The sequence below is a fragment of the Toxotes jaculatrix genome, chromosome 1 (genome assembly GCF_017976425.1).
Source record: "Toxotes jaculatrix isolate fToxJac2 chromosome 1, fToxJac2.pri, whole genome shotgun sequence".
Taxonomy (NCBI): domain Eukaryota; kingdom Metazoa; phylum Chordata; class Actinopteri; family Toxotidae; genus Toxotes; species Toxotes jaculatrix.
The window spans coordinates 9,919,903-9,991,991 of record NC_054394.1 but is presented as its reverse complement, the minus strand read 5'-3'; the positions used below and the strand labels follow the sequence as shown (position 1 = coordinate 9,991,991).

General features: G+C 40.5%; 3 protein-coding genes across 4 annotated transcripts; 2 read left to right on the top strand and 1 right to left on the bottom strand.

The window, feature by feature from the left end:
- Positions 1 to 31,030: 31,030 nt before the first annotated feature.
- Positions 31,031 to 34,836, top strand: LOC121182152. Its single transcript, XM_041038513.1, has 2 exons — positions 31,031 to 31,757; positions 34,703 to 34,836. The coding sequence occupies exons 1-2, from the start codon at positions 31,031 to 31,033 to the stop codon at positions 34,834 to 34,836; spliced, it is 861 nt and encodes a 286-aa protein (XP_040894447.1).
- A 5,812-nt stretch (positions 34,837 to 40,648) lies between these two features.
- On the top strand, positions 40,649 to 47,425 carry dpep2 (dipeptidase 2). The gene is made up of 11 exons (XM_041050865.1): positions 40,649 to 40,732; positions 41,091 to 41,251; positions 41,379 to 41,505; positions 41,701 to 41,830; positions 42,311 to 42,461; positions 43,032 to 43,101; positions 43,715 to 43,891; positions 45,643 to 45,727; positions 45,811 to 45,886; positions 46,514 to 46,649; positions 47,007 to 47,425. Exons 2-11 carry the CDS (start codon positions 41,094 to 41,096, stop codon positions 47,214 to 47,216), a joined length of 1,320 nt encoding a protein of 439 aa, XP_040906799.1. The 5' UTR covers positions 40,649 to 40,732; positions 41,091 to 41,093; the 3' UTR covers positions 47,217 to 47,425.
- A 679-nt stretch (positions 47,426 to 48,104) lies between these two features.
- On the bottom strand, positions 48,105 to 71,796 carry slc12a4 (solute carrier family 12 member 4). 2 transcript variants are annotated; one of them, XM_041050738.1, is made up of 24 exons: positions 71,643 to 71,796; positions 59,160 to 59,257; positions 58,936 to 59,067; positions 58,441 to 58,587; positions 57,924 to 57,978; positions 57,433 to 57,563; positions 57,049 to 57,290; positions 56,540 to 56,754; positions 56,068 to 56,232; positions 55,530 to 55,628; positions 55,359 to 55,416; positions 55,090 to 55,264; positions 54,673 to 54,791; positions 54,413 to 54,511; positions 54,056 to 54,175; positions 53,817 to 53,921; positions 52,875 to 53,043; positions 52,165 to 52,360; positions 51,611 to 51,780; positions 51,106 to 51,237; positions 50,657 to 50,764; positions 50,311 to 50,498; positions 50,026 to 50,159; positions 48,105 to 49,900 (listed from the first exon to the last, which is right to left on the bottom strand). In XM_041050738.1, the coding sequence occupies exons 1-24, from the start codon at positions 71,656 to 71,658 to the stop codon at positions 49,809 to 49,811; spliced, it is 3,165 nt and encodes a 1,054-aa protein (XP_040906672.1). In that variant the 5' UTR covers positions 71,659 to 71,796; the 3' UTR covers positions 48,105 to 49,808. The 2 variants fall into 2 exon arrangements, with proteins under 2 accessions (XP_040906672.1, XP_040906635.1); XM_041050701.1 differs by lacking the exon at positions 71,643 to 71,796 and adding an exon at positions 68,714 to 68,925.
- Positions 71,797 to 72,089: the final 293 nt, after the last annotated feature.

Below are 72,089 nucleotides of genomic sequence, written 5' to 3'. Positions count from 1 at the left end.
ACACACACACTCAAAAACACACTGACAAAGTCCCTTCTCTCTCTTCGTTTTGGTGCTTCTCAGCCATTCTCTCTATCGCCCACTCTCTGATGAGTGCTTTTACATGGCCACACAAACTTGTCATTAAACTAACCTACTATTTTCCATCACCTCTGAGCTAAATTACCACACTCTGCCTGGCATCCTGTGGACCAGCTTGTGGATATGAAAGCCCACAATTCCCCTGCTATCACCTCTCTGGGCTCTCGCAAGCGCACTAATGATAGCCTGCCACCGGAGAGCTGGTGGAATGGAGCCGTAATGTCCTTGGAAAGTGCAGGCTGGTGAGCGTGCTGTGGGAGAGGGACCTGCTCTGTGTCAGGCTCGCTCTCTCTCTCCTGGTGTGGATAGCCTGCATCCTCCGGCCTCTGTGTTAATGGGCAGATCCTAGCTTGAACCCTGATGGCTGGATGCTTGTGATGGGGGCCTGAATCTGACAGAGGTCCATGTCATTAGCTTTCCAGTGTTCAACCGAGGGTACTAATGCCCAAATGTATTTCAACACACACACACACACACACACACACACAGAGACATCCTATAGCACTGTCTAAACTCTAAACTGAAGTTCTATGGTCTTGTGTTAGCTGCAATCATTACAGAACATCCTCAGCTACTTATAAGAGGAAATACAGTGCGCATGCAAGTGTAAACACTACACTATTTCATAATATACTGTTTTTTGACAATACTGTGCTGTACTGTATCACATATTATTATACTATACTGTAATATAATATAATACATTGATCATAATAAATAGTACAGATAATCTTTCCAACACGTGATCCCAAATCCATGTTGTCACATTACTTCTAAAGTATTAGCAATACAAATTAATTATAATTATCATTTATTATTTTTTTAGTTTAGTTTGTTTTTAATTCCTTTAAATCTATAAAATTGTTTTGCTGATTGCTTTTTACAGTAACACTACTACCATCTAAACGTACTATTTATACGATGTGTGTATACATTATATATGATGCTACATGCTATGTTATTCAACAGTACATGATTTCATATGTTGTGATTTATCACCCTCCCCCTAACATTACAATCTACACTAAGATCACAACTGACTTGCATCTCTATCCTGGGAACCGATGGGGAGGTTTAGTCAGAGGAGCCCTGAGCAGGTTTGGGCCTTGTGTCTTGCTCAAGGACACTTGGACAGAAGTGGAAATGTGCCCACACAAAGAACACTGACTCCATCTCTGCTGCTTTGCCTGGACAACCAGTGAGTTACAGTCTGTGATTTACGAGGAACAAACTGGTTTTACTGTTTCATATTCTGGATGAAGAGATTTTTCCTTTAAACTGTTCCTGGCCACTTTAAATGCATAATGATTTGTCATTTGTTCATGTTCATATCATACAAAAGCAAAATTGTTTTGTAAGGGCTGGGAGTTGCTCTGTATTTCTTGGAGAGAAGATAACCAAACAAAGCCATTTTGCTTTTTTGAAATTAAAATGATTCCATGTCTAGTTAGTAGGAGGCTTTGTAAAGAGCCTGTCCAGAAACAAACATTATTTAATGTGTTTATTTTTCATTTCTGAAGCAAAGAGAACTACTAAAGTTTTACTCTCCAGTCTATTGACCTAGTTGACTGTAACAACATTCGAATACAACACTGCCAGAAAATATTTCATGTTGATGAAAAAATTAAAAACAGTATTCTCTGTTGTTTTCCATGAAAAAAGAAAAGACACATATTTTCCCTATGTATTAGAAGCCACAGGTCTCACTTGTAAAGAACACAATCCATCAGTCTCAGTAATTTACCACCACCTTGTGGTTGCTGGAGGGTACGAGCCGAAATTACATTTACTATTATTAAAAGAAAAAAAATGAAAGGAAAGAAAACATCTGCAGCACTTGTTGTATACATATGAAAGAAACAAATATCTGGTGAGTTTAATGATCTATCCAGCAAGCATATCCATGCCTTTCGTATAAAAGTGAGAAGGCAGATGCAGGGCAAGTTTAAATAATATTTAAACTTCATTTTTAGCATTATACTGAATTTATTGACTTTACATTACAAACTAGGATACACTATTTGTATTTTGTCAGTTTACTAATTTAGGGTGCAATAAATGTGGATTCCTGAACACAGTTTAATTAATTTATATTTTTATACTAATTCATGAATCATGATTTTTTTTTTTTTTTTTTTTTAAATCATGAAATCTTTCAAAAACAATCTGGATGCTTTAACATCCTTTTCATTAATGGGTGCATTCACAGTCAGTAGAGAAATATCTTCTAACACATCAACAAATACAGATGTAATATTCCCTTACACCACATGAGGGCAGTAAGAGTCTATGACAGACAAAGTGGACAAAGGGCGCAAAAGGCCTCATGGGAACAAAGGATTAGTTGGTGGTCCAGCACAATCAAAAGACTGTTGTATGTAAATCGTGTAAATCCACTATGGCAAAGGAGGGTTATGCCAGTCTGATTTCATGCCCAGTCAACCCACTCAAAACGGACCTTGGGCCAGGAGAACCCATGGCTGAACAGTTCTGAGGGGAAAAAAAGGGCATTGTAAAAAGTCAGCCACTGACACAAAATCACTTTTCTCTGCAAATGTTTTGTTTCCGCAGTTTTCATCTGGGGATATGTTTTGGCTTTTGTTCCGTGTCTGTCCACATTGAGGATTTGCTTCTAATTCGACTGCAGCACTGTGCTGAATCATGGACACACTGACTGTTGCTCAAATATTGTACAACAAACAGCAGGTGACAGGTAAAACTTGTCAGCTGTATAGTTAGCAAACAGAACCTGGGAGGCCATGTAGGTTAGTGCTGTAGTGATCACTGGTTAGATGCTGGTCTTGCCTTGAACATCATTTTTCAAAAAAAAAAAAAAAAAAAAGTCAAATTATGATCCAGACAAACACATTTCCATTCCAGTCAGACTATCAGTCACAGGGGGACAATGGGAGCTTTTCAGTGTGGGTGAGTGAGTAGGTAAATAATTTGGGAGAGGAGATAGGGACACAATTAGACTGACACATGTAAATGTTGGCAAAATGGGACACATGGAGGAGAGGGAGCCTTCACAAGCAGTTAATTGATCAATTATGTAAACAGAGGCCACTCCTGGAGAGGTGTCGTGGTGGGGCTGGAGAATGGGTGGGAGATAAGGAAAGGTGCTAATGACTCATCTGTGGCTAAAATGAGTCTGGAGATGATAATCCAGCAGAAATGGCTGTAGTGTGATAGTGCAGGAACACCTGGTGGTCAGTGTAATATACTGGAAACCATGCCAAAAGTCAGCATGATGGGATAGTGTGTGTGTATGTGTGTGTGTAGGTGTGCATGTCTCAGAATGCTGTGTGTGCACTCAGGTTCACACTTAAAAAACAAATGTTTTAGTAGTGTGCAGATGCGAGATGCTGTAAACCTGTTATTTCATCCTCCTGTATTCAGGGCGTTCTACATTTAAATTTTTGATTTCAAAGGCATAATATAGTGTTTCGGCTTCTTTTGGCTGCCAGTGCACTTGCAGCAGAAACGTAATTCAGTTCATTCATGTGCACAAAGGGACATGTTTGTGGAGATACGAATGCTTCAGCCTTTGCAGAGGCTTGCTGGCTGAATGAGGGGAGTTGTTCACACACACCAGATCCCAGAGCATGAAAGTCTGTAATTGGTCTAAAATATCACAATTTGTTTTTGCTGCCTTGTGGAAAAGCGTTTCCAGTTCTGCTTCCTGCATCTCTGCTACCGTGGAGTTTTAAGTAAACCAACAATACAAAGACTCAGTGAGTCAGGAGGCACAATAACAAGGGCACCTTACAAATTACAGCAACACCACAAGCTACAGCCTCATACTGTATATTACCAAGGTGTTGAATCAACACCTCTCTGATACAGCTATAGAAAAAAATATATTATTAGATTTTCAAACCTAGGATTTATTGCGGGGCTATTACATTGCATTGGAAAAGATGATACAAGGTCCTTCTGCATCGTGTGTTCTTATTTGTATGCAGTTCAGCTGCAGTTTGATTTCAGGCAAACATATGCTGCCACCTTTAAAATGGGTCCTCAATGTCATACTCTTAAGTTCAGCTCCAAGTTATATCAGGATGCATGGAGTCTTTTATGTTTTAATGTGAAGGCCTGTCTACTTGTGCCCTTTGTTGCTATGTGAAGTACTTTGTCAGACTTTCTTGGCTGAAAGTGCTGTACAAATAAAAGTGACTTGATCTGACTTAAATATAAACGTGGAACACAGGCACTTCTGTTCCAGTTTGAAGATTAGATGTCTTTGACTTTGGCTTACTTCGATCATATCTTTCCTCATAATGGAGCCCTGTAAAAGTGCATTATCCCCACGCTTAGGAAGAGGGTAATACACTGACAAGAGACACGCTCTGATGTTCTAAATGTGTAGAGTAAGTGGCGCTGAACGAGACGGGCTCCAGTGCTGACAACCAGGTGGACAGGTCCCCACCCTCATTCCCTCCATCTTTCATTTGAATAATGCATGCTAATTACCTACTTGCCGAGAGCAGAACTGTCACCCCACAGGCCCCAACAGACATTTCCGTGCGCATGCAAGCGCACACACAGACACACACCAGCATGCACACTCGCTGGCATACGTACACATACAGTGGCTGTCACTGCAGCAGTTCTGCTCACCTCCTAAACACTGGCACATTTACAATAGAAACTTCAGAGAACCTAGTTGATAAACTTGAGGGAATTCCTTTAACAAAAGCACCTGTCAAGGCAGTATGTAGGCTAATGATAGACTACATCCACCACTCTGCTGGAAGAGCTGAGCATGGCAGTTCTTATGCTACACTACTGGGCAGCCGTTTTTCGTCAGAGAGATTGACAAAGGGTGATACTTCACTCAGCTAAAAGCGTTACTTTGATTAAATCTCAATTAGGTTATCAGTATTTTTATAAATGGACTGAAATATAAAAAGTAATTCATTTCCAAGTTCTGTGGTTATAATTTCAAAAATTTTGTCTTTTGCGAGTCCCAGTGGAAGCATCAAAAAAAAAATGTACTTCTACGAGGAACGGCAAACTTCCTGTACCAGCATCAGCATCCATTTCCTCATTCAGTTAAGGGTTAAAGGAAGAGTGAGTGATTCTGGACAAAGTGATACATACAGCAATGTTGTTTACTGCCAATTCTATAAGAACAAGGAGAAAATAACATGACAGGGTTATACCTCCGACGTTATTTAGATATTCTTCTTACTGTGGTATTTTTCAATAGAGGAGCACGTAGGTGGGACGAGTAACATTACACAGGTGAAGCTGTGTAATTCCAAGGGAAATAATGTAAAATCTGCAACAGTAAACAAAATGGCAAGGTAATATCTCTGATGTTATATTACTATTACGGTGTAGTTCTGTTTCTCAGGGGTGAAGACGTGGAAGAGGGAGAGTAGCCGGCAGAAGCAGAGGAAGAGGCGGAGGTCGGAGTGCAACTGGTTCCAGCAGCTTGTACTGTGCACAAACAAAAACACCCCCTGTTGCTGATTGCCTGTTTTGTGTCGGTCTGAGCCACTTTTTATTTTTGTTTCCCATTTACAGAGCCAGGGCTGTGAACAAACATCTTTTTTGAGCACACAGACAAAACAGACAGCTAGAGGACCATAAGGAGATATTCGCAGAATCTGACAAGAAATGTATTGGATTAGAATCACTGACTACACATTTAATTCACAATATACCCTAAAAAAGAAAAGACAACCCACTGTAAAAGGACAGGAAAAAAAATACTTTCGGTAACATGTACATGCACACATTGCACACCTACAAACCAGAATGTAGTTACACACATCCAGAATCCCATGAATCCCATTCACACATGTATAAACACACCCACAAATGGATATCTATGCATACGCTGGCTCTCTCCCACACATACACAATACACACACCTCTGTGTAATACAGCCCTAGCATGGGACTAATGCTTGTACCTTTGTTGAGTCCCCCACCACTTACAGTATACCGTGGGAGCTCAGAGGTTTTTCATCCCATTCATTTGAGGCTTGGTTACACAGGAAAATCCTCAGTTGGCTAAACCTGCAATTCCACTGATGAGCTTCCTGGATGCATATCTAATACGGAGGTAAATCTGGCAATCTGTGCGTGGGTGTGTTTTTATGAGTTTGTGTGTATACATGTGCCTGTGTGCACGTGTGTGCGTGCTCGCAGACGGATCGCCAAACAAAGTTGCCAGCGCATGCTTCTCCAACTTCCATTCCCACAACAAAAACTGCGGCAATCTGGGGACTAATTTGACCCTCCTGCCTGTGCGCTTGTGAAAGACCCACCATTAGTATGCAAGGCATGGTCCGTCCTCAACAATAATTCGGGGATAAAATCAATGATGCTGCCAGTGAACGGCCCATGGTTTTTACTGGCTCCATCAGTGACTTTGGGAGGGTGTGTGTGGCTCTCTGACGCGGAGGTTTGACAGATCTTCAACAGATGTGTTGGTGGAGGGCCATGTGCGGGTGGGGATGGGGATGTTGACAAGGCCGTCCATTAAAGCTGTGAGTGACACATGAGCAGCAGTAACGCTGGTCTGTCCCATGCCCGTCATCCCTTTCACCAGTTCGCCGCCGCGGAGGGGTTCAGCCCCGCATTAATGGATTCCTACTTGACGGATTCCACTTGATCACATCTCAGTTGAATCTCCATTAAGATGTCAGCGCAGTGGTTAATGTATCTGAGATTTCTCCCTTCGTTCTGCTAAACCGTTATTTATGACACTTATTAGGAAGCGTAACCCGGCCATCAATTAATGTCCTGCAGGCATGCTAAGCAATTGGGCCCATTGGCGTCAGACCAAATGTACTGGAACGTCCATTAATACTGCAATCCACACACAAGTGCTCACATTCAAATGAGCACATTCAGAGGCACACAAATGCTTCTTAGGGCAAAGCTCTGCACACATGCATATTTGCAATTTTCTCAAGGTGCACTTTGAGAAAAGGTCTAATGTGTCTTGAAAAGCCGACAATTTTTCCTTTTGCTTATACTGTCACATGAAGGCGAGACAATTTTAATACGTTTTCTGTACATAGGTTAGTTTTTTTTAGTCGTTTTTTTTTTCCCCAGGACTGAAAAATGTTGACAGATTATTTTATTTAATCTAATGCTAATCTAATGCTAATGCTCGTGCTAATTAGCATGCAGTTTAAAATGTTGCTTTGCACTGCAACAGTTAAAAAATGTAAAATAGCTGTTTATATAACTAATATTATTTTACATCATGATCTGGCTAGCTGTAAAGGAAAATATATCTGCACCCCTGACTGGATTCACACACTATGAGAAGACTAAAAGGTCTCTAGTTTAAAGGTCAGCTGATGAGATGACATGCAGTGAAATGTCAAAAATCAGTGAATTTTACCAGAGCATGGTGTGTGATGCCACTTTGACACTTACTGCAAGAGAGGTTAATACACTGACAATGAAATGCCTGCCAGCACCAGAGTGATATGACATTTTAAGAGCATTTAACACTGTATACCTTCTGACTATACCATTTAATCTTTCTTTCCAGGATCTGAGGTGTTAAATTAAAATGGGAATTTCTACTATGTTAAAAAAATGTATTACTGTAGGCCTCTGGAAGTGTCCTTATCACCTCATTTACTTTTCAAAGCAGAGCTAATGTTAATTGTCTTCATCACGCCAGCAGTTACAGCAGTTTTCGCATCTAGAGAATTTCAGGAGCACTGTGGCATCTTACAGACAAACCACAAGCTGTAAAACCACATGGACTGACGTACAAATACAATGAAAGGATTTTGTTGGGTTACATGGACCCATCGGGGCCAATGAAAACACAATTAATTTTAGTGATTGGAATTACCATATCGTTGCTGCACTCATGGGCTTCATTATTTTTGTTTGTTTTTATCTCTGGTGGTCTAAGTAGCAAAGAGCGCATGGAAAAAAGGAAAAAAAGATAAGCTTGATTAGTTGAGATGGCAACTGTAGCTCGTCCACTATGGTTGCTATGATCAAATGATGAATGTGCCAAAGACTCTAGACAAACTGAGGTTTGGCTTTGCAACACATGAATCAGAGAGGTGGTTTGCAAATATATCAGTTTCCATTTGCAAAAGAACAGCAGTAACTCTTTCCCAACCTTGTAATCCAGTGGTTTTGGCTTGCAAACAAAACAAAAAAAAACCCAACCACAACAACCTGGTTATGAAGGGATGTGGGAGGTTTTGAGAAATTATTCCTCTAAATCCACTTTCTTTCTGTAAATGGAGTTCCTTACCAGAGTGTGTTCTCCAGACCCAATACCTGTTGTTGTTTGCCATTTTGTCTAATGCAGACAGCGGCAAGGAATAAGTAATAAAGGTAACACTGCCATAGCTCATGTAAGATGCCACATTATTCATCTGATGTGGACTTGTGTTATTAGCAAAATTTGGCTGCCTGGAAGATGAAGGACAGGAGTAAACACAAGCTGTGTGTTGAGCAAATTGTATTTGGTCCTTGTGTGTGTGTGTGTTTGTGAGAGTGTGTGGGAGAGAGGGAGAGAGGCTCAATCCATGTCCCTCTTTACTACCAAAGGGTTTTAACATCAAATATTTTTTGGTTAAATCTTAACTAACATTTAAATCTCAATCTTGAGCAATGCATTAACAGTAAAATCTCTAAATATCACAAAGGATTGAGGAGCTGATCTAAATCTAATGATAAAAGAATTAGCTACCAGACAACAGTATATTCATTGATGCTGGAACTGTCTATGTTTAAGATTTAGCTGTACCAGATTTTCTTCAAGTATAGTTCTTGCCATTTTGTGGATGCCTTTTGATGGTGTAAGCCACAGAGCTCATAGGCACTGGAGTTTTTTTGACAGTTTTTCTCGGTAAGACAATTCTTCATTCCTCAGAGTAATAACAGCTTGTCTTTTCTCTGCTGTGAGATGACATTTGCTTCCCATGATGACTGCTAATGTCTGCCACCACGTTCATGCACAAGCTCTGTGTCTGGTGCAGAAAAGTACTCATATTCTACCTGCAGTCATTGCTTAAACCCTGGTCGCTGTGGTTCACACATAACCTTGGGCCTGCCGCACATTTCTGTCAATTTGCTGTATTATACATACATATAAAGAACCCATCCACTACAATAATTATACTAGATTAAAAAACTATAATATATGGTTGAGAATTGGGATGTTGCGATGTGCTGTTGAATGATACTTTGTGACACACATCAAAATGCATCTGGAACTGAGTAATGGACAGAAAACTCAAGTAAATCTTATCAGCTGAACAACAAACAGGGTATGTGACTCCAAGCTGTATACATTAAACTGGCAACCCCATGCTTTTAGCACTCTAGGCTAAGATTATCATCACATTCACTGAGGGAACTATGAGGCAGCATTGGCATCAATATTTACTACAAGGTTATATCTTTTAATGATTCTGCAGTAATCTGTATTGTAATCATGTAGTTTAGATTTGATTATATTTTATATTAGACAATGGTTTGATGCTAACCCATTCAGATGTAACATGAGCTGATTCGAGGTTAACTGTGATGGTCTAAAAGGGGCATTTGAGTGTTCAACTATTACAAACTATTAATTACCAAGTTCTTAGCCTCCTACAGTTTTTAATGCATCATTGGAGACTCGGTGTGCTTACTAGTCAAGTAGTTAAAAGTACAGGGTGCATTTCAAAAACACAGGCAGTGGTGACACTAATTGTAGGACAAATACACAACACATAGATTTTTGTCAGCTACGAGAGTGTACCTGCTTTCTGCTATCACATCTGCAGATTTTCATTCAAATTAAAGGAATAGCAGACAACTGAATGTGATTAGAGTAATGAAATGAACTTGCAACTGACTGACCAGCATCTCTAGTTAGTTCAACAACAATGCCATTCTCATCTCTGTACGCTAAATGTGAGGCTAAGCCAGGCCAGGAGGCATTTAAACAAACGAGATATAATGTTTTAATTAGTGAGTTTTAGAGGTGCTGGTAGGTGGATTTAGTTTCCCTTGGACAGAGCCACGTTAGCTGTTTCCCCCAGTCTTTGTTAAGTCTTTGTTAAGTGCCAAGTTAAGCTAATCAGCTGCTGGCAGCGGGTTCTTCTTCAACGAACAGAAACCGGAATGGTATCAATCTTCTTTGGCAAAAAGTGAATAAGCGAATTTCCCAAAATGCTGAACTATTTCGTTGAGTCACAAACCTCTCTGTATACCTATGTGATAGTTACATTAGTTAGTCATACTTACAATGAGGTAATGAATCCACACCTTGAAAAATGTTTTATTGACAGTGTGCAACAGCACAAGTGTGTCTATGTGCAGGTCGCTGACCTGTGGGCAGTTCTGCTGCTCGATGGTACCACCGCTCTACTTCTCTTGTCTGTGCATGTGTGTTAAAGTATGAATGCGTGTGTATGTTCGTGTTTATGTGTGGACCCACGGCCTGTGGGGCAGAGGGTTCTGTCAGGCCCACGACTGAGTGATGAATGTGTGTGCAGCGAGGGGAACCAGGTGCCAACTGCATTGACTCCACTTCTCAACTGACTGTGTGCACGTCTGTGCGTGTATGTGTGTGTGTGTGTTTGAAAGTGAGAGAGGAAGAAAAAGAGAGTGTGAACATGATGTGGATTTGTGTACATTTTAAGTGCATGCATGTGGTTGGTGTGAGTGCACGTGTACGTCTCTACATGTATAAATGAGCGTTTGTGCACGTGCGTGTGTGGGATTCTGAAAGCATGGCGAGATAATACTTCTCTCTTTCTCATCTCCCTCATCCTCGCTCATCCTGACACCCCCCATGCCCTCTCCGTCACACTGCTGCCTCTCATCACAAACCTAATCGTCTCACCCCCTCGGAAAGTACGTGCTGTGCGAATTAAAGTGCCCTTGCCCTCTTTTTCTCTTTCTTATTCCTCTTTGTCTTCTTCCTCCTCCTCCTCTTACCTCCTCCTCATCCTTCTCCTAATAATTTTCAGCTTCTGTATGGAATAGGCGTCCGACTTTAAGTGGCCAAAGCATTTCAATAATGTGTTTACTTATCTCCATTTAGCTATTGAGCTTCTGACATTTTCAATTTATGTTTACAAATTGCAAACATTAACATATAAATGTGGAGGATGCCTCACAGGGCTTCCGTATTCATTGAAAAGGGGTCATGAAACAGGACAACAAACCAGTAATGGCACAGCTTGTTCTGAAGCATTTGTGTGCATCAGCAGTTGTTGTGTGGCTAATGGGTCTAGATATGCATGAGGAAAATTGCACACACACTGGGTACAAAGGTCTTAGGTTCTAACTCGCTGATTTGGAATGTATTTATATCTGTGTGTGTGTGTGTGAGTGTGTATGTGTGTGTAAATGTACATAATAGGAAAAAGTCATCATCAGCAGAACCATTGGCAGCAACTATCTTAGAACATTGGGGGGTCACTTTTTTGTGGCAACCAATTTTTCTTTTCTTGGAACACAATCCTTCAAGAGTGCAAAGTGAGGAAGACTTTTCATGCTTGTGTTCAATCACATTTACCAAGTTCTTGGAATCTCAGCTGGTGTAACAGACAAATTGCTGCAACAGTGAGAGCTTTCTTGTCTTTTTTTTCCTGCATATATTGATACAAAAAAATCTAACACACAAGTGCTAATGCATTTGGGTTGACTCTAAACAAGCGCTGCTCCATCCAGCTGAGAAGGAAAACAAAACATACTGCAAAGAGAAAGAGTGTATCATGAACCAGCTACCAGCACCTCTCAGAAGGCTTTTCAATCAGGCAAGAAGACCTAATTCATTTTCTCCTCCAAGCTGCAGTTGGTTGCAGTTGAAACCACAATTACATGGACAGACAGAGTGACTTAATGCTCATGAAAGGGAAAGAAAAAGGCAAAGTCTATATTCAGGAGTTCAAACTGCGTTTGGTGCGAGTGTGGCTCTGTAGACTGTAACAGAGACTGCCTGTGGCTGGGGAGAGGAGTAAGGCAGGAGTAATCTATAACTGAGAGGCTAGTAATGAGAAAGATGTGCCAGCCGTCTGCTTGCTGTGATAAGATGAGGAAGTTCCCTTAGGGCCTAAAGCATCTCTGACCCAAACAACAACAAAGACAACAAACGGGTTACTGCCCAAACCATTCCTACCCCCCCCCCCCCCCATTTCCATCCATCGTTTCCATTCCTTTCCGCCTGTCTCTCTTTCTGTCTCCTCCCTTCCTCTCCTCCTTCTCTTCCCATCTCCCTCATCCCCTTTGTCTCCAGCTTTCTCTCTCCTACTGTCTCTCTCTCTCTCCTTTTTCTCTCACTATCCATTCGTGCTTAATCCAGCTCCATACAAAGCCCCGCTGCCATGTAATCGGTTTCATCAGCGTTTTTTATTAGCTAAAGAAGAATACATGGTAATTAAGGGGAGTGCGGCCAAGCGTGACGGGGAGAGGCTTCACCCAGCTGCTGATGTGGAACAAGAAGGAAAGAAAGAAATAAAAGAGACAGAGGGGAGAGAATGGGGTGTGCGGGGGCAAGGACGGGAAAAAAAAAAAGAAAGGCAGCGGAGAAAGGGCAAGAAAGAAAACGGGAGAACAGAGAAAGAGAGAGATAAGGAAGGTTTGAATGGCGACAGGAAATGAAAGGCTGGAGCGTGAGGGTCACAATGATTTTGGTCGGTCTCTCCAGTGTTGTGTGGAGGCGCACGCCGTCGGAATGGGAATGAGACTAATGTCCTGTTAATGTGGTCCGAGTCACACTGAACCAATATGAGGACCTCGACTGCCATCATCTGCCTAATCCCCTGTGTCCACTTAAATGGCCCATTCAGGACAAGTGCACCATGAGGGTGCTATCGGAACGAGGACCCCGTCGTCGTTTCATGCTAGGTTGAGTTTTATGTTCTTCAGACTGGCTGAATGATACATGTGTTAATGAAGTAGACAAGAGATGCTTCTCATTGTTGAGCAACTTGATATTACTGAGGAGCACTGGTCCTGATCAAATACTACTCAGACTCTCATTGTATTCCTTTTTGAAGTGCCCTTGAATTCTTAAAATGCGTCACATTTCGGCATCATAAGATCAGGGGGCGAGAAAACGTGATAAAAGGAGCGTTTCTACTGTTTTAATTGCCATTCTGAAAAATCATTTGAACATTAAAACCTATGTATCACCCATCCTCCTTAAGCTTTGTCTCCATTAGCACAGATCTACAAATTTGTGGTAAACTACTTGTGTGTGTGTGCATGTGCGTGCACACAAAGGCAAAGTACATGCATTTTCTCGACACAGGATGTTCATTTCACACACAGAGAGTTGCAGCAGAAGCCAGTGGACCAGAGAGACCCAACTCAGAGTATATTTCCTGAAACACGCCGACCGTTCTGCCGCCAAGCTGTGCTAACATTAATTTTCTGCTGAAACAGCCACTGGCCTGCGAGAGCAAGTTTGCCCAGAGCTGAAATATCAATTATACTGTTCTCCCTGGCAGAGAGTGCGAAGCTTTAATCTTCACACAACCAATCAAAATGTCGTCTGGACTGGACTGAAAGAGGGAATTGTTGGCCACGCTTAAAAAGGGCAGCAGTTTCAACCCGTCTAGTTAATGTTGACACAAAAGCAGGTTGGTTGGTGGACCGCTTTGTTGCCATATTCTGCTTTCCCGTGTTTCTTTCCCTCTCTCTCTCTCTGTCCCTTTCACATGCCACACACATACACACTCGCCCGCTCACCAACATACAGAATCATCCACCTATCCATTTGCTACACTGGCTTATCCTGAGTAGGGTCACAGGGGCTGGAGTCTATCTCTGTATGCACTGGGCGAAAGGCACGGTACACCCCGGACAGACCGGCAGTCTGACACAGGTATAACACACAGACTGACAAGCACATCCAAGCTCACATTCACATCAAGAGTTTCTAGTTCAACTACAGTAACCTACAGGCCTGTGGACTATTGAAGGAAACCTGAACATACAAAATCTTTTTCAGTATGACAATGCTTGCTCACACAGACACTGGCTAAACTCAGTGCTGCTGATGCTGCATTCCCTGACTGTACTGGTGTTCTAAACCTAAGCCTGACTCGAAACTAAGTTAAATCGCAGTCTAACCTGGATTCAAATCTAAACCCAAAGACTTCATCCTAAGCTAGCCCATTCAGCAAGACAGGCCAAAAGTGTAAGATCTTCAGCTCAAACTGGTTCAAACATAGATACAAGTAGAATAATGCACACACAGACGCACATACACACACAGACACACACAACCCCTCTGCCTCCACACAGGCATTATACACTAAAACGTCCTCCCAATTCCTCTGTCTTCTTCACACAGCACTGGCCCCCACTGAGCAGCAGCAGCAGCCTTCCTGGCTGGCATGTGAAGACTGTAATTTTCCGCCACACTTCCCCTGCTGTTTGCTGGCTCTTTCCTTGGTGCCGTGGAGATAGCAAGTGAGCGAGCGGTGAACAAGGTGCGGGCCTCGCCAGCTCTCCTGCCTCTGTGCGATTATTAATGCAGCAGCAGCCAGCGTGGCCGCCAGGTTAAAGCAGCAATCAGCGCGCACTAAATAAGATCATTCACAGCCTCTTTAAAGGCAGACAGACAGAGCTGCAGTGAGACACACACACTCACACTCACACACAAATACACACGCTACTATGCACATGGATAAAATAGGGTGCAGGTGAATGGAAGAAGGTGTAGTGCGCACAAACACACACTCATGCATGCTTGCTCAACACTACATAAACCACAAATACAGGCCAATGGTTTAATTAGAAGATAATAATCAAAATTTTAATCGCAATCACAATGTTAATCAGAAAAATTAGATATTTTCCTCACATCATTCAGCCCTGAGATAAAATAAATTATTAATTTATATAACACAATTGCACACTGTACATTAGAGACTGCTGCCTAATCTGACTCAATCTGCTGAAACCTGTAACCACAGCCGTCTGAATTTTGACCTTTCTTTACAGACGCTATAAATTAGAACACATTCAAGAAACATACAGTCACATGCTGCACACAGAAGCATGGTATGTATATGAGCATACAAAATTAAATTCCTCCAAATACAGTAATAAAAAGCATTTTACTTAATACTAATAATGACTCACAACCAACAAATGCACAAATATAAATACAGTACGTAACTGGTGACACAGCATGCAAAAAGTTTTGTTTCACAATTTCATTTTAAATGTCTGTGCTCCTTTTAAAACTAACTGATGTCCTTCGGGTGGTGCATGCTGAGAATGGAAATCAATGGAAAGGGGGTTGAAGTGTAAACAGATTATTAACACTGTGTTCTGTGCCCATTTCACTGTATTACATACCTCTATGATTCCCAATAGATGACCTGAAGCACAATAGATTTTCAGGTGTAAGCTCTGCAGAAATCCATTGGTAATTTCAGCCTGATCAATTATCCACTCAAGCTCGCCGCATTCTCAGTTTAGCTTGTTTTGATGTGCTGCCGTGTGCAACAATGACAAACTACTTACTGTAGTTGAGTAGATTTTGAGAGAAACTGCACTTTCATTGTTAAAAGTCTGTGCTATTTAGTTGTTTAAAACTGCTGTTTACGCATGATTCGGTTTCATTTTCAGAAGCAAAACTTGTTTTTAGTCACTTCTGATGTACTTTATCTGGCATAACTGTTGTTCAAATCGTGTGGGCGCAGACTTCTAAGAGATTGCTCAATAGATTTTTCTGGTTGATAATGATCCATTAGGCCATTTCACCCACACCCTCATTCTGAAAAGTAATGATTAGCAAAAGGGAAAATAGGCAGCACCTCAGAATACGCCTATAACATTATATCATTAGAGACACTGTTAGATGAGAGTTCCATTTTAGAGTTGGATGTATGAAGCTGTGCTTTTGAATAGATGATTCTTTTGAGATAATATACTGCATAATATTGAAAACCCGATTTTTACCCGTATAGTGGATGATATACTTCTGTGGCTATATGCTATCTGCTGATCGTTTTCTGTGGTTGCAAAGCTGCCATGCTAACCACAGAGACCCTTTAAAATTGTTCTGCCTAGCTACCTCTTTGGCCTTCCTTTCCATACAGAGCGAGAACACCTGCCTGTTCAGTATGCTAACCTGTGTTTTACTGGAGTTTTGACCTCTTCGCTCTTATGATGACAGCCACAAAGTCATTCGTCAGACTCTGAACTTTCTTGGAGCTCAGCTATTTCAGTCTTCAGCAGACACAAAGAGAGAAAGAGAGACACATCTCCTCGTCTGTCACGGATTACTGGTTTATCTCATCTCTAACGTCTGACCAAGCATCTATGGCTTGTCTGTGCAGCCTGTCGGTATAAATGTACAGATAACGCTGCTGCTGCGTCCACTGGGAGGTGTGTTTCTCATCTTGCTGAAGTAGCTCTCTGACTAAGCAAGGGAGACTTCTATACATCGTCATCACACAAACTGTAATGACGGTCAACTGGGCTCATGTTTTTTAACTCTAATCCCTTCATGGTTATGCTTGATCCACTAATGATTAATCAATTAGTAGATCAACTGAAAAGTTCATGATGATTAAATAATCATTGAAATTATTTTTCATGCAAAAATAAAAATACTGACCAGTCACCATGACTATTATAACAGTTACATGTCCAGATGATCCCAGTACTCCATGGGAGACCTGATGTAATTAGTGCCGCTATGTTAATAGTGTTTGATGTTTGCCAGACTGCAGTAGAAGTAAGCCCCTCACACCATAGGTTATACAATAAAAACTGGTCAAATATTTGCTAAAATGAAGGTGCAAGTTGATCGCAAGCAGCAGCATTCCCACTTCCTGTGCAGACTTGGAAGCTGAAGGGCAAAATAACAGAGTCAGAGCCCCTTCTTTGTTGCTAGAAAGCATAAGGACAACAGAATGTGAAGTTAAATACACATCAAATAGACTCAAATGAATGTTCATTAACAACAAACACGGCTGTTAATTCAACCTTCTCTTACTGACTGCTGGACCTCTGAGGGGGCTGACAGAGTGTGCTGAATGCTTCCTACTGACCTACTGAGTCCATGTTGGAGAGACAGGTGAATGTTATAGTGCTTTCCTCTGCATGTATGTATATGCTGCATTGTATTTATTTGTTAGTGACATTTTTAGCTTCCAAATAAGGCAAGTTGTTTTCTGAAATGGTTTCTGCTGAGAGAAAAATTATAATTTCCATACAGTGTTTTCTATTATTCTCCCCAATTCCACTGAGAAATAAGCAATAGTCAGGCACTGCAATGGCACAGAAGTTTCAAGTGACAGTGAGCTGTATGGCTGAGGTCAACAAAGACCGCAGACACCCATTGTTGACATGGTTTCACTTTTTCTAATAGCGAAGTATTAAGATGGCTGATAAAGAGGAGGAACAGAAATGGGAGACAGGGGAATAACAGAGACGAAAAGTGAACTTCTGTTTCTTTCCACTAATCTGACGTGATGTTCTCAAACATTAAGCTTCTGTCCGATTTGTGGAGAGGCTAAATATTTTTGACACACTGCAGCAATTTGCACTTAATTCTTAACTGATTTAACTGTCTCACTCCACAAAGTTTACGTTGCTGAGAGGCTTCCTGTATTAATCACAGACATCGTAGGTTGTTAATACTGACTTCAGTGCTCATTAATCAGTAAGAGTACGATGCAGCATGCAGTAAACAGATGGTTGGCAATATTACTTTGTTTGTTTCCAAATACGAGCAGGTAGAAAAAGACTGCATCATATGAAATCTCCATATTTCCAGGTCCAGAGAATAGTCAGACGCTCTGGAAATCTCATTGTGTGTTTCACTAAAGCTCAGCAAAGAAGGTGTAATATCATTTATAGAAAGAAAGTCTGAGGTTAAAGGTTTCACTTTCAAACAAATGCTGTTCCCTACAAGCTGGATCTGCTTTCCAGATAAACCTTCAAATTCTTATTGTGTGTGTACAAAGTCAGAAACGTTCCTGAGAAGTCCAGTCAGTAACTAGATATTGTGTGGTATTTACACCCTACCCTGATGTTAAGTGAACACACAGAAATAGCATGTACAGCGGAGGTGAAGCGTGGTAATTTTTCCGTACTCTCCACTTCTACAAATATGATGGAATTGAGAAATGGAAAGGAAAAAAAAAAAAGAACGGCATTTAGACAAAGAGCGATGTTGAGTGAAGAGATCGTGTGAGCAGGATAGGTGGGGATAAAAAAAGGTTGGTGATTGTGTTGAGCCATCCATGGTGAAAGCGCGAGTGTTTTTCTTGCTCTGAGAGGGGGGAAGAATAGTCGCTGTGCAGATAGATGGGAGGAAAAAACGCTGCTGTGGCACTGATAAAGTGACTTAGGACCACTACTGCCACACTTGGACAATTCCAGACACAATCTTCTCCCCTCTTTTCTTTTCCTCTGCTGCCAAGCCCTGTTCTTGCAGGCATAATAATGGCTGTTTCTGTACCTTCCTTTTCTCCTTGTCTCTCTTTCTCTCTTTCTCTCTCTCTCTCTCTCTCTCTCTCTCTCTCTCTCTCTCACACACACACACACACACACACACACACACACACACACACACACACACACACACACACACAAACACACACAGGTCCACCATACAGAGTCTGTCAAAGATGTGGGAAAAAGTAGGAGGGAAGCCACTTTGGGATATAGAGGAGACCTGACAACCTTCCATTAAACAGGCCAAATTAGAGGTTTGTAAACCCCTTCCCACCCGAGCTCATCCACCTCCACTTTATCCTTTGTGACCCCCAGCCTGCAGATTCTGTATCTCAGGTCTGTCAGAAGAGGGTATCTCTTGAGGCTTTTGAGCAAGAAATAGTTTCTGATCTGCACTTGCACATTATCACTGGGATGTAAAAATGCCTTCAGTCTGTACACCACAAGCTCAGCTAAAGCGGGGAGGGGGGGGAAAGACATTAGCACAAAGGTTCACAGTTGACGGCATGCAGATTTGCTGACGCCTGTAATAAAATAAGGCCAACCGGGTGTGCAAGAGTTGACATTGCATATAGGTGTACAGCCGGGCATCTGCATAAAGAGCCTCTGCTTCTGCCAGCAGCCATCATGGCCTCGACAGATTAGAAATTGTGTGTGTAAGGATTCACCGCAAATAATGAGAAATGAGTTTTAAATTGTAGCTCAGGCACTGTGAAAAAAATGGGCCCTGTCAATATGTGGTGTGTGTGATGCAGCGAGAAGGGGGTAGGAATGAGAGAGTGTACGAAAGGATTTAGGGGTGAGAGAGATAGGGAGAGACAGAGACAGAGGGAGAGAGAGAATGAGGGATCAGGGGATGACTTTGTTTTGGTTTACTGCTTATTACCATCATAATCCTTTGTCCTGTTTTCCACTCTGCAGTCCGGGCACACCTCTCGCCTCGTCTCTGCGTTAGACACTGTGATTGCCTTGTATTTAAGAAGCCTTCTGTGAGCCTCTGTTCCGACAAATGCTTTTCCAATACCAATCACAGCTGAGTGCACCTCATTTGAATCTGTGAAAGGGGTTTTGATTCCATCAGCAGAATGCTCCTCCAAGCGCGGCACAGACCATTCAATACTGTGGCAACGTGTGAAAGCCTCAGAATATTCTCACCTAGTATATGCATACACTGTAAAGGGTTTGGGAGAGGGCTGCCTAGCCTCTTCAAACTGTGTTGTTCATTAATCCCCCTTTTATTCTCTATATAGGGCCTCATTAGCTGTTCTCCTTTATGGCATTTGGAAACTGTAAGCCGTGCTCCATGTGACTTTCAAATGTGTGATGAAACAGAGGCGTTTAACTGATCATAAACTTTGATGAGGAGTGAAAAAGGCTAATTGTACACTCAGTTTTAGTGCTTGATAGTGTTTATGCCACCTGGTCACCCTCTAATGTGTATGTATACATTAAGTGCGTCTGTATTTTACTGCAGCTGAGTACGTGTGGTACAGACCAGCTGCTGATATCTCCACTGCAGCAGCTTGTTGACCTTCAAACTTATCAGTGCATATCTTTTGTCGGAGCAATTGCCTGCCTTTTGGTCTGTGAGGAGTTTGGATAATGCATCCAAATTAAAAATCTTTTGTAAATCCCATTGCTTGATTGCTTGAGTGCCACTGAGAGTTGTTCAACATTAATGGTGAAGGACTTCCTGATTCCCAAAGTCATTTTCTCTTCATTATTCAGGCATGTATTAGTACCTCTTGTTTTTCTCCACAGTGATAACACCCTGCTACTAAACACCCTCATACAACACAGTCAGCTCAGGAGACAAACAGGTCATACACATCCTCTTATTAGTGCCACTGTGTCCCCAGTTACGAGTTCAAATCTAGGTTGGGCCCCTCATACATGTGAATCAAGTTTAATGCAACTTCCAAGATGTTATCACATATTTTTAACATCCAAACCAAAAAAGTTGTTTATTTATAAATTCCTCTGTGAGTTTTATGTATCAGTCTTCAAACAGTCTAGTAAAGTATATCACACCCATTCATTAATGAAATGGATCACCTAATGAACTTTGTATGTTTTAATGCTTTTTAGGAAGACAGCAGGATATGGCAGCACCAATAGACAGTGCTAGTGATAAGATCCTGGCCGGGATATCAAACAAAATAAAAGTTACAATCCAACACAAACAGTCATTGAGATGCCATTTACATAGCACACTTTTAGTCACCTGTCATGCAGAGAAGTACAGACAAGTCACCTGATATCAACAACAGCCACAGAAGCGGCCTGCCATCATAAAGTCAGCTGTGTGAAGATATTATACGCTGAAATAAGAAAAAGGGATACAGAATGCAAAGTGTGCAATAGATGGTATGCACTTGATGTCACTCTATGCATAGCTACCAGGGTTACTTCCCCCTGTGGGTGGCAAACACAACAGTCAGCATCTGCTATTGTGCATTCTCATGAAGAAAGTTGCTAAAATGGTAAAAAGGCTGTTTTGCAATGGACTGCACTTAAGAGATTCTGAAAGAATTCAGGTTGAAGTTTTTCCAAAACTGCTGAAGGCTAAAGAGAAGAGAAGCAGTGGGACGGGCTGTGTAACGTGAACTAACCAAGCATAGTTGTATGAGTGAAACAAATAATAAAGCAAAAAAAATTTTCTCCAAAATTGTCCACAGACAACCAGAGTACTATCCTTTGAAGTTCTTGTGATTTTGATTAGGCTGACAAATCCTGTGTTAGAAATGTATAAGCTTATGTATAGCTTCAGGCTGGTGTTCAGCAACAAGACTTCTGGCCAGAATCCTTGAGAATTAAAGCATCATAAACTTAGTTTCCCAGTTCGTGTGTCAAAATATTCATGCTGGGTTGGATTTTGTCTTATACTAATGAATAAACTTGAACTGATTTCAGACAACAGAAGTGCACCGTGGACACTTATGTTTCAAAATGTTACCACTATACACAGGATGGATCAGGGCTTACATAAAAAAAATATATATATATATATATATGCAAGATTTAGATTCTCAGCTTGTGGCTACATTTCATTCCCCACAGATCACGGTACAGTATGTTATTCTTTCAAGACATTTGTTGGTTTTCTTCCTTGTATTGCAATTGCACTTATAACCATACAAGCTGTAGCGAGTCTGCTGTGCCCTATCAATACTCTCTATATCAGGGTATTGATAAATATGACAAAGTTGTACAAAACAAGCACAAAAAGAAAAAATATCCCAGAGCAAAAAACAATGTACAAAGTAATGAAGAAATGTGAGAAACTCTCTTCAGACAGTAAAGTTAATGATATTACTTGCTGATAACAGAGAAAATTGTGGACGTTGTTATGCTGAATGACCCTTTTCCCCACCTCTTTTTAATTCTGGGCAAATCTGCTTAACTGAATATCAGTTAAGTGTCAACTGCAGAGGGTTGTAGCCCCTCTACACAACCAAATTGGTGAATCATCAAAACACCTGAGAAATGTGGCAGGGGTCGCTTCTACTGCACTCAAGCATGTGCTCCATGTCCTTTCCTTTCCTCGTCATTGCCCATATGCTAAAACTACAAGTTGTACTTTCAAAAACAGGAACATTTCAACTTGGGAGTCAAAACAATGAAAATCCAGTGAAACAAAATGAAATGCCAGCATGGTACAAATACAATATCTGTCGACTGCATTAATTTTTCTGTTATATCAAACACAATTTCATGGTTGACATGGTGGAAGAGGATTAACACCCAATTTATATACCTTTAAAGGAAACACAGACTGCTAATGCTGTAGCTCCTAATCCTCCCAGCACTCCGGGCATGGATGTGTTCAGTCTGCTAGTTTGACTCTGAGTGTGGTGGCTGGCCTGGATAGCTGATGACTAAAGTAGTGACTGAGGGAGTGCAAAGGCTACAGGGAAATCAAGAGTTGTTGTACCCAGCAGCTAAGAGAGGGACTTGACAGTGTCAAAGGATTATGTACTGTGGGGCTAACAATACTAATGGCACTTCTTTTGCATTATGATAATTGCCAAGGCAAAATTGCCACCTAATTTCTCCCTGTTTCTAATTATTGGGCTCTTCAATGCAAGCAGGCAGTGGGAGCAGAGCATTGGCAGGCAATTAAACTCCTGCAATTATGGCTCTATTGTAAAGCACAGCTTTACTAAGGATTTGTAGGGCACAGAGTGATTGCTCTCCGATGCAATTAAATACAGGATAAATCTGGTGTGGACCTGTGAACGGATCTTTTAAAGTTCACTGCTGTGTTTCCTAACAGCCAGTCACCAGCCAGGAAACCTGAACCAAATGTATGAAGGAGGTCATCTGCCAAAACAGCCACACCTACTGAGCTATAGGCACACGTCTGTTACAGCAGCCCCACTGCATGCACATGCTTGCAAAACACTCTCAGTGTGGACCCCCCCCTACCCAACCAACCAAAAAAAAACAACAACCATTTGCATAGAGAGCATTTCCAGGGAGGCATGCTGGGTAGGATTAGTGCTCCTCTTCCTCTAGCGTGTCGGAGTGAGCAGTGACCCGATGCAAATGTGTGCGCTAGGAAGTTTAGAGCTATGAACTGTGGGATACAGAGGAGCGTGGCCATCTGGAAATTCAGTGACAGGAAGGTGTTTATGAGAGACTGGGGGGAACAAAGAGCCACAGCCTACATTGTCTTGTTTTGTTGTACAGAAGCCACTGATCCAATGCAGCGTTGTTGAAAGGCTGGTTTGGGATACAAAGGAGGAAGATATAAATTGGTCAATAAATTGGTTTGAGAAAAAGCAATATCCAAAGGTGCAAATAGTATGATGTCAATGCTGAAATGGAAGATGAGAAAGTGGGTATACATGAATAGATGAATAGTCAAAAATGTGATGGGTTTTACCAAATTAGGCTACAGAAAATATTTTTTGTGATACAGTTAAATATGCTGGAGTAGAATGGATATGTTCAAAACCTATTATGGAACAGCAATATAAACAGAAAACTACCTGATGTTAGTTTTTATCCCCCATAATCTTTTGATGAAGGTTGCTGTATTTTTTACTGTAAAAATCTATCTGTCTTCTATCTACATCACATTATCTGCATCACAATTGATGGAGGGCTGAGGGCAGGTGCACTTGTTTATAGACTTCCAGTTGGTCAATGATGTACTGGCTGGGCAGTGTTTACACTTGGCTTAAACTGGACCCTCCTGTGTGCAAGCTCTTCATTTGCCCAATTTGAAACCTGGACAACAAGCAGCCACACGTGTGGAGGAGCAGGCACTGTATCAGGAGCACGTCTATTATACAGCGATGGTCCACTTTTGCTAACCATGTAACATAAAACCCATGCCTTTTAATTCTGTTCTGCTTTTCAGTTATCGTATTAACATCTTTTCCTTTCTGCTAATAAAGCTGTAGGGTTCCCAGTGCAAGATCTGCAGTAAGTTTAGCTGGTTACAGATGGTTCTTCAGCTTTGCTTGTCTACCCTAACCCTTAATGTAATTCAAGCAGCTACTGCACTTCCTACAGAATGCAGTTGACATTGCTGTTTAGTTGTATATCATTTCTAAGATAAAGTGGTGGCACATTGGGAATGGTTTTCCATGAGCAGGACAGAGTGGTAAAAGGCAGTGTTTAACTTGATGACATGTTGGATCTGTACTGGTTCGCACAAATTGCACTAAAAGCCTGTCACCTGCAGTTTTCTGGGCTGACAGTATTTCCTCTTGTGCCATTCCTACTTTTTCATTTAAAACTCCCCTGTTGACAAAAAGCCCCAAAAACGTCCATGTATTGTTGTGTAAAACCACTTGAATGCTAGTGCCAATAACACCTTTTGAATACTTTATAGTGTTAATTTTAACTGGATAAAATTGCTGTTTTGCCCATCACTTAATAATCCATAATGACAAAGTGAAAACACATTTTTAGAAATTTGGGGATTTTTTTTTCTAATCCCAAAAAAATTTACAAAAATATTCAGACTCTTTATTGCGACTCTGTATTTTGTGGTCAGGCGTATCCAGTTTGCATTAACCATCCTTGAAATATGTTTAGAACTTGAGTCCGCCAGTGGCAAACTTGACTGGGCATAGTTTATAAAAGGTGAACACCTGTTTCTATAAGGTCCCACAATGCACACTGAATGACAGGACAAGAACCAAACCATATGTCCAAGAAACTGTAGCCCTCTGGCATAAAATTTCACAGTGAGGCATAGATCAGGGCAAGGGTATAAAGCCATTTCTAAAGCTTGGAGTGTTCCCAGGAGCACAGTGACCTAGGAAATTGGGAAAGAGGATAATTTTGGAATCATCATGGAGTTGGCCTTCTGGTCAAACTAAATAACAGGTCAAGAAGGGCCTTGGTTATGGGAGTGACCAAGAGCCCAACAGTCACTCTAACAGAGCTTAAGAAGTCCTCTGCACAGATGGAAGGACCTGCAGGAAGGACGGACATCAGCAGCACTTCATCCATCGGGCCTTCATGGTGGAGCAGCTTTACGGAAGCCACACTAAGTAAAAGGCATATGACTTTTACTGACCTGCTTGGAGTTTGCCAAGTGGCATTTAAAGGACACTGAGGGCATGAAGAAAAAGATTCTCTAGTGTGATGAGACAAAAATTGAACCTTTTGGGCAGAAATCAAAACTCTATGTCTGGTCTACATACATAGTTTGTTCCAGTCATGGTGCTGGCCACACTGTGGAGGCAGCATCACACCACATGGGGGTAGGGGGGGGGGGGGGTCCTCAGACAGACTGAGGGACGGATGACTGCCAAATACAGAGAGGTTCTTGAAGAGGTGCACAGAACCTGAGCCTGGAGCGACAGTTCACCTTTCAACATGACAGTGACCTGAGGCATTCAGCCAACACAAACATTGTAGTGGTCTCTCACTGTCTTTGCGTGGCCCAGCAAAAGTCCATAAAACAAGAGAGAGGAGACCTGAAGATGGTAGTGCAAAGCTTGTACAGATTTAAACAAGATGACTGGAAGCTGTAATTGATGTCAAAGGGGCTTCTACAAAGTACTGAATTAAGAGTCCGAATATTTTTGTAAATGAGGGATTTCGGTTTTTGATTTTTAACACATATGCTAAAATTTCTAATAACATGTTTTCGCATTGTCATTATTGGTTACTGAGTGTAGATGGAGAATTTTATCCATTTCGAATTAAATCTACAGATAATAAAATGTGCAAAAAGCAAACCCACTGTACATTGTGTTTCCTGCAGCTGATTCATAAGTTCACCAGCTGAACATGTTTAATGCGGCACCATTAAAAAAAATGTTCACTTTGTGGTAGAAAAACAAATCAACTCTCACACAGCTGTAGGAGAGTGATCAGTAAACAGGGAGGCTTCTATCTATGAGATAAAATTATGAACAGTAACACTGGATGCATGCATCGTTTACTTTGACTCCCTTGAGCAATGTGTTGGCAATTTGAATACCACACAGGAAAAGCTGACTCTTACAGAAAAAATGAAAACTACACTATAAAAGGATAATAACTAAATGATGGCTATTGGTAGAAAAAAGCCCTGTGTGAATAGTATCAAAATGGGGTTTGATATAATGAAAATCTTCAGGATTGAAACATTCTAATAATGAATAATAATAAGTTTGCACACTAATGTTTACAATGATTCAAAACCTAAGATTACTGACAAAAATAAACACAGACCAGATGCGAAGGACTACACATATCAGGCAAGTTCAGAGAAGACGGACAAAGATGGTAGCCAATAGCTGCCTGGAATACCAGACCAATATATTCCAAAATCTAAACAAAGAAGTAAAAGTGATGTGTATTAAATGGGTGGGTACATGCAAATCACTATTGTGGTACTTTATATCTACCTGATTTAATAAAATAAATAAAAATCATTTATTGGTTTGACTACGAGTATACATTCAATAGCATTAGAAGTTGAAATCTACAGAATTAGTGCATAGTTTCTCTGAGGCATTAATTTACTTTTTGCATTTGTTTCAATATGGCCAATTAATTCTTGATATAATTGATAAAAAAAAAATCTAGAAAGTCCATTAACTTTTAGCCTGAGGCCAGACAAAACAGAAGCACCAAATGCAAATGCTATTATCAACTGCTGTTGTCAGTTTAAATTAGAGACAGCGCTGTTAATCAAACTGTGTGCAATAATACACCTAAAAACAGAGATCAACAGGGTCCAGCTCTGCCCAATTCAAATTAATGATGAACCAAAAAATGCCACCCTTTGACATCATGGTGCTACTTCAAAAACATCAAAACATTTGTTAGGTGGTGTGGTAGCTTTGTAAAGCAGTTTAGTTGATGAAGCTAAAGACATCACTTCCGCTGATAGGTCTCATAAATCAAGAGTTTCCATGTCTGTCTTTTTTTTTTTGTCTACCATATGCTTCAGCTTTTTCACATTCTAATTCTTGGGATGTCCAAGTGCAGAAACTTTTTTTTTTTTTAAATAACTTCTGGTAGTATTGCATATATTCTCACTAGTCCTGTCCTCTTCTACCTTTGGTTCCATCTCTTTCATGCCCTTCCCTCTTTTCTCTCATGTTCTACTTTCACAAGCGTCTTCAAAGTTTCCTGCCAGTGTGCGAGACATATCTGCATTGCAGTGCCGAGGGGAAAGCAGCAGCTGGGGGAGAGGAGATGTGTATGAATAGCTTGAGAAAGAGACGCAAAAAGAGAGAACGAGAATAAGGACATCTGACCTGTCATTTACCAAAATAATGGAAGCATGAGTGACAGGAAAACATCACTTCACACATCATTTGGCATATTTCAGCATCGTGGTTTTTATATATATATATATATATATATATATATATTTTTTTTTTTTTTTTTTTTTGCCTTTGAAGCAAAAACATGCCCATTTAAACGTCCAAAAATCTAATACAAACACAACCATTTGCACCTCAAAGTGCTGTCACAGGGAAATCACAGAGAGGGTCATCCACCCCCACCTCCCCACGAGCCTCTGAGCCTCCCTGTTATTAATGGCGTCATCATTTTTCCTCTGCTCACTCTATTTCCCTTCTGATAGTAGGGCCTGCTTCATCGTGTTCTGCCATGTTTCTGTAATTGCTCCAACAGCCTGCCTTATGCTGAGCATATAGTTTTTTGTGTGCATGTGTGCCTATCCAGTGGGTGTGTGTGTGTCTCAGTAAGTGTGTTCATATGCATGTGTGTGTTGCTCTGTCCCCCCACCAGGGCCGGCTGTGAGTTTGTGGGGCAGAACCAAGCCGCGGGCGAGCTCCACACGGAGCGAAATGACAGCCTCCAGGCCACCATTGGTTGATGACCGTGAAAACACTTGCGGTTAACGTAAAGTGAGCGACCGGCTGTCACAGCGAGGCACCGTGCTTATGTGCAGCCCTGACAACAGCACAACAAGCCCCTCTACAACCAGACTCTGCAGTGCTGCAACAAACAAAGGGACAGCCCTACAATTCATAACAGCAACCACTTCAGATATCTGAAGTACATAGCAAAAAGGGAGAAGAGCAAGATATAACCACTGCTATTTGTCACAGTCTTAGAGAATAAATGGTTTTTCTTTACTTAAATTATGGTGGGCAGGAGAGAAAGCCGAGGGTGGTTGTTGAACGAAGAATGAGAAGTAAGCGTGCAGGAGAGAAAGCCTAGACTGTCACAGATGCCAGCCAAGGTCAGATAAAGTGAGGAGTAAGTGCTTAGAGAGCTACGGGAGCAGAGGCCAACTCTGTGGAGGAGGTGTGAAGGAGTGAGTGGCCAAGCGTGAGCCTCTACCCATCATTAAATGAAGCCACTTAAAGGAAAAAAGCGCCGCTCAAAAAAGTCAATACACGGCACTTCTGCAAAGCCCTGATGGTTTTATTTAGCCATCTGGAGTATAGTTTTGTCTTTGATGGAGACACAAAATGTTGTGAATATGTGTCTGAAGACACTTTTCTCAGAACCTTGCATTTTTGCTCAGAAGCCGAATTGCTTAATCTATCACATTCCCACCAGCAAAACAGGTTCCTTAAGTTAAACTGAGAAGCAATAAATGATGTGCCAACATCATGTAGTAAGGAGGGATGATTACAGAGCTGCTTTTATCATCAATTTTAACCTCTCTGTGGTTAAATCAGACTTCTTTTACCCCCTGCCCTCTCGCATTTCTTTCTTGCCTCCTCTTGCTCTCACTGTGAACACACAAACGTGTGCGCACACACAAACACAGTTTATTATGCAGTAACATTACCAGATCCCCTTAGGCAGCTGTGCATCTCTGTATGACTGATGAGGGTAATTTCTCCCAAACAACAGAATGATCACTTTGGTGTTGAGCGCTACAGACCCTCCCTCCTCCCTGTCTTCCCTCTCTCCTGTCTTCTTCTTAGCTTACAAAAAAAAAGGCAAGAAGAAGAAAGAAAAGAGAAAAAGAAAAGATATTTGCTACTACGTCTCCTGCAGTGTCTGGAATAGTTCCAGAGACAAACAGCTCTCCCACCTAGTACATACGAATTAACAAAAAAAAAAAGTTAATCATTCCACAGATCCAATCAGTCTATTGATTGTTCAGTGATGATTCTCATTCAAACGCTGCTAATAAAAGACATTCAAATCCACTTTCAACTTTGCCAGTTGGAGTTGGGGGTGGGGGTGGAGGGGGTTTCCTTATTTTTTCCTTGATTACCATAGGGATCCAATATAATACACATGCCACTGTGAATTAACCTCACAGTAAGGACTGGGCTGAGCCACAGTGAGTTTATACTGTCTGTGTACTACTGTGCACCATGGGATATACCGAGCAGAGAGTAGTTAGGACTAGTCTGTCTCTCTCTCTTGGCCTCATAGGTTCAGCCTCAGTGGGCTGTCTTTACCTATTCTCCCATCTGTCAGTCACACACAAAAACAAATCCACCTGTCGGCCAGGAGACTGGGCCGAACAGGGCGATGCTACAGCTGTCTGGGCCTGACTCGGTGCAGAAGAGAGCAAGCCAGCGCCCTCCACTGGTGATGGAAAGCCCATTAAGATGCTTATTACCCCACCTGTCAGCCCCATCTCCTCACCTGCACCGATCTGCCACACTAATGAAGACAGTCACTATTAATACAGCACCCTGAACATGGAAGTCATGCCTCTATGCTTTTTGTGGTCCTTGTGTCCTTGATCACAAGGGCTCTCCAGCCCTGTAACAATATAACATTTCAAGCGTTAAGAGACAGGCATTCTTACCGTGCCACTTGATTGCTTCAACAATGAAGCTATTAATGCTGCATTATGTAAATTGTAATGGTCACAAACATCTAATAGGATAAAGGCTAAGTACAGTGCAATTTAATGCTGCTGACTTTCAGTGGCTCTTTGAAGGATGTTTTCAATTATAACAGAGCTAATTTAATTCATTGTTTCATAGCTGAAAATGCATTTTTAAAGGTTGACTGAGTCTCTATTTCAGAACTCAGGTTTAATCAGTCATGTACATTGAACACTGGAACGTCCTCTAAAGAGATTGACAAAGTTGCCGGGGATCTGCGTTCTGGGTTTTAAAGGGGACACAGTAGCCCTACCCTCCTCTTTTTCCTCACATGGCAGGCTTCAGTTGTGGAGGGAAGCGTGTTCATCTAAAAGATGAAAAGACCTGCGCCTTTAAGAGGGCTGTCTCCCCTTTCCCTCATGCTCCCCCTCAACTGCACAGACACTCCTCCTGTGAGCATTTGTGAGGCAGCTCCTGTCCCTTATGTCTCTTTGTGGGGAACAGAACAGACTTCCCAGAGCATCACTGGAGACAAGACAGAGCTCTAGGGAGGACACCCCTGGTGCAGACATCCATTGCAACCCTGACCTCAACTTCAGTGGACGCCAAGATGAGAACAAGGAGAGGAGACACAGACCCACTCAAGCTGGAGTAAAACATCCAGGAGTCCAAAACAGGAGATGGACCTTAACTGCTGGACAACCCAAGAGGTCAATTTTGAGTTGAAAGCGACATGATCAGCAGATCAAAATCAACAACGCTGGACTGGATCGCTAAGGAAAAGGTGGAGTCTTAATTCGAGCTTTCACTTTCTCTGTAGAAAAGTTTTGTTAAGGAGAATTCAACAAAGTACTCCATATCTTTTGAAGCTATTAGGGTTAAAAGCACCATATGAAATACATATAAATGAAGGAAAGAGGATAATTTAGCTTAGTGTTTTTTTTTTTTTATTATTATTTCTATCCGTCTCCAGAGCACTTTCCAAACAGTCATTTGTGGTATGAAATTGAGATGCTCTTTAAAGAACATCTTGAATGGTCTCGACAGGGCTCTTAATTCACCAGCCAGGCGTTTATCTTATTTCTCCAGCTCTTTCTGAGAGGGAGCATTAAAGACTTCATTGATAGTGCTCTTGGGGGAGCGGGTAATATTTCTTATATGAAGTCTTGAAACTTTACAGCTGTTGACTGAAGGGAGAGAAAAGTGCCACATACATAAGAAAATGATGTTGAGCTGTTTCCAAGTGTGTGTCTGGACTAACACTGCGGTACAGCATTGAGGACGGCAGAAATGTTCACAGGGTGTGGACTGGTCGCTGGCCAGAACCAGTACCTGACCAGAGACGCTGTCAGGCCCCACCCAGGACTGGAGGTGAACAGACCGATGCAAATGGAGAATGGGACCTGCACTGCCTACCAGGGTCAGACTTACAGCAATGCTGCCCAGCCAGCAGTGGTCAATGTCACCAGCCCGCTGAAGCCAGCACCACTACCGGTCCCTCCCCCTGCCCTCAAACTAGGGCAGGAGGGGTTCAAGAAAGTCTGCCGAACTGAGGAAGACAGCCCCTGTCCCTTTCCAGGACTGGCCTCTGGGGTGCTGGAGATGCGCGTGAAGGAGGGAAGTAAGATCCGCAACTTAATGGGATTTGCCATGGCACGGATGCAGGGAGAGAAGGGTGTAAGTGGGGGAGGAGTGAGTGGTGGTGGACTGAGGCAGGTGGTCTTCACCGGGTCAGGTCGCGCAGTCACAAAGACCATCACCTGTGCTGAGATCATGAAACGAAAGGTGGGCTCTCTGCACCAGCTGACCAAACTCCGGTACAAGGTGGTCAAAGAGGTGTGGGAGAGTACTGAAGGGGGGTCATCTGAGATGACGGTGCACAGGACTGTGCCCTCCATCAGCATCCTTCTTTCCAAAGATCCCCTGGATCCCGAGGAACCAGGCTATCAACCTCCGGAGAGTCTCAGTGCACTGTGGGAGGAGAAAGAGGGTGTCGAATCTGCCTCGCAGACAGCATGTAAGAGACCTCTTGGACCTTTGCCATACAGCAGTTTCAGTCACAGTAAGAGAGTGTGTTTGGGGGAAGGAATCTCAGTCCTCCCTCCTCAATGACTGGCTGAACCGGTGTCAACCAGTGGAGAGGATTGAATCAGAGGAGTTCATCTGGCGCTGCCCTCCACTCAAGCACAATGCTGAGACAATCAGAACACTCACTCAGACAGAACAGTGCTTTCTCAGAAGAACTGAGTACCAATCCCAGCCTCCAGAGGTCAGTTTGCCTGGGACCTAAAAGCTCGCCTCTGTGCATATAGCATTTAAGGGATGTGTTTCTCGGCACGTCCAACGCGGTCTCTCACATCCACAAAAATGTGATGATGTGCGCTGCTGTCCTATAACATCTTTTACAGATTCACATCCCATTTCACACCGACGGAGAGAAAAAGCCATGTATTGCACAGGTTCCAGATTCCTGGTTGCAGTAAACTATCTACAGCCTGTGGACAAATTCATTTATTAGCATTATGTTCCAATCATCTCTATTCCTCAATGCTCTTAAGTGTAGTCTTTAAAAAAATGCACAAGGTAGACCCAAGAACATAAAATAAAAACAGCCTAAAGCCATTGATGATATGAGAAATGCAACACATACCAATTTTATTTGTCTGATTATTAACTCTCATGAAAACAAAATTAAATAAATTGTTTTTTTTTCCAATGGAATTTTTGTTTTGTATTTCATCTGTCTTACTCACACATCATTGAATTTGCAAAGCTCTGATTGAACAGAAAATCACAGTGTGCTGATCTTTTGATAAGAGTAACGGCAGTGAAATTTGTCTGTAGAAAAAGCTGATTTAATGACAAAGCTGTTGATAAGGCACAGCTCCTAAACCAACCCAGCCTGACAGAAATGCCGAGGGCAGAAATACAAGCACAGATTATCATTAAGATAACAACATAACATCACACAACACAGTGGAGAAAAGGATTAAAACTAGGCTTGACAGAGCTTCGCACTACACTGTTACTGCAAAATATGAAACCAAGGCAACGTGCTCCTTCCCCTCTCAGCCTATAGGCCTACCCACCCACAGTATCTATTGTATTGTACAGTCTACCTCTTCCGCTGTATAGTTCTACCATTTCTCAAGCAAAACAATATGCTGAACAGCGTGGTCTAAAAAGAGCCAAGTTTTCACAGAAACACCCTGCACTTGTACTTGACTGACATAATAAATGAAATGGCTGCAGACTTTCTCCAGCTTACATTTTTTTATGCATTGCCTCTCTGCATTCTCACACCATTTAGATACCATTTTAGTTGCAAAACAGGTTCCCCTGAGTAATTGCTGAAGCTTAACTGGATGCTGCAGACATGTTGCCGGCAACTGGATCAAAATCCAACTCTGAGCAGAATCAAGAGTGATAGAAAAAAAAAAAAAAGAAGGAGCATAGGTATTGAATTTTATGGATTAAAGATTTCTACACATATTTCTTGAAAGGTTGTCCTAAACAAGACAAACAAAATAAACCTTCCTGAGAATTTATTTTATCCAAATACTTGAGAACTTTTTCCACTTAATCAACCATGTCTTCTGGGGATAATAACTTAGACAAGTGGAACTTTGTCTGAAGCTTTTACTGTTGATCTTAATGAAAATCTGCAAACGCAGATATCGGCCTCCTAAAGTAAATTAATCAAAGTGACTTCTAACTGGTGAGACAGTTCTATTACAGCTTAAAATAGAGAAAGAAAGAGAATTCACTCCTATGGCATTTCTGTTCAAATTTGTCTTTCAAAGGAATACAAATAGTAATATTTCATACAGTGGTCAGCCAGCACTTTACCAGTCTATGGCAGACATTGTGAATAACCTCCCTCTCAATCCCATTAAATGAATCAGAGAGCAGCAGAGCACCCAAGGTTGAATAAGAAATGCTGCCACTGCAATACAGCACATATGTAGCAAACTGTGTGTCCTCGAGACTGCTGGAAGGTTATCACTTCAGGTCGTTGTTATCACAGAGTTAACAGCTTTCACCCAAGAGCCTATGGGACAGTCGGTCTGCGATACAGGTCAAAAAGATAATGCCGCTATAAGTAAATTTCAAATCGACCTGTTATCAAGCATTAAGAATTCTGGGCCAAGTGTAAAATGCAGTGGGTGTAATTAGGGATAACGGCATAGCGTACCTGAGTGAGAGAACAGATAAAACATACTGACAAAAGCATTATCCTGGAGCTAAATCCAATGTGGCCGGCACGAAATAGCATGGTGGAGGAGTCAACAAAGTGCATTATAAGAATGTGGACAAGGTTATTCAAAAGCTGAGAGTCCATTTTGCCAATAACATTTGTTTTCAAAGTGCAGTCAAGGTGGATTTGGAGAAGATACAGGCCTAGGCCTTAAATTCACTATGTGAGAATGCACACAGTGTTTGAAGCACTTTCTCTTTCTATGTAACAGAATAAATAGAGAAAAACTGGTAAGCTTGCTTTCAGTACCAATCAAATTACCCATATCTTCAATCCTGAAGGAGAAGTCAAAAGCAGATGGGACATATTAACGATTATTTGGATCAGCTTTTGGTGTTTTTTTGTTGTGGTAACTGATAATGCAGCAGACTTAAAGAATTGTAATTGTAGAAAGAATGACATTGTTTAAGTACAATTTGGATTATTTTTAAATAACTTCAAAATGGTAATGCAGAGAAATCCCTATTTTGGCTTTTAAACACTTAGAAATATCTCACGAAATAGTTACTAAGCTATTAAATCTTTGAAGAAGGACAACATTATGTCCAGACTGACCAATCACAGTTATATATCACGGCGGACATAACAGTAACCTTCTGTTTACCAAAGCCAATAACTACATGCACTGAATGTGAATAAATTCATTTTGAAGTTAACATAATGAAAGTGTTGGCACTCCATTTTTCCCTTCTCTGCTGCTGCAGCAGATGAGAGTGAGGTCTCTGGGATGGCGTGGGAGTTCGCTATCTCCCAGCCTCCAGATGGCTCCGTCTTCTCTTATCTAGAAGAATGGGTGCTGCCTCAATTTTTCAACTCGCCTTATCTGGGAATCCTTTAAATTGAATATTTACTGGGCCTATGTTTTCTGCCTGTGTTAGCCTCTGAAGCCGACATTCCTCTTGCTTGTCGAGACAGGGCAAAAGGTTTTTCTCACTTATACACTCTCTTTGTCTGCCTTGTCAAGTAATGGGACAGTGATTGATTATGTGATTGCCAGGAGAGAATGGAAGGTTAAGCAGTTAGGCAGAGAGAATTGGAGACATATTAACGAATGGCCACAGAGGGAATACATTCAACAATAGAAATGCACGTTACCCAAACATGACAACAGGCAGACCTCCATTTTATGTCAGAGTCAAATAGATTAAATTAATCACACTGCGAACAGTCTATTGTTTTCTGCACAGTGTACACTAGAGGTTAAGAGAACACTTAAGCAGCCATTGAAAACATCTTATTGCAATATGACTAGCTGTGGTCTATCTGCATAAACAAGCCGTGCCACAGCTACTCCCTGGTAAGTGTCTGGAAATGTCTTTTCAAAACCATTTTGTGAAATGCCTCCATGTTGGATTAATCAGCGCAGCTGAGGATGTAATTGCTGTGCTGAAGTCAAAGCTGTAAGAGCAGATAATGAACACTGACTACAAGGCTGCCAGAATCCAGGCCAAAAGAAATGAGAAGTTCAGGGACCAAAATGTCTTTAGCATTCTTTTAGAGAGGCCCTGATAGAAAATGAAGGCACACTGTATTTACACTAAATAATTTACACTAAAAGACTATTCTCCAAAAAAAAAAAACGAATGAAAAAAAACATCACCTATGCCTCAGTGGATACTAACGTGGAATTTGGTAGCAGCAGCAGCAGCTGTTAGAATTTAATAGGAAACTGGATCAAAATTACATTTGCTTTAAGGATATCGCTCTCAAATTCTTTAAATTATCTATGCATTTATATATTTAATAACATGTATACATCTGTCAGTTCTCTGGATTATGTAGGCATTGATTAATTTTCTGTTATGATGGGTGGGCTTACAAAGGTGAAGGAAACCAACAAAGGTTTGCTCTGACTTTTGCTGCCCTCTGGTGGACAGATAAGCTCAAAGTCTGCAAAAGGAAAAGGTACATATCCTTGCTCAAGGTTTGCACAACCAAACTGAATGATCACAAAACACACAACAATTTTCTGATGAACTTATTATCATGTTTGAAGAATATAACACATTACTTTACAGCAAGCAAATGGCAGGTGTTGGCCATGCTATTTTTTTATCATTTAATGGCAGTGACAGTAATACTGGCATACTGAAATGTTGCTTTTTTCACCTGCTTTAATTTCACCTAAAAAGACTACACTATACCCTTTTTTTATCAACAGTCCCTTCCCCTCACAATTATGAGAGCACCTCAGACTCAATTAGTTTTAAGAATTCAAAGTATAAAAGAGGTCACCTTTATTATGCAAAGCACTTCTAGTGATGTACTCTGTCAAAGGTACTGATGAGAAACAGAAAAGGCTACGTTTAGATATTTGTGAAACAAAGCAAGAATGGAAAGACACCCATGCACACAAACACTTGCAAACAAATGAATAAACCCTTGGTCAGGTTTTGCCCTCTGACCCTTTATGAAAAATATGCCCATGTACAATAATAAGGGGAATATGGGGAAAGTGCAATTCTACTGTGTTTAATATGATGACTCAACTGTTCTAAAATACTGGCTGCGCTCAGAAGTGAAAACATGTCAAGTGTTATGTGCAGCGCTCCTGGGTTGGATATTAACATTCCTTAGTCATCTACTGAGCACTAGCAGTGATGAACAACTCCTGCCTGTAGGTGTTTTCTGTGTAATTGGATCCCCCTTTCCAGTGTGATCAATATAATCATTGAAAAGTAGGAGCAGTGGTTTTCTTAAGCATCTTACATTTGAAACAGCACGGAGCTAAAGAGCCTTCTACAAGCTGTCCGACAGCTTTGAAGATTATACAATGTTACACTGTATATACAACAGCTATTAAAAGGGCAGCCACTGAATAGTTTTTCTTCCCAGAGGTACTCATAATTACAAATACAAGTTCACAGCGAAACCTTGCCTGGCAACAAAGACTAGACTCTTGCCTTTATTATTCAGATTGCTTGGTTTAAAGTATTTGTTTTAGGATTTTTCTTTAATACAGAGTTTCTGCAGGGTTCACAAAGTTAAATGTAAGTTGGTCTAAGACTTTTCTAATAATACTGGGCAGCAGAAAATGGACGAATGGACTAAACATTTAAAAATTAGTAATTTCATGTAGTTTTTACTAAAATTTGATTCCTGTCCATTAAGCTGTGATGAGCTTCCTAGCTACTGTTGCCAGCAGTAGTGATAGGAGACTGTCCTGGAAAAGAAAAGTGAGCCCATAGGTCATCTGTGCAAGTAGCTTATTACAACCCATAGTTAGGTTTTATTGTTAAACAACCTCTAGCAGATGTAGTAATTATGATGGGACCAAAGAAGGAAGTAGGTGATGTTGTACACAGAACGTTAGAAGGAAGTCAGGGTCGACAGAGGGACTGGCAAAACACAGGACATTCACACAGGACACAATTGTTTTCCATTTCAAACCGAAAGTCATGACAGTTACTTTTAATCGACCGTTCCACAACCAGAACCACGTTTATTATTCTAACCATGACAAATGGCCAATGACCCTCAGGTTGGAGAAGTCGTTGGGTGACAGTGTTTGCTACAGGTCTGATGGTACTTCTCCACAAAAAAGGGACCAAACAATCGACTGTCGCAGCAATCCTTCTTTTTGTTTATACATGTGCAATGTACTCCCAACAGCCCACAATCATCCAAAAACACTTTCTAAAGCCTTCATATACATTGGAGGGGAAGTGGCTTAGCTGTAGCTACTAAGAGGGACAGACAAAGGCAGCATTTAGGATCAAAGACTCCACTATAGTATTGTAGAACTGATCTTCTGTTTGAAGTTTAGCAGTGTAAACACAAATAAGACTAACTACATGGAAAGCTGAGTATTTTATATCAAAAGTAAAATGATAGTGTCTGCAATAATAAATTCTCCACGGGACAACTGTAATTTTCAACAGAATACTGACTGAAAATTAATTTTAATCATTTCAGCATTTACATTAATTAAAGAATTAACTTTTTATATGACTTTGTGAATCTGATTTATTAGCTGTTCCAAAATGACCAAAAATTAGTATTAGTGGTGGCAAGAAAAAAAAAAAAAAACCTGAGGTTTTTTTTCTCAGGGTCATTCAAAGTGCCCCTCTATGAAGCTATCTCTGCACTGTTTTATTTGGGGCTTTAAAGAAAAACATCTACAAAATCAATTTTCTGCAGGGATTTACTGGATAGTGACCTAACCCCTGCACACATGCTTTGTACCACATTATTTAAAACAAGTACATCAGCCTGTAACACTAATAATAAGAATCTGGCTCAAGCTCCCTCATCGACCCGTGAAGACTCACTTTACCGTGAGGGACTTTTATCTCTTGTATTGCCAGTCACACTCCAAGCCAAGGTCGGCAATATGACTAAATGATTTGGTTAATTTGAATTCAAACAGTGTCAGCTGGGGGTCCACTCCGCGCAGTGGGTGGATTGGCAGAGTAATATCAACATAGTTGTGATTACTCCATTGAAGCAGTAGGGTGCTCCAATCAGAGCCGAATCACTCTCCTCATTACAGACTACAAGGCCAAATCTCAGTGGGTGGACCACAGAATCAGGCTTCGCATCTTCCCACTGAAATTAATTGAAATTCATTTGTGGCACCCTGATGCACCCCATCACTACCAGACTCATTCACATTTGCACAATCCACCCTGGATTCATCCAGCACAAGCACAATTCAAGTTTGAGTGAATGTAAAAGCAGATGCTGTATTGTGAGGTCTGGACCTCTGCATTCAGCCCAGCTTGTTAGCTGCGGTTCACAGTATCACATGCATCTTTAAAGGAATGATTCTAAAGGCAAAGTAATCTGACCAAGGTACTGCTCCAGATGAGTGATTCCTGAAATGATCTAACTCCTCTTGAACAAACACAGAGACTCAAGGTTTGGGGCAGCAATAACTGACAGCCGAACACATTTCCAAATTTTGTAGTGAATACCTCTCATGTATTTGGACTAATGGTTTAGTAAAAGTCAACAGATTGCAGATGGTAACAAGATTAGGCTGTCTTGCCCACATGATGCACTCTATTTACATCAACGCAAGGATCCCATGTAGCTTGCAACACTAACAGTCTGAAGACATTTGTTCCAACCAAATACAACAGCAACAGACAGATAACTGGCACGTTTTTATCCATACATGAGGAACTAATACACTGCAGGCCTACATGGTTGCCATCCTTGTTTTGCAGCACATGAAGTGAACAGTCTGCTACAATGCACTCAAGGAATACACACTACACACCACAGACTAAAGTTTTCCTCTCTCTGAAGCAAACCAAAGTACTATTCAAGGAAAAAAAACAACAAACACATTAACAGCTAATGCATTCACCATTTCCACTGCTACTCTTAAGCTCTCTTAAACTATTAAGGCCTCCTCCTCTTTCACTTAACACTAAAGAACCAAACTCTTGCAAATACTGTACCGAACCTGTCAAAGCTTGGTTACAGGCTATACCATGGACAGCATTTTAGGGGCCTAAAAATAACCAGTATCTAATAACTATAAAAGATAAATGCACTCTTACCTTGAGATCCTGTTCTTGACCTGTTCTGTTGTAAAGTCCAAAGGTCAAACTCCAAACTTTTCTGGAGGCAGACAGACAGACACCACCACACCTTAGTTTATGAGCAGGTATAGACCACCATCCCCTGGAAGCACAGTTATTTGTTTCTTTACTGTTTTTACTGTAAAGAACAGGATGAGCTTATAATCATCAGGGTAAAAAGAATTGCAACTCTCTCGACCTTGTTCACATGTATTGTAGCTAATCTTTCAGCAGACCTTACCATTCAAAGCAAACTTTAACACTTACCCCTGTTTTGATGGCTTTCAGATTCTTAAATCCTTACTGAGTTCAGCCCTAAGTAAAAAAAAAGAATTTCTCCTCACTTTACAAAAATAAGAGTGGAGTTTTAATTTGTCTCAAACGCTTAAGACAAGGACGGAAACAGGACAAGGACTAAAAGCAAAGACAAGCTAAAGCTATTCATTATCTCTATATTTTTGAGGTTCTTATGTATATAAAATATTACCGAATTATAGCAGTTATCTTTTTCTTTCGACTTACAAATTTCCAAGGCCAATGTTTTCACCAGGAGTAACTTCCGTGTGCCATTTTTTTTGGGAACCATGGGAAGCAGCCTGAAAATCTGGACAACAGTTTTGAAGAGACGGATTTTTAAAGGTTGAGGTGTTGTCAACCGAGATAAGTCTTATAACGAATAAATTATTTTACAGGATGCAAACGTGGTGACCGAGTGACTCGGTTTTGCAATCAGTAAAAACGTGTCAAAAACAAAAACACCTGGCTTAGTCAACCAATGAGACTTATGAGACTTTACCGTAGACATCTGGCCAGCAGATGGCAACATCAAATCCATGTCTCAACGGTGCTTTCATCTGCTCCTCGTAAGTTCCCAACATCTAGAGAAGCAACTAAGTGAAATAGCCACTTTACAACTAACAAACCTTCAGGCTTTGAAAGTGAAGTAGGGACAGTAAAGTCCATCTAGAGCTAGAGGCCGTAAAATGTAGTAATTGCTGAATAACACGAAATAAACTCGTTAAAATTCCCAATTTATAAATGTTTTTTTTCCCCGACTGGACCTGAATGCAGCAACCGGCATAGCTGCCAGTTTTGTATAGGTTTGCTCTACATTTGTCTGAGGGCGTAGAGCTCGAAACTTCGTAGTTTGTATGCAGTTGTTCAACAAAGTCGTCAACAAGTAGCTTTTGACCAATCTGCCTGGTGAGTCTGTTGTGTCTGTGCGTGTGTGTGTTTAAGTGAATTCTTTCCTGATGTTAAATAGATAAGATGTCTTAGTGAAATTGTTTTACTATCCAGTGCAAATTTTCACGTCTCTTTCCGTGTGTTTCTGTGTTAAAGAGAAGTGAGAATACATCATCACATCACACCTTGGGGCTTTGTTATCTCGCCAGATCTATAGTGTAATATATTGCCAGCAGGTGTTAGAATAAGCACTGTGGTGTGAAGCCTTAAATCTTTAATGGTGCCACCATGTGTTATTTTTAGCTGTCACTGTAATATTTTGTGTCTCTTTTCTTTTGTTATCAGATACATGTAAAAGTGTGTTTTCTCTCTTCAGAATATGCTTTCAAGGAAAACTGTAACAAGTGCTCCATGCAGCTTTTGCGTGCAGTCCCTCAGGCATCTGCTGGTACTCTCCTCTCTATGTCATTTCATATGTGGATACTCTGAGAGAGACAGAGTACATGAGTTGATGTCCAAATATCCTCTTATTGATGGGTAAAGAATGTTTGATGTCTTGCCTACAGAAGTTACATTGATAGAAATAAATGAATGAAATCAGATTAAAATACTCGTCCATCCTGTCCACCCCACTTTCCTTGCACCCTTTCTCTCCGTCTGTTAGTCATAATGACCTTGCTCTCAAACTGAGGATACTACACAACAATCGCCTGAGTCAAATTGACCTTCATAATGTCAGCAAAGTGGCCACCGACATCAGCCGCCTCCAAGCAGGCCACGTACAGGCACAGGTACCGCCTCATTATTTAATGAGTCTTTTATTTCTGACACTGGCCTCTTAAAGGGTGTGGATTACACCAAAGAATAGCCTGGTAAAAGTACGCAGTGGCTTTATGACTAAGTTTGTGTTGTGGAGGGATCAAACCTAGAATGACAGACAAATGTCTGTCCTTCACTCTTGAGTCATTCCCCTCTCCCTTTGTCAGATGTTTGCAGTCTACGTGATGTGTGGGGCTCAGGAGAAGGATGCTGTGAGGCTGACCCTGGAACAAATAGATGTGGTCAGACGCATGTGCACTGAGTACAAGGACTTTGAACTGGTCACATCTGCACAGGGTATACTACACCTCAAAATGGGATAACAGTTATGTACAAAAACCCCATAGAGACAAGAAGAATGATTGATGAGAAAAAGTTATTTACAATCAGTTATCTAATTATGATTCACTGTGGTTTCAAGGATGGAATTTTATTAAAAAAAACACAAAAAAAAAACAAAGCTGAAAATTATAAGGATCTATGCATCATAATGAGAAGTTAATTACTTGTGAAGAATGTTATACTCGCTCTCACAAGTAATTATAACACAAAAACAAACTGCTACTTTATTCAAAAGATGCTGAATTTCCTGTTTGGCAAGATTAAAACGTATAGTTGCTTAGTGCTTAGGAACAAAACACACTTTTCCACATTTCACTGGCTTGTACTGAATGTTAGCTTTTATCTGAATTAACGACAATGCAACCTTAAAATAGCCACTGGCTGTTGGCTTGACTGGAGGCATTAATGTCAAATAATGTGTGTCTGTCACTGCAGAGCTGAAGAATGCTGAGATGAGGCATAAGATAGCATGTCTGATAAGTATAGAAGGGGGGCACTCGATTGACAGCAGCCTGCCAGCCCTGCGGATGTTTTACCAACTCGGAGTCCGCTCCATGGCCCTCACACATACCTGCAATACACCCTGGTAATTAAGATAATCATTCTGATTGTTATATCTTAACTAGAATACTAAATGGGACTAAAAATGACTTTTTTCGCATTTAAAATATATAACTCAACGCACATGCACACTCAAGGTAGAGTTTTTTTGTTTTTGTTTTTTTAGTGCTCGGAATAGGGCAATACAGGATCTCAATCTCGGATACAAACACAGAGTATTTTAAAATTATATGTCCTTTAACAGACGCACCTGCAGCCATGCTGGGTAATACTGCACAATATTTTTTGTCCAGATTTTCGCCCACGTGCTTTGCTCAGACCTGTGTAGAGCTATGTCTTTACCGCTGAAACTTTTGAAGTCTGAATGGAAATGGTCAAACATGTTTACATTTTTTAGCACCCCATGCAAATTAACCTATATTTGAACCTCTCTGAAACTTCACAATGCAAATAGCTGAATGTGCCCCAGCCAAATGAAAAATACAGCAGCCCCATTCAGATGCCCCAAATATGACAATGTTTAGATATTTCAGATTTTCTGATACACAAGGTTTTCCTGATTTCTGGTTTTGACAATATTATTTTTTCAATGCAGGGCAGAATCATCCTCAAACCTTTACAGTGTCTATCGAAGACAGAATAACAGCCTGACACACTTTGGGGAGGTAAAGATAATCTGCTCTTTTAATTCATTTAAGTAGCCACTCTCACTTTTTAGAGTTAATTACTGTAACTATATCTGTATTATGTGTATGTGCATTGTTATGTATTGGCCAACAAACATGAAAAAATGTTTACTTACTTTTATTCTTCTTTATAGTAACAGTAGAAACAGCAGTTATTGCAGCTGTTGTTGTTTTCATAGTGTTGAGGATATGATCATTTTTAGGGCCTTTAGACACTCCAGTAATGGATTGTGCTGAAGGAACTGGACCTTGTTATCATTAAAGTTGCTTAATGCTGTGCAGACTAAATGTTCTCTTGACAAGGGGCTGTTTACAGAGAAACTGCCGTAAACCAAATTGGACCTTCACCATGTCATTTTTTAGTACAGTAATTCTGTTGTACAACATTAACAGCTTATTTTAAAATGACAAACATCTTTATACTGTGTTTTCTATTCAGTCAGCTCACTCATCAGCAGCATGTAGAACTTCCTTGATTGCTATCTGCGTGAGAGTTTTTATGCGTGTATGTGCAACCATCCCCTGCTGAACTGACTTCCTTTCCATGATACTGTAAATAGCTGTTTAAATGGTTTTTGAATGTGTTTTCGAGGCTGTGGTGGAGGAGATGAACAGACTGGGAATGATCGTGGACCTTTCCCACACTTCTTGGGACACAGCCTTGGCTGTGCTGAACCATTCCAGAGCTCCTGTTATTTTTAGCCATTCATCCTCCTACTCCATCTGTAAGCACAGCCGCAACGTACCTGACTGGCTGCTGCACAGGCTGGTGAGAAAACCAATTTTCCGAGTGATTAATTGCCTGTTTCGTTGTTTGATTAAATGGCTATCTTATAAATCAAGTCACTGATTAATTTATTTCAATTATAATTTTTATTTATACCTCTGACCAGGAACATGCAATGTATTTTCTTTTGTTAGATTTTTGTGTATCAACAGGATCAAAAATGTATGAACAGATGTACACCATGAAGCAGTTATTCTATTTCTGCTAATAACAGTCAGTGAAAATCATTCTACATCCTGAGGAAATATTTGCAGGGCATAACAATCATGTTTGCTTCCTACCACTTTCCTGGATGAAATTTCAGATTTTCTGCACATCAGCTGTACTTTGCAGCTTTTTTGGTTTGTAGCAGTCAGTTTACTGTGTGGTACAGGGTTTCCAGCATAAAATGATAAGGCCAAGGTGATGATTCACAGACTGAAAACAAAAACATACCAACTGGTAGAAGCCACTAACCATGGGTGGTTTTTCTCAGGCATTATGTACGCACTTCAAGTAAGACACAAAACTTTTATGAGACAGATCTACAGTGTGTACTTCCTGTGTTCTTTAGCTGATTTTGCTGCTTGGTGCTGTGGATGAAACATGCAGTAAACTGCTCTATCTTGGCTGTTATAAGGTTGATGATCAAGGAATCACACCTCAGTGTACTATTTAACTCTTTGTGAAGCCAAGTCTCAGCTTACTAACAACAGTATCAATATAATTTTTGTACTATGTACTTGTGATATTTCCCCCTCACTTTCCCACAAGTCTTCTTCTGAATATCCCTTTAAACCACCATGAGTCTGTGTCCCTACTCAGCTTTAGTTGTTTGTACTAACTCAACACTAACCTCTTCATTTTTCCCCACTTGATTTTAGAAAGTCTGTTTATACAAGCTGTACTTTGCTTAGCACACTTTTTTTTTCATAATTTATCCAACATTATGAGACATTTCGTCCCATGTCAGGTTACAAAGATTTGATCAAGTTCTCTCTGTTGCTTTTTAACACAACTTACCAGTAATATATATGGTTAAAGATATAATTACCTCTTGTCTTACCTGGTAATATCATCAGTGGTCAGGAGTAGCATTTAGCCTTAAGTGTTTCCTATGAAGTGAAAACTCCCAAGCTCAGTGTACTGTGCTCCATTCTAAATGTTTGTCTCAGTGTAGAATTAGAAACATTCATGGAGCATGTACAAGGAGTTGAAGCACAGTGAAATCCTCCTGCCTCCCAGCTAAAATCCTTAAAATCCAGTGTGTTTTTAATTTGCCTGTTAATGCACATTAGGCTCGTACAATATATCAGCCTGTTGGTGTAGCATGGAAAAATGATGAAGACCTAATGTCAGTAAATGAAAGAAATATGGATATATTTGGATGGATATAAAACATACCAGTATTTTATATTATATGAAATATTGTCTATATTTCCCTCATTCAACCTCAGCGCAACTCTGGTCCCTCTCGTTTGCAGACATGTTTCTCATTATTCCGCAGATTTCTGTGGGTGTGTGCAGCACAACAGGCTGGCGAGTTTACTGCAGCACAGGGTTACAGGGTGTTAGACAAGTATAACCCTGATGTTTACTGCTTCTACCACAACCACCAAATGTAAATGAGATAGAAATGTAGGTCATTTGTGTTTGAAAAATGTATTCATACATAGCTTATTTTAGTCTTGTATGCTTCTCTGTGCATGTCTTTTTTTTCTAGACTTGACAATGAGACGTGTGTTGTGTTTCAGAAAAAGAACCGAGGGCTGATCATGGTGAATCTCTACAGCAAATTCATTTCCTCCAGCGACAAGGCTAACATCTCTCATGTGGCTGGTGACGCATCCATTTTGAGTCCTTTTTTCATATATATATTTAATATATTTCAGTTGATTTATTATTCCACATGGCTTTTACAGACCATTTTGATCACATTAAGGAGTTGATTGGAGCTGAGTCGATAGGAATCGGAGGGGATTTTGAAGGTGCTGCAAGGTAAGAAATATTCACTTGCAAACATAGAATACAAAGAGCTAGAATCACTAAGTCAAAGGCAAATGGAAGTACAGCTTGCGAGCAGCACATCCACAGTACTGAAGTTGCTTTAGTGCTTCTAGGTATTCTATGACTGGGATGGATGTTAATCTTAAGAGACACAACTTACATACACACACTCACAAAAACCAAACAAAGCTGTAGTGCCAGTAGGGTAGGCTCCCTGGTGCTCTTCAGACAGCATATTTCAGAGGTTGTTCTTGAACCAGATTAATTGTGTGCTTTTGTTAGCCTGTCATCATATCAACAATTTGGCTCTCTCAGCTGTCAACGGACTGAAAATGGTAAAAATCAATAACTTTGTGCTGCTGACAGGCACAAAGAAAACAAATCTGCAGCTGTAGAATGATGGGCATCGAATCTGTTTTATTCCCTATGTACAAACGCAATCAATTCCAAACAGAAATGTCACATAATAAATATTATTGAAGTGCTTAGGGTGTTTACTACTGTGGTTATTTATTTATAATGATAAATAATGCATTAAGTAACACCCAAACTGTCAGAAATCAGTGATGTCTATTGCCAAATAAATATCTGTGAGTAAAAATGTGTTTTTGTTAACAGCTTTCCTCAGGGGTTAGAGGATGTGTCAAAGTATCCTGCTCTGATACAGGAACTGCTACAGAGGAACTGGACTGAGAATGAGTTGGCTGATGTCCTTCGAAGGAACTTCCTGCGAGTGTTCGAGGAGGTGGAGCGGGTGAGCTGGGAGATTTATATATTTTATGTCAAAGTTCAGCTTTCCTTGATTTTTAAAAAAGGGTACGTAGGTAACTGAAAAGCATATTTGCACGTCATGTCATGGCCAAAGAAGTGCTTCAGCTGTAGAGAATGATAAGTAAGTGAAGGATATTTATAAAACATTGGACCATAAACAGCATTTTTAAACTCCATCCAAAATAAAATTTTCAGATCCAACTGTAGTCTTGTTGACCTTGTAAGAATAATAAAATGCTTCCTTTGCACTGCAAGTTTAAAAGATATTCTCCGAACTAATTCAAACCCTGAAGCGTTTTATATATTCCCTCACTCTCTTGTCTCACTGTATTTCCCATAGGTTCGTGATGAGTTAAGTTTGAACCCACCCAGTGAGGTCCAGATTCCTGTAGAGGAGGTTCAGAACCCCTGTAGGCTGGTCCTTAGACCTCCTGACCCAAGACTGCTACCCTCTGACCAGAGTTCCTCCTCCAGAGCCCAACAGGGACCAACAGGTCTGCTGATCCTGGCTATAGTTCTGCTGCTTTCCAGCCTATTTATTATTGAATGAAAATTTAGAAATTCAGTTAAGCTACACCTTCTTTTAAAGTGCCTTATTTTTTTATAAGTAAGGAGAGCTTAATGAGTTTGCTGTAGTCATTTTAAGTCATCACAGCACTCCACAGGTCAGTAAAGATAAGAGGAGGCGAATCACTTTCTTACCACCAATCCAAAAAAAAAAGCATTCAAAATGTAGCCCCATTTGGGAGGTAATTTAAATGCCAACTTCTTTATGTACAGTATGCTTTATATACAGATTGAATATACAGAACATCAGTAAAGCACTTTACTATTCATCTTGTAATTTATTTATTAGATATTTAATTCGTTGCTACATTTGTTGTACCTCTACTGACATCATCTCTAGTAGAGTAATGTAACAACTGGAGGTGAGTCCAGTTAAGCTGCATTTAAGCGTACAATCCAACACTATCATATCTCTCACAAATTATTTATTGCTGTAATAGTATTGTATAAAAGGTTTCAACAAAATTGTACATGAGAGGTGGTTAACGAACAGATGGTCCTTTTATTTGATCTTACAGCTTAATAAAATATTGTGAAAATGAACAAAACATAGTGTATATTTTAGTGTGTATGTGCTATTTAGCCAAGCAGACAGCTGTCCTAATTAAAACCAGATCTTTAACCCAGAACAGCAGTTATTTAAAGCAACAGTGTGAAAACCTGCTTCGTTCAGATTCTGAATCAATACTGTATTGGCAACAAAGTTGATAGGAATTTGCTTTGGTGAGCTCATTTTGACGTCTTATTAACGTCTACACCATGTGCATGATTTTCAGATAACCACACAGCTGTGACGTAATAGCATCATGGCGGGTTACACCCTGGACTGGTCGCCACACAAAGACAGACAACTACACACGAACACACTCACACCTAGGGGCAATTTAGAGTTGCCAATTAACCTAATGTGCATGTTTTTGGGATTGTGGGAAGAAGCCAGAGTACCTGGAGAAAACCCACGCAGGCACAGAGAGAACATGCAAACTCTGCACAGAAGAGCCCAGACTGGGATTCGAACTGTGAAGTGACACTGCCCCACTGTGCCGCCCGTAATAGCATCATAGCTCTTCAAAAATGAATACTCACAGCTTCACTAAAAAGGTGCCAATATAAAGTTTCCATTTAAACAGTGTTACATCATCAAAAACATAATTTGTGTTGGACAATGTGGCATAATCCACTTCAACCTATGCTGTTCTGAAAAAAAAAATTAAAATAAAGAAAATATTGAAGTTAAAATTGAAAGTTAAAGGAAGCAGGAGCATTGCGTGTTTAGTTTTTAATAATTGCACACCTTGTCATGGATTATCCCTTATATATAAAACACCCCATAAAATAGTCCCCATAAAAAAAGACTATTGCTCTCTATGCTGTATGCTGGCCTAAAATACTGATCATACTCATCTAACTAGAAAAAAAACAAAAAAAACAAAAACAAACAAAACTTGATGTGATAGTCTCACATAGCTGAGAACAGAATTTCTTAAAGTTGTAATCCTTCAGATTTCAGTCCTGGTTTATCCGACAACATCCATGGTTCATGTGGTAACGGCAAGTGTGGTTAATATTAGGCAACACTTCTTGAGGAGGTACTTTAACAGGACTGTGACAGAATGGTAGTCTGTGTATGTGTTTACAGTATAACTAAACACACTAACGTTGTAGGAATGTGTAGATAGGAAATTTGAAACCAGGGAAGGAATGGTGCACTCCACCACAAATCTATCTTTGTGGGATGAAAACTCCCACAAAGATAGATGTTTACAGAATGTGAATATATTGAATGGCTTGGTTTGATTTCATGAAAATCTTAAGGATTATAACTTTAAATTAAGCCATCTGTTTTGTGTCAGATAAGCTTTTCAGTTAGAAAAGTTAGAAAAAGTACAAATGTACCAGTTCAAAGGTCATGTAGAACATCTGTCCAAATATCATAAATTCTAACTCTTCTTAAAAACTCGCTTTATGATCTCTGGAATCCACATTTGCAAACTGGATTTTGTGCCACTAATACAGCATAGCTACTTATCTACAGTAATATTTTCCTTTACCTCAGTGGGGAAGTGTTGAAAAAAAATAAATAAATAAATAGAGACGTGCTTCCAAAATAATCAAAAGGTTGTTTTAGAAAAATCTGACATACTATTAAAACTGTTATAACAACATATTTACTAGTCAGGATGGTGCTGTCTGCCAAAAATCTTCAAATATAGGTTTATTTTCCACATATGAAGAGGTATTTGTTACCTATAAATAAGAAAATGCAAACCTAATACTTTGTGTTTGACAGCCTGACACAAATATTGATCTTCTGAGGGAGAAAAATAAACAGCGATCATTTGTAAAGAATGGCAAAGTCGTGAATGTACTTAATAGATATGTACACTAATGTGTCCCAGTATTCTACAAGAATAGAATAAACCTCTTTTGTACTCAAAAGTCCATAATCAGAAAAGGTGTCAAACTGGTGCATCTACCAACATGTGTCTGGCAGCAGAGCGGGTGCTGCTTTGTGTCCAGAGGTGGAATGTACTCTGACAGAGGCGGAGGCCCCTGTGTAGCAGCTCCTAACTGGTCATGAGTAGATAGTGATGACCTCCCGACCTCCACCTCTCACCAGCAGCACTCTTTCCAAACCCTCAGTCAACACCTCCAGAAACTCCATATCTGATGAAACAGTTAAGGAAGTAAAACCAAATAAACAATAGCCTACACACGTGGACTGTAACACACACTTTTTCTATAAACTTGTGCAAGACCCCATTTTGTTTTATCGTATTAGCAAAGGATACAGTTCTCGTCGCCCTCTGTGTTGCGTGGTGGTCCTGGCATGTTGAGCAGAACTAATCGGGCATCATGGGACCTGTTGACTATTACCTCGTTCAACTTCACTGCTGTATGCATTCGTCGTACGTTGGACTGATCCCTGGAGCGAAGCAAGAGGGGCAGACAGCGATTAGTGCGAATAACAGACATTTTCGGACTATTGCAAAGCAAGCTCTCACTTTGTCAAACAGAGGAACGTGCAACAAGGGAAGGGGGGAAAAATAAGGTGAATGGTTTAGCATTTGACTCACGGTTTGAGGCTCATGAGTTCTCTGAAGTTCTCAGGTGCGTTGTTCCTGTTCCTCCTCTCAGCTTCGCACTTCTCTCTTGTCCATGTCATCTGAACCTTCTCTGGGGGAGCCTCCACCACCTCCTCCTCCTCATCTGAGTATAGACTCCCCATACGCACCAAAGAGTGTCTGTCCTTAACCAGCTGGGCCTGCAGGGGAAATGGGAATTTTATGAGGCTTGGTTGTTAATATGTTGTATTTAGCTAACACTCTTACACTGTTAACTAGCAATTAACAGAGTAAATTCTGAGCAGGCTAAATTCCCAAATTAATGATAATAAACTAAACAACACACAAAAGAACATACCTCTCTTTGTCTTTCTGCACTGGACAACCTCATTTGCCTCAACATCTGGGACCTCTGCTCCATCATTAACGTCCGCTCATAGGTGTATGCTGAGATGTCACTGTCATGCTGAAATCCCATTTGATAAACATAATTTTAATGGTTAATGCTCTGAAACATATTTGTCAGTTATCACAGACAGAGTGACAGCGAAAGTAAATGAATTCATGTTCAAATGTTTTCCTTCGCTATCAGGCAGGCTGAGGCAAACAGTAGTTTTTATAGCCCTCTTCCTTCCTTTGAAACAAACATGTTTGTGGAGTCCTGTAGAAAACACCAACCTTGTTAGCTTCTATATGAAACTGAACTGGACATCTGGTTTCAGTTGTAATCTTTAAGAATGAGTTTGCTGGTCATAAAGAGCATACATTTTTTCCTCAAATTAATAGTTGTGTAAGAGCAACTCTCACCATCTCCACCACCTCCACCTCAGCCTCTATTCTCAGCTGGTAAAGGAACGTGGCCAGATCTTTCTTCATCTGGATACTGTTGTCATCCATCTGGGCTACGGTGAAGATGCGCATCTTGCATTTCCTCCACACCTAAAATACAAAGAAAACAGTGTTGGTATTGCCACAAACATGATACTATGTGCAGTATGAAATGGATGTCAGTATAGATGCTTACAGAAAACACGTTCTTTAAAAAGGAAAAAAGGGAATGCTTCAAAATAACATAAAACTAAAACTAACAAAGATTAGAGAGCAAGGAGAGCTTGTAAGTTATTTTAATTAAACACACCTAAATAAAATTTGAATGGGCAGAAAATTCTTAAACTTTTTAAATGGCAGTCAAAATTTTTTTTAACACACTACACCCTTTCCAAAGATGGGTAAAACTACATTATTCACAACTTCTACTAAAGTAGTTGATACTCAGAGATATACAGTAAACTCTCATCAACTGTCATCTCACTTTATGCTGTTTGAGCAGGAAAGGCAGCAGCATTAGCATCCCCCCATCATGGACGATCCACCACACGTCGATGCTGCCGTCTGTGAAGCGTTCGTGGTTGCTTGGGTAGAAGGACACATTTTTGGGCACCATCAGGGCCAGGTGGGCAGCTGTGGTGCAGCGGACTGTGTCTGGGAGATGAACACGCAAAGGTGGAGACAGCTGCCTTTTATTATTAACTGTACTGTATAGACAAATACTGTGTTAATAATTTTAGCTACACTACAAGCAAGTTGGAAATTAACACATAATAAATATATTTCATCATCCAAATCCAAGTATATTCACATGAGCTTTTTCAGTCCCATGGTTGCTACAACTACAAGCTCAAAATAGTGAGGTGTTTGTTTAATACATTAGCATTTAACCATAAAAAGTACAAACTCATTCCTGTAAACATCATGTTTTCAAGGCTGATTTGGGGCAGCAGTCATTTAAAATGAGTGCCGTATTGGAAATGCTGATTGGGCCTTTCAAGTGCCATGGTGTGTTAATTGTATTTCACTGAGACTTACTGATAAAAGTCTTCCAGGCACGAGGGTCCTCACTCTGTCTCCAGCCGTAAGGCCACCCCATCACCACAGTATTGTGCTTCATGCCTCCTAGACCACAGGACTGGATCAGATGGACAACGCCCTCACGCACCTTAGATGCCACCACGACCTGGCAGAAACCCTTGACCCGCTCAATCTCCATCATATTCTTAATGGCCTGTCAGAACAAAAAGGACAAAAATAGATTGAACTTCAGTGATCACAGTATGTACTAACATTACAAACAGTTCTGAAGCATATATGCATAATGTTTAAAAAATGATCTAACAATTCCTCTGTCTTTGTTACTTCTGATAAAACCATATATATAGTGCTTGCGTTCATACAGGATAAGTCCAGATACATACTGTGTAGAGATTAGAGGCTTAGTTCAAAGTGAACTGTGCATGAGTGATTCTTTTTTTTTTTCACTTATTGTCACATAAACAAAAGCAAACTTTGCTTCACTTGTTTAATTCTTTACCAAACACATCACAAATGTTTCTATTCATGCCCTTTAACAAAACTAAAATAAGCCAAAAAAATTAATAGTGAAGCATGTTTACGGTCCTTTGTGCTTTTCACATTACAAAAGGCATTCATGTGTAACAACTAGTTTTAACTTAGTCAGCAAAAGAGTACAATAGAGAATCGTAGAGCGCATGTGGCGTACATCCCTTTTCAGTATTTACCTGTTCAGCTGCCTGCATTTCCCCATAGCTGTCCAGGAAGTTGCCCTGGATGACAGAGCCAACAATGGTCAGACCCTTTCCTGCCTTCAGCTGCGAGGCAAAGGTGAGGAGTCGGGGATATTTTACATGGAGGTCCTCATCCAGCTTCAGTAGCACCAACAGCTGAGGTCTGTAGTGCAGTGAGTAGTGAGTCACAGTGAGACAATGTGACACAAAGGTGCTGTATAGAAAGCACAGACTCGTGCTAGTGCTATTGTGCATCTATCAAAACAGCTGTTGCTGCTGTTAAACATCTAAAATAACTGCCATTTATCTAGCAAGTTCATCCCAGCTTTAACCAAGACCTCCAGACATCAAGTCACCAAGTCAGTGCTGTTCTGGTTTGTTCTGCAGTCAGCTATTGTCTCACGCTGTCAGTGCATTTGGAGTTACTGCAAAAGAGGAAGTGCAGCATCATAGCAGCTATGTTATAGCAAAAAGTTAACTTAAATTAACTTATGATACTAACTAACAAATGAGGGGGAAAAACAAACTTCTTCCCCTAAAATGATTTAAATGCTCACTTCCTCATTCTGTTTATGTTGTATGATCTTATTATCATTCTGGAGGGCTGTGCTCATGGAAGGCCAGTCATTAAGTCATTATTCCATCTGGGTACTATGCAAATTATGTCTCAAACACTACTGATAAAATTTTGAGAAAACTTGTAAGGCTGCATTTCAACATTTTCAAAATGAAACTGACTGGCACATGAGATGTGGTACAGTCAGAACAATGTCAAATATTTGTCAGTGGTGTGATTCTTCTTCACTATTGAACACAGATGTGCAAACAACTTTTATATCCCAACATGCCGTGTGGCTGCTCAGAAATGCAATCCAAGGGTCATGCTCGGTGTTTGTGAGGAAACGTTAAGCGCATCTCCTGTAGGTGTAGCTGTACCTCCAGTTCTTGGTGTGCGGGGGTCCGACCTCTAGTCTTAGCAGGGCGTAGCGTGCAGCACTAAGGGACAGTCCTCTTATGCCGTCTCCCCACTCCTTCTCTGCTCTGTTTTTGTGAGTGAAAGAGACAGGACACATTTGGCATTCCTCCAGGTCATAGAGCAGAAACCAAACAGAAATGTCATTGTCCCAAATACATATGAGAAACCGTTTCAAATGTTTATTAGACTCCAGACATACCCCTGGTACTCAATGTATTTGTAGATCATCCCAGCGATGCCCATGGCAACAATAGCATAGTACCAGGAGGAGATGAACATTAGTGCCAGACACATACTCATCCCAAGGAAGGACAAAGCCCTGAGGGTGTGACACATAAAGCCTGAAATTGCATTTCTGCATACCACAAACTGTAACATGATTTACAAGTATGTATAATGCATTAGTCTTCCATGAAGCCAACTGTAGCATAAACCTTTACAAAGTGGTCATGTAATCACAAAGATTTGAGTTTCTGACAGCCAGGAGAATCTGGGAAAAATAAAACTGTGTTCCCACCCTCCATAAGAAGTGTGGCAGAGATAAACCTGCACTCACCAGTGGTAATATTTAAATCTTGGCCTCCAGTTTGGCGTGCGTAAAAGAGTCTGAACTGCACAGGCTAAGTTCACAAAGAGATAGCACATCAGGAAGAACCTGTTGTATAAAGACAGAGGTATTAAGATAATATCATCAGTGGTGTTGATTGCATTACAAAACTAATATACACAACATGTCTGAGCGAATGTGTTGGGTGTGTACTTTACATACTTGGCATATGTTGTATTTTTGGCATTTGTGCATGTATGTGAGCTTACATGGAAAGGATAGGAGCCACCATATCCAGTGAGGCAATAAGGATACCCAGTTCTGCTATGAGACCGGTCAGCAGCAGTGCCCATGTAGGCTCTCCATTAGTTTTTCCGTGACCAAACACCTGAAACACAAAACTCAAAACCTTCACATGCAGCAATGCAAATCACTTCTTGTATCATATTCAAATAAGCTTGCAAGTAATATATTACCAACCGCAAATATTTCCAGCACAGTAAACTGTATGTAATTTACAGGTTATCCTGAATATTCAAATTATCAGGTTTGGAAATAACTATTGTCTCTCTCCATATGTACTCCAGCCTGGAGCCATTTCTGCCTCTCGGTGAGTTACTCTACATTTATAATACGAGTGTGAAATGGTTAAAGTACGACAAACAGTGTGTATTGTACTGTCCCACCCTGAGGAAAGGAATGATGTTGTCCTTGGCAATAGCCTGTAGAAGTCGGGGAGCACCAGTGAGCGACTGCAGGCCGGCCCCAACCGTAGAGAAGAAGGAGCCAATGACAATAACCCACGGAGAGGGCCAAGAGAGAGTCCCCACCACCAAGTTTTTTCTGACAGCATCTCCGAACCTGCAAGTGTGTGTTTTCCATTGTTACATTTTACTGTTCACAAAAAGTACCTTGATGATAGTAGTAACTTGCAGTAGGACACAAATGAACTTACTTGTCCCTTAGGACTACTCCTTCAATACAAGACCCAAACAGGACCACAGAACTTAAATCTGAATACAAGAAGTCAAGGAGTTAATGTAACAAAGATGTTTATGTTTTCATTTCCTCTTTTAAGTGGGAAGATTTAAAATTTTATTGTGCGTAGTCACTGAAATAAGGATACAAACAAGTGAAGTAGTGGTAATAGCTAAAATAGTTCCCACAGGGATGGACTTCTGAGCATCCCGGAGATCTCCAGATCTGTTGGAGCCTGCCATGATACCTACAAGAAAATAAAGACAGTAGATAATAACAAAGGACATGTAAAAACTGTTGTGTGTTGTGTATGCATCCTTCTGGCTGCATTAGGGGCAGCCAGTAGGGAACAGGGAAACAATAGGGTTCCCTGTTTTGTTGCATCAACTCACCAATTTTACTTTGTTTTTATTACATCATGTAGAAATGACTACTTGCATTTTATGGGTTTATACAGCATGAACAATTTTATTTGTCCATGTGAGGAAGTCACATTTAACTCATATCATGTGCATCATAAAGTTTAGAGGTTTAACAAGTTTTTGCTCTCAGGCTGTTATGACAAACAAATACTATTTAAAAAATATAAATGAGTTTTCAGACTTAAAGTAAGTATCTTGTCTCATAGACAGAGGTTAATGCTGTAAAAGCTGTTGATTAACCAGTGGTTTATGATGTTGTTATACCTGTGGCAGATGGGAAGAAGATCCCCACCAGAAGTGTGAACGATGTAGCAATGTCTGCTGAGACATACATGCCAAAGTTGTCCATGGCCCCATGGGCATCGACTGACTGCAGCCCTGCTTTCTCTAAGATCTCTCCTTTCTGCAGATAGTTGCCCCACATATTTTCTAATGGGAAAACAGATACAGACAGATAAACAGAGCCTTGGAAACAAACTAACATTGTAGGTTCATGATGTTAAATTAGTCCATATGTGTTGTTCATGAAGCAGAACATTTCTTAGGTAGTTAATTTCCATAACACAGTGGTTCCCTTTATGTCAGCTTAACTGCACAATGATTATTGATTCTTAAACTTTTAAAAAAATTGTGGCATATTATGCATATACTTGGAATATTAAGAGTTATGGTCTTTATCATCCAAAAAAAAACCTGCTGTATACTTCAATCTCTAATCAGTAGATAGTCAGTTTACCTCTAATAATCCCACTGCCCAGTCCAGGGATGCCCTGTATCTCTGTCACATTGTTCTGGATGAAGTAGTCATCGCACTGAGCGCTGCTCATGTTCCCTGACTGGCAGAATGTGTCCCACAGCTGACTGGGCATGGTGATGTTGCCCTCCGTCACAGTCTTTGCGCACACATCAAAGCGATCTCTCACCAAAGTCCTGTTGCCCAACATGCAGATACTACAAAAATAACAAAGACAAAGAGTTTAAATTATTACTATCTTAGTCATCATTATTTCCACCAGCACCATCATCATAATTATCCTCAACACATACCTCTGTATTAATATTGCAACCAAAAGTTATTTCAGTGTTATTTCCAAGCATAAAACAATGATAAAACAACAAAAAATAAATGAATCGTATAGAAACATATATTGTTTCCTCATGTGGCACAACTCAAACACTTCAGAATCTCTCCCTGTAATTCACAGTACTTCCTGACATGTTTATTCTAACAAACCCCAGACTTACGGGAACTCTGGCGGATGAGTCATGGATTTGATTGCCCCGGCGTAAATGGAGACAATTGAGATAATGACACAGGCCAAGAAAAGAGAGGCCAGCTTGTTGACGTATTTGACTCCAACAAAAACTACCACAGCCATCAGTGTGAGGCAGATAGAACCGTAGACTCGCATATTGTTCAGCATGGCACTGTCACCCCCAAGGGAGTTTGTTGTGTGAAAGATGGCCGCCTGGGGGACCAGATATTTCTGAAAATGAAAAAAGACGGAGGAGTTAATGCATATATGCTGTATGTAAAATGTATGTAATGCGTCTTATCTTTTCCCACAGATATGTGTTTAGGAACATGACCTAGAATGACACTGCAGAATAATATTTTAACAAACTGACCAAGAAGATTTCGATGGCACCAAGTATATACATGGCAGAAGCAAAGGTGGTGCCCAAGTAAAAGCACAGTCCCACAGCTCCTCCAAACTCTGGGCCAAGGGAACGTGAGATCATGAAGTATGCCCCTCCAGCTAGAAAAGACAAAACAGTTTGTTACATAAAGAAAGCCACTGGGTATTTCATAATTTTTACTGCATGCAGTGGATTCAGAAGTAAGATTCTCCTGCCCCCAAGTGGAAGAATATGTAATGGAAACTATAACTTCTTGATTTTTTTTTCAAAGTAGACAGTAGCTATGAAGATCAGCTGTGTGTTGCAATATTAACCATTCAGTTCTGGACTATTATTATAAAATCAGGCGTTTAACATATAGCAATATAACATAATAATATAATGCTTCAACTATGTTTACAGTACTCATAAAAAGTAGGTGCAGAATAAATGTGTGAGCGGACTATTGCAGAACAGGGTGACCTGGTCACAAGTATTACCTGGAACAACACCATTAGTAGCTATGGCACTCATTGATATGGCTGTGAGCATTGTCTGCAAAGGAAAGAGGAAAATTTAATAAATATGAAAAGGAGACACAGAGACAGACGTCATGGCAACTTGTGGGCAGATCATTAATATCAGCTGATCAAACCGACAGCTGAAATGGAGCCCAGCTTCTATCTAACAGAACATACACCATACATCATACACTTTTAACATATCCTTGAATCCTTGAATATGTAGCCTGGATGTTAATACGACCACAGTATATCTTATATAAGGTTTAGGCAATAAAAGCACATCATGTAAAAAACACTAGTGAAAGTGACACTCTTTGCCTTAAATATAGCTATTGCTGCTGCTTATGCAACCATGTGAATTCTATCGACTTATTTTAGCCATGAAGGCTGGTTCATGTCCCACATTGTTGGTGGAATCAACCCAGTGTACTAGTGTGTGTGTGTATGTGTGTGTGTGTGTGTGTGTGTGTACAGTACGTGTGCGCATACTAACACAAGAGCAGCACATGAGGACAATCAGGAGGGACTGCATGATGCCAGCCATCCCAACAATCCACGTCAGTCTGAGGAAAAGAATGACCCCAAAGATGTTCTGGAGACACGGTAAGTAGACTCCCATTAGAGTGCCCATGTTGGGAGACTGATACAGAGAGAGAGATGGGGGGGAGAGAGAGAGCAGGCAGAGTATTGAGCATGACATTTCAGGAGACTAGTGTATTGATCATTTGTATTGATTGGTGTACTTTTTAAAGGTCGCTCAATCATGTTATCAGCTCTTTGCATGTATCCAGGTCTTACACAGGCACAGTCTGACTACAGAGCGTGCAAAGGCATAAGCAATCAATCAACAAGTTTTAATACAAAACCAGAACTTGGATAGCAAGGCAGGGAGAGAGCTAGAGGAGGAGGATAACGTTACGAAAACTCCAGAGCACACATGGTAAAACAGTAAGGCATAGTGTTCCTCTGCTGTGCCCTGACTCCTAACCTTGGGGGTCTTCCTGCGTGAGGCCTCAGTACTCTCCTCCTCCTCATGCTCCTTGGCTCCCTGGGTGATGTTGGTGTAGTTGACCAAGCGGCTGAGCAGAGAGGAAACCTTCGGCCGAATGTCCAGTTCTTCCTGAAGGAAGAGAGAGAGGGAAGAAGTTAAATTAATGAGTTTGTTTTCCATCTATCATGTGACAGAAACATTGCAAAGTAAAAGTAGCAGACCTCAAACAATGCCAGGTTCCTGTCATAGAAGTCATTCTTCTTGCTAGCAGCATCAGCACTGTTGAGAAATGGACTGTCTTCTTTATGGTTCCCATGTCCTATTGGAGAGAGAGAAAAAGACTTAAGGTCAGCAATAAAACAAAGTTGTTTTTCGATTAACCAACAATTTGACCTGGAGGCCCAAACAAATGCACATTTCCCTGTCAATAAATCAGACAGACACTGTTCTGGAAGACATATTGGAGGCATTTTGGTAACTCATCCACAGTAAGTGCAGCATCATGTCAATGTGCATCACATTTACTGTAACAATCAGGCTTTCATGGAGAGTATAAAGCATCCAGTGGTGTCAGTCCTTTTTCAGAGACTTCTCTGACATAACAAGAAAAAACAGGTGTTTCTTAAAGACACCGTTAATATTCTAAGCAATCATTTTTAGAATTAAAAATTTACAGCTTAATTCTGTGAAGTTTGGTTTACTTCAAAGAGAAGTTAAATTAATATAAACAACCGCAGACCTGCAATGACTTGGAGTCACAATTTCATGCAAAATATCTGTAGGTCTTTCACATGTAGTATTTGGTAAAACAATGTACCAGAAAAGTGATGATGAAGTTTCATATGCAAGGTGTCACTGTGGATTAACAGTCATTGATAGATATACAATAAAACAAACAGGGATTTAATCAATGTCACCAATTTGCATTAAAAGCAAAATAAGATCACTTGTTGGAAAAAAAACTACTTACAATTATTTCTAGACTCGAAATAAAAAGAAAAAACTCTTAATTTAAATGCCAAATTAAAAATATCATCTTATGAAATGTGAGGCGTTGCCGAGATAAAACCTTGATTGGGGAAAAAAAGAAGAAAAACAGCACCATTGCCTGTACAGCTGTACAGCAATTGATAAAAGAAGGTAGACAGGAAAAATACAATTTCCTGTGCCAACTGCAGTTGTTCCATGGCATTCTTTTTCAATATTCAATCAGCTTTTAATTGTCACTATTCATTATAATTCAAACATTTTAATAAACTCCATGTAGCGACAAACTAAAATACAATTCACGCTGTGAAGCTGTAGCAAAAGGCCAAAAACAGCACAGACTGACAAAGCAAAGTCCAGGTGATAAACAGGCCTATAATTAGATTTTACTCTCATTAACTTCTGCTTTTGAAGAAAAGAATCAAACAGAGATGAGAACGGTGCCTGGGGCAATTATTGCATGCAAAGTAGCACTGCAAACTGTATCTCTCATACACACACACACACATACACATTCACAGGCATACACACACCTCATTACCTCGAAATTACCTAACCTTGGGTTATTGGAGCATGTAAACTTTTAACAGTGGCATCTTGAAACACAAATTAATCCTGCAACAAAAAGTCTGCCAACTTACCAACTGGGTAGGAAATAAAAAAAAATACTCTGAAATGTGTTGAAAATACACCACCTTTGGTGCAAGTCAGTTGGTTGAGCTTCAGTGTCAGTCTTTACTCACCTATGTTCTGTGTCCCACTGCTGCAGGTAGCACTGTGGGTAAGCATAGTTATGCGCTGTGTGCAGACTGCAACAGAGCACTCTGTGCTCTAGCTTGGGGAAATGTCGATTACTATCCAGGACACTCGGTCACCCAGGGTGAGCACTCATTCAGGGGCCTGATCTAACACATGGTGCATGGTGAGGGGGTGGAGAACGGAGGGTACAGTGCTAATTTACTCATACACACACACACACACACACACACACACACACAAACACACACACACACACACACACGTAAGGCAATGTCTGCTCATGGGATTGACAGTATGTTCAGTATTACAGTATCTGTATGCCTATACTGTGCTGATATTCAGTCTAGATGCGTCATCACTTAGAAATTATCTTCCACAAATGCAGCACTAAGAGTAATATTAACTTGTATATGATGTTGGGAGACTTAAAATGATATTTCCTTTTTCATTAACTGAAATAAACACTGTTTCAAAATGTCTAAAGGCTGCAACAAGCTCAGAATTAAAGTGCAACAATGAAAAAGGCTTCTTTAAATCCTTAACCTTTCTTTTTACCCATAAAAATGATATGTCATCGGTGGAAGCATGGACGCCAAATTCCTGACTATCTGTCTTCCCAAACCCTGACAAATACACAGCTGGAGTGTAGTGATGCTGGGAAGAGATTAGAGTAAAAACAATGTCAACACTGTCCTCTAGTGTCATCTTACCATCACTGGAATGGGATAAAATCACAACATCTGTGTTTGAAACAACAATAAAGGGAGACTACTGCAGAGGAGACAGAGACACTGATTCACATGAAAAAAAGAGCTTTAAAAAAAAAAAAAATCATATGTATTTTGCCTTTGAGTAAGAAATTCTCAACTGGCAGCTGATGGGAACTATTACTCAATCAGTGCTGCCCCAAACATTGCACTCTGCACAACAAACTTAGTGCTTAAAACCTAAAATAGTTCAGCTTCCAACTTAGCTTCCAAACTAATAAAACTCATTTAAGAATGGACCGAGGAGACAGTGGGGGGTCTCTTGTTAATAACTTCACATTAAATGTCTAATTAAAAAGATTAAAGATTAACTGGCCTGTTACGAAGGAACACAGGAGTCGTGCTGTGAGCAAAGAACAGCATAGAGGCTTTACAGCGACGTGTACCGACATGTCACCTGTGCCGGCACAGAGGCAGCTCACAACTACACCAGAAGATCACAGATTGTCTCTGCTGTCAGACAGAAGGGTGTCTCTACAGAGAGAACTTAAGCAGAAGTGTACACGACTTTTACTTTAAAACAGACTTTACCTCAACCAGTATCTGGGAACAAGCATTTAGGATTCTGTAATTTTGAACTAATTGTTTCACTGTTAATAACAGTTCAAAGCACAGGTTTTGTTTAGGTTTCTTAGTAAGTAACTCTAATCATAGGTTTGGCTGAAAACTTTAAATTGTAGCCCCCAGTCAAACTCAAATTATAACAAAAGTCCAAAGCAAATGCTTTGACAGATTGTCTCTGCGTCAGGGGTGTCAGGGTACAATGTAGTTGTTGTGTATTTACGACTAAATCAATTCCCAGACAAGATGCTGGAGTTGTCAAGCCTTTTCAAAGTGCAAAGTTCATGACTTCAAAACAAAAACAAATTTCTAATCAGGGCAAACCTACAAAGACAAAATCAATATGATTTGTGGCTTGTCAAAGATTCAATCAACAACTTAAAGCAAGATGTCTTCAAGACATCATACAGATCATCCCTTTATTTCATCTACATTGCAGTGGAATTAGCTGAGATATTTGGAACATTCAAGAGTTTTCCCCAATGATCTATTAAATGTTTTCAAAACCGCTAATGTTCAAGAAAAGAAACAAACTTCATAGTTCTGTGTCTGCACTTTTTTAAAGCCGATTAGACATGGCAAACAATATCGCTGTCCATTAGCTGCTTAGGGTTTCTAAAAGCCTCTTTACTAAACTTCCTCTTTAATGAACATTTAAAACTTAACACCGAGGCAGAAAAGTCGTACAGCTTAGCCCACTCTGCTTTGTGCTGTTAGTCGGCAGGAATGTTCTAGTGATTACCGGTGTTTGGAGGTGCTGTGTGTATCTGTGTGTGAATGTGTTTGTGTGTATGGGTGTGTTTGTGTCTTTTTCTTTTTTTCTTTCTTTCCTTCTTTCCAGCTTTTATACACTGCTTGCCTTAAAAGCATAGCTAGAGTGATTGTGTCTGTGGGTTGGGCAAACATGACACAACTGATGCATGGCAGCAGCTCAGATAGGTAAAAGGTAAACTTGTTCACCATTGTTCGCTGTATTCAGGTCAGAATATGAATCTGGGGGCCTGTAAAGCTCCTTTCTAGCTTCCCATTGTCTGGGCCACTCTGACCTCTTACAGCTGTCTACACCCTATCGGCTTTGCTTTTTTTCAACAAGGCGCACAAGCAAAAATAGTGGAGGAGCAACTAATGGTAAGACTGAAAAACTTTAACATGACTTGTTATTTGGAGGATTGCTTTGTGGAAACTAGTCCAGCTTTACAAACATGAACTGAACCCACATTATCATTATTCACAACCAGAAGTTGTGAATAATCTGACAGCCAGATGTATTTGCAGTGTTTACACATGATTCACCACTGTGGAGCCAGGCTGCAACAACCTTTGGCTTAGTACATGTCAAAACTAAATAAAAAGCACAAAACTAAGCTGTGCTGTGTGCAGTGTAACAAATTGGTCCCTCCTGTCCAGGAAGACACACAAATGTGTGACCTAAAATAATTCCAGCGCACTGAATGTCAGCTTGCAATCCATTTTAAAATCTAGAAAGCAACTTTGCGTATTTTGCTCAAGCATTAAAGGAATGTTGCTACACTTAGTATGTAGTCAAATGTAAGTATTTACATGTGCTGTTCATATGCATGATCTGCTATTGCTTCCAGACAGTTGCATTATTATCCATAAGATTTTATAGGCCTTCACAGCAGTGGTAAAATGTTGCTAACAACTGCTTGGTCATGACAAGCCAACAAGCATGTTGCTTAAAAGACTTAAATTATCTGACTTTTTGTAACAAGGATTTTATGCAGTTGTTTTTTTCACTTTACTTTTCTCTCCTCCCTAGCCTGTGGCAAAAAAACAGTTTAATTCTGTTACAGCATTAGGCCAGTGTTAGCTGTAATGGCTATGCTTCATGCAGAGTAGCATCTGAACAGAGCAGAGGAATGCTAACCTGCTGAGCCGTACAGCAGAACATATTAGCTTTGATGTGTGCTAATGATGAGAAAAGGACGGCAGCTCAGTCTGATTACCTCAGGGGGTGAAGGTGGGTGGGAAGAGGTGCATCATACAACAGACTTTCAAAAAGACACATATTAACTAAATGGGGATGTCAAAGGGTGTAAAACTAATGACTAAACAAACCCAAAGTGTGGTCTTGTTCAGTAGGATTGTTTATCTGCAGTGTCTTTGCAAAAATGGTTTCATGTACTTAATGAAATTTAAAGCGGTATGTTTTCTGCACCGAGAAGCAAAACATGTGAATTCTTGCTTTGTATGAATGTTAAATGTCCAGATCATAGACAGTACCGTCTTCATCTGTACATCATTCATCGTATGGTACAGATGATCACTTACTGCCAGGTCTATGTACAGCTGCAGTGAGATTGGGTTGGTATGTTAATACCATGAAAAGCACTCTGCTATGGAGGTAAACACCAAGACACTAAATGCGTATTCCTTAGTAAATTCAGTATGTTATCAAAAACTACAGTGTTTTCTAAAACTGGCACCAGCTGGAACTTTTTCTAAAAGGGTCATGTTCACAGAGCAGATTGGAAAAGCAGTGAATTAATAGTCCCTAAAGTGTTTTATTGTAACCTGACTGATAGCACATCCCTAGAAAATGAATAAAGGGAATGTGAACAAGAAGCTCCTATACAACAAAAACCTTAAGTAGCATCCTGTTCCTACTTTGCTTGCAGTTGCTGCTCTTGTTATGATTCCCTGATCCTTACTGCTCACAAACCTTGTGTTGCTGTCAATTTGGGAAATACACACAAGCCTGCTAAATTTAAAATGCTGGAGTTTGCCAGCAGTCCTGATAGCAGTATTTTCTGTTGCATGCTCGTAAACAGTTTTGTCCTGTTTCTCGTTTCATTTCTCATGTTTCTGAAGTTTCTGAAAATACCCAAGGACTGAAAATTTCAGTTTCACCTGATCACATATTCACCATATGCCCAGGAAAAGCACAGCAATAATCCTTTATGCATGGACACTAAACCTTTTTTGTTTTCTCTATGTAGCATTGTATTTGTTTTGTACTGACCTCTGTTTAGTGTCGAAGGTGTGGCAGTGAACAAGATCCCACTAGACCTAGGACACACTGAATATACTCAATTGCTGGGAGATCTTCAGGAACACCTGGAGGAACACTTTGGAAAAAACTACGTCTGACATGCTCTGGTTGACTTGTTGTCACTTTGATGCGAATGATCTACTGGCATAAAGATGGCAGATGATTCAATGGCAAGTCATCTGCATCACAGAAAATGTGCGACAGATCATTTAATTAAAGCATGATCCTCTTTATTGTCTGGAGTGTTACAATGAGTATTACAATGGCTTGCTGTAAATTTATATCGGTTAAGGGTTGTGCGTAAGTGTGTGTTTATGTCTGTAGCTATTAGAGTTTGTCCCAGCTCTGTCATCAACTCCAAATGTCTGCTCCACCATAGAGTGTTTATCTCTCAGGGGTTATCTGTGTGGCATGCCAGACAGGAATGATCACCCTGTTCTCCTGATTTAGAGAAGGAGCACACAGCCACATTCTACAAATCACCCACTCATTACTTATACAAGGTCCTCAAAACCTGTTCAGTTTGAGGTCAATCCAGGCAAAAGACAAATTTGAATTTGCATTCCATTGTTGTTGTGTTTTTCCCACAACAATAAAAGAAAAAAAATGGAGCTTAATATGTTTATATTAACAAAAAACTACATAATGTGAAATTTGTCTAGAAAAGTTTTAGCGTCTTCCTGCTCATAGTTTTGGTTGTTTGACCCATATTTATTTTAGTTCAGCCTCATCTTTCTTTTTGATTTTGTTTCCAGGCACAGCAAGCAGATGTTCCCAAGTCTGATAAACTCACTGTACAGCACTCAAAGTTAGCTACTAGCTCATGATCACAGTGTAGCATTTAGCAGCTAAAGACCCAGATGTTGTTCTCTAAAGATCCAGATGTTGTTCTCCACAGGTGGTGGAGACCAAATGATTGCTAATGTTGCTCCTTGTCTGCTGGATGTGTAAACAGAAAACTGTTTGCTGACGAAGTCCCTGTGACGACCATATTAAGAAGACAATGTAGTATTTACAGATTATTCCACTGCCCTCAAGTGCCTACAAAATAAATGCAGATTTAAACATACACAGAATGAATAAATAAAATAATATTTTAAGAACAATTTTCCATTGTTGATGGAATCAATTTCTTTCTTTAAATTTATCTGTCACATTATTGGGTTTACAGGTATCAGGAATAACACCTGAATCCCCAAGGTTTTTGAAAGATATGATGGGCTGTATTAAAGGCACGGGATCTACAACCTTTACAGTGACAACCACCAGGATGATGGGTACCATATTTTGAACGTAACAAATTCTAAAGAATAGTGCTTGTCAAAGGACCACTTAAATTGCCAATCTATGCTTAAATTAACTGTGGCATTACAGCCAGATAGGTCAAAAGTTAATGGTAAGTTAGGCGTACTTTGTTTAAATGTTTTAGAATGAACAATAAAGAGGCCATGCAAGAAATCAAAGTAGAACTGGTAGAACTGCAGGCACACAGTTGGAAGATGAACAAAAACATTGAAAGATTGCAACTTGACACATAATTCCACAAATGTCCATTTCTTTCTATGGCACAAATTGGAAGCACAGCTGTAAACTTCTTGATGAAATTAAATGTGAAGGCTATTTCAGGGTAGCTGCTCTTGCTCAGGAGTTCAGCACACTCACAATGACCACAGTGTTAAGACTGGTCCTGTCCTGTGCTGTGCTGAACAGAGCTGAGTTCACAGCCTTGAAACAAACTCTGCACTGTGTCACTTCCTCCATGCTGCAGACGTCATACTGTAGCTGAGACACTCAGTATGTACCATACCCACAAGCCCACCACTCCCATGATGAAATCATCCATTACATGCACCCACTTTTGGACTGTTTTACCACAGTGACTACTCTCCCACCCAACATTTTCCTGCCTGACGTCATACAAAACTAAAGTTGGAGCAATATTAAATGTGTTCATGCCTAAAATGACTTGCAAATGCAAGTCAGCTACATTGACTGTATCACAGCTCAGTTTCCATCTGTCTCTGAAATGGAACAGAAACACACTGTGTGCTCCATCTCATCATTCATCACAGACTTACTTCCTTCTTTCCCCTCTTCTCACCCTGTCCAACATTTAGTCATGCTTGCAGCTGTCCACTAAGTGTAATGCTTGTTGTTGCTCTCGGGCTTCAGGAAGCGCTCCTCAGGTGGGTTCGAGAGAACTGTGACAGCAGGAAGACAGGAGACACAACAACAGGCATTTGCGACACGCACCCAGAAAACCCGCAGGGTTATTTCAGGACATCTGTTTTTCCTCTCTGTCATCAAAACCTTTCTAAGAGGCATTGTACAGAGTTTTGATTTGACCACAACTGAGCCACTACTTTTAGAAACTTCTTCTACTTCTTATCTAAAGTGTTTTAACATTTCTGATGTTGAGAATACCATTCAGCCCTAAAGGGTGACATCCATGCATTCCAAAAATTTACAAGCCAACAGCTAAGTCAACATGTGCTGAGATTCCTTCTTGTCATGCTTTAAATATCAGTTCACTTTAGTCCAGAGGCTCAGTGAAGCACAGATCATCTTATCTGGACGCCAACTGTTTGCCTTCAATTTCATGCGCTCATATATGCACTCACACATTTATACACAAACACACATAAATACACATGCATTCCTTCTGTGCTCAGACAAACAGTGACTGTTAACTCAGAAACAACTTAGATACATCTTCGGCCTTGAGCTCAGATCCTTTCTGATGGTATTCAGTAGTAGGAAGCTAACAGTCAGCATGGCATTCACTTCTAGAGAGACTGTAATATAAATGGATGTCCAGTCAGTGTGTAGGATTGTGCCCAGCCCAGCGTTCTGGGCGCTTGGTTAAGTGTGGGTGCTTCATTTGAAGGCCACGCCTATGCATGTCTTTTATTTAAAAACTCTGTTCCCGTTGGCTCTCTTTCTCAGCCCACACAAAGCTGCTCTGCTCTCACATAGTCCTACCCAGCAGCTACAAACTCCTCGCTCCTCTCCTTGTATTCCCTCTGTCCTCCTCCTGTTGGGGCCTGGTCCCCCTCTCTTTATACATTGATACAGTGGAGAAACAAGAGAGCGGCAGTGAGAGACAAGCAGAAGCAGAGAAGTGAGGAGGGAGAAATCTGCTCCTGTGTTGTTGAGCAGCCAATCTCTGTGAAAGGAAATCCTCCCCTGGCACAAAGAGAGCTCCATCTTTTGTGCGAGAAAGCACTTGAGGCCTTTTCTTGTTGCAATGGTACCGCCCCCCCCTCACACAACCCCACCCCCGTTGCGTCTTTCCCCCACGGTTCTCACCCCTTTCATTGTTTTCCCTTTGTTACTTGTCTATCCCCCCAATTTATTATTAAGAGGCTTCCACAGTCAGGAAAAAAAAACACCTCCAAAATGATAAAAAAAGAAGGGCTTCAACAACTTTACCAAAAGTGAGCTGTCAAAACCAGACCTGTCCGCGATAGGAAAACTGCTTTCTGGCGCCGGAGAATTGCCATGGTAACCATACAACCAGCTGTTTAGAAGGCTCTGAGGACAAAACAAAGCCTTGCCGTACTGTGTTAGGTCCAACTCATGAAGTATCACTTTTTGGACATATTTTTTTAGCTTCAAAACTTCCAAATAAGTCACTTTGTGTCCCAGCTAAGAGATCTGAGACCTGAGCAAAAGTTGTGAGACTTACCATCAGAGCTGACAGTATCTTGATGATCATGGTAGTCCTGTCCAGTGTCCCTGTAATCCACCCAGTTAACCCCCTCTAGACTGTCATAGCTGGACTGAGCTCGGTCCTTCACCGGTACCACTGTGAAGTGAGGCATGTTTTCATCACTCTCTTCTGCGTCTCCAGCACGGACTCAACATAGCAGGCTAGCTGTTAGCTAGCTTAAGCTCAACTCCCACTAATGGCAACTACATTCCACTACACTGCGCTCACTTCCTCTGAAGGGTATTATCATATTCCCCACCCACAGGCCAGCCCCTCCTGGGCTTTTTGTGTGAACAGAAGGGGTAGGGAGGTCTTAGGGAGGCATTTGGAAAGATACTCCAACACACACACACACACACACCCAAGGAGAAGGAGTGACCTGTGGGGCACAGCTCTGATTGAAGAGTTAGCGTTGTCATCCCTTAGTCACACAGAGTGAGAGGGTGAGAGAGCTGTCAGTGAGGCACTCTGTTAGCTGCCTCACTGACAGCTAACAGAGTGAACCTCATGTGTTCAAGGTTCAGACAGACAGTCCTCTGTGTATGTGGGCCTTTCCCAAAACACACAGACAGCAACGTGGCAGTTTGGAAAATAATCAAACTACACTGGAGAAGAGGAAGCACAGAGAGGAAAAGAGAGGGAAGGGGGAAAAGAAAAACAGAAAGGAACTGGTAAATGAGTCCAGCCGCCATTCCAAGTTCTCACACAGCCAAACTGTTGTAGGTCTTTTCAATCTTTGACCTAATGGTCAACCATTAAGTTTTTTTTCAGCAAAATATATCATTCATTAAATGAGAATACATGAAAGTTAATATAATAATATATTATGAACTGAGGCAGACGACAACTGTTGAAGCTAAGCAATGAATTATAGTAACATCACTGACAGAGGGTAAAGTTTACCCTCTTCTTTCCAAGAATGGTAGCGACTCTCAAACCATAAAAGCAAGATCAAAGATCAAAGACTCTCTAGTAAGGCTGTTATTAGAGGACCTGTTTAAGGCGGTTTTAGATCTTGCCACTGCTCCGTTTGGATTGCAGAGGCTTTGTAAGCTGTTTTAGAAACAACCACCTTTCATTTGAGGAGAAAGACACTGGAAAATAATCTAAAAAGAGAGCTAAAGCGTAATTCACTCAGCTGGCTGAGGTCGCTGGCAGGACAATCACATGTGCAGTACCTATACACACACACATAAGAGTTTCTGCACTCTAGGATACACACACCATTTAATTGCATACAAACTTCCAGCCATAGTCAAGCTTCCAGTCTTCTTGTCCTTTTCTTCTTCTTTCTCCAGTCTCCAGACAGACTATGGCTTTGACGTAACAGAAGTCATTTCTATTCTTGTCTGACTTACTGGTTGGGCAAAGAAATACACATGAGATGCCATCAGCCATATAAGGTTATTTCCTAGATTGACTAACCCATGCAGCGCTGTGTACAAGTGAGGGTCAGTGAGCAGCAGGCAGACAGGGTCTGACACACTCTTCTCTTCCACCACAATTACTCAGTCTTGTGGAAAGACATGTAAGTAGGAGGGGCAGGTCCCAGGAAACATGAGGCCCAAATGGGTCAGCTTTGTTAACAGCACAGGAAGAAACTTGAGGATCCTGAGGTAAAGATACTGTGAGGTGAGAAAGTATTATGATACAGGCTACTCACTGATCCCTGCCCAAACATTTCTGAATCTACAGTATACAGTATTATCAAAAAACAAAAAAACAAAACAGCTATTTGGCTGATACTGGCTCCCTCTTCTCTCTTTGGCTCTTTACCAAAATGATCTTGTTATAGCTCTCTCTCCATCTTTTGACCTTCCTTCCTGCCTTAATGTTGTGTTTTCATGTAGGCACTACCAGTTGCAGTTCATGCTCCTCTGACTTGCGCTTATGTTTATCACCCACTAGATGGCAGTCTTTGAGTACCTCAAACACTCTGCAAAGGCATTTTGTCTTTTCAGCTTCTAGATGAAAATGTAAACTAACATCCTCCAGGTGTCAGACTTTTGACATGAAATGAATATAAGAGAGTATGCTGTGTATTCCAGCATTTCATTTCGCAGTTAATAATAGTCAATGTTACAACAGATGACAGAAAGAGCACATAGTCCTAAACAGCTCTTATCACTTTCTCTTAAAGACATTGTATGAATTAGACAATATTCACAAACAGACATGACGAGCTGAACTGGAAAATAAACATTTTATATTATCCACCTGATTAACTGATATTTCAAAACAAATGCAAGCTTGCTCAACTCCTGCGCTCAGGAAATTCAGTAATGTAAACAAACTATTTTCAGTGTCAGAAAATATTAATATCATGATTTCAATCATATTCTGGTGTGTGTCATTACATTTAAAAAAAATAATCAATTAGGATTGCAGGCACCAATCATGTGTTCTGAATTGTGGTGTTGGAACTACCCTTTTGTTTACATTGCTAAAGGTGAACCGGTCTCAAATCAAACTGTAACGTATTGATAGGCATGGTAAATGTCCTCTGCTTACAATTTTTAACTTATTCTCTGTTGGTAGAGACAGATCTGAAACACATCACAAATCTCATATTTTCTAACTGGTATGCTGATCAGGTAGGTCATTGTGAAAGATTATGGAAAACTTCTGTACAATAATATCCTTTTAGTGCATTTCTCAGACTCTTTTCACAACCATCTTTTCCCACAGTCATCCTGCCGACCTTCTAAAATTTCATGAGAAAAGAAGAACTTTAAAGACTATTGTCTGAAAAGGGGGATTTCTCTGCATTTTGAATGAATGGTACTTAGCTGCATGGCTAAATCTAATTGATTGTGAAAGCTAAGCACCGCTTGTCTTTCTACTAGTGACATTTATTAGGATTTTCTAATACTGTGCCTGAGGGGACTTAAGTCGATCCAATTACCTTTGGCTGCAATCATTAGCTTGACGTGGCCCCAGGGGCCCTTCCACTTTGTCTCCAGCACTGAAGATCTGGATTTGCAGTCTGGCTGCTCTGGTGACTGAAAGGTTGGCTGTGGTAATACATTGTCTCCAAAGCAGCTTTGCCAGTCTCTGTGGTTCGTCTAAGATCAGCTATTGGTGGTTTCAGTCCGTGTCACTTGATGACCTGCTCGGACTAGGTCTTGCTCCTGCCAAACAAAGCAAACAAAATGGTAATTGGAACATCAGTCTCTGTATTACATAAAGACAAATTTAGTTTATCAGTCGGGCATTACAAACTGACTTGATAAAGTATTATACATTGTACACCCCTATTTTAATACTGAATTGCACTCGTTTTGTTCAACATTGTATTGTTTATGTTAGGCTTAATCATCTAACCTGTCTCCCATTCTGTCATCTTTTTTTT

What these genes read in the sequence shown, in the direction of transcription:
- LOC121182152 (XM_041038513.1), top strand. Translation starts at nt 31,031, where the DNA reads ATGTTCACAGGGTGTGGACTGGTCGCTGGCCAGAACCAGTACCTGACC. An exon ending in ATCTGCCTCGCAGACAGCAT is followed by an intron (nt 31,758 to 34,702) that starts GTAAGAGACCTC and finishes CTGCTGCTGCAG; the next exon opens with CAGATGAGAGTGAGGTCTCT.
- slc12a4 (XM_041050701.1), bottom strand. Translation starts at nt 68,849, where the DNA reads ATGCCTCACTTCACAGTGGTACCGGTGAAGGACCGAGCTCAGTCCAGC. An exon ending in TACCACTACTTCACTTGTTT is followed by an intron (nt 55,417 to 55,529) that starts GTATCCTTATTT and finishes TCTTGTATTCAG; the next exon opens with ATTTAAGTTCTGTGGTCCTG. An exon ending in AAATACATTGAGTACCAGGG is followed by an intron (nt 53,922 to 54,055) that starts GTATGTCTGGAG and finishes TCACAAAAACAG; the next exon opens with AGCAGAGAAGGAGTGGGGAG.
- dpep2 (XM_041050865.1), top strand. Translation starts at nt 41,094, where the DNA reads ATGCTTTCAAGGAAAACTGTAACAAGTGCTCCATGCAGCTTTTGCGTG. An exon ending in CATACCTGCAATACACCCTG is followed by an intron (nt 42,462 to 43,031) that starts GTAATTAAGATA and finishes TTTTCAATGCAG; the next exon opens with GGCAGAATCATCCTCAAACC. An exon ending in TAACATCTCTCATGTGGCTG is followed by an intron (nt 45,728 to 45,810) that starts GTGACGCATCCA and finishes TGGCTTTTACAG; the next exon opens with ACCATTTTGATCACATTAAG.